Source organism: Coturnix japonica, chromosome 2 (genome assembly GCF_054131305.1).
Source record: "Coturnix japonica strain WE chromosome 2, WE-NBRP24, whole genome shotgun sequence".
NCBI lineage: Eukaryota > Metazoa > Chordata > Aves > Galliformes > Phasianidae > Coturnix > Coturnix japonica.
The window spans coordinates 18795067-18847668 of NC_140664.1; the positions used below are offsets into that span (position 1 = coordinate 18795067).

Consider the following 52602-nt stretch of genomic DNA (forward strand, 5'->3'; position numbering starts at 1 on the left):
CTGCTCCTTGCTGTCTCCCAGTACAGTTTGCCAAAGGACTGCCAGAAGGGAGCAACTGTTAGCAGAGCAGAGCACACAAGGCTTTGGATACACTACTGCATAGAGAGGTGCATTGTGTGCGTGCTCTGGGCCATGCTCCCTTACCCCAGGTCCTTTACTGCCAAAGGGCAGGCACAGCCATAAGCTGAGTACGCAAGGCAAACAGCAGATAGGGAGGCGAAAATGAGCTGGAAGGATATCCCCAAAGAGATCTGCCTTAGGAGGGCAGGTTTAAGCTCTGCAGGCAGAAATACTGAGAGCAGTGCACTGTAGTAGGTTGTCAGCTTCAGTTCCACCTGAGGATTATCTCCCTCACCTCATGTGGGATCTGGGGTCTTGCCTTGTGCATGGGTGGCTCTGCCATCCCCACTTTGGCCTCTTGTTTGAGGAGTTCGAGCATCTAGCTATGGGGAAACCAGGTTTCTTTCCCTCTGTTAATAATTTAATAATACCAGTGGTAGGAAGGCCAACAGGAGAGCCAGGCTGCCTTAAACAGGACAGATGTCATCCCTGTCAGGTAGTCATCCATGCTGACCCAAGGCCTACACAGCCATTCTCTGCAAATGGCTGATGTGTTCAGCAGGGCTGACGGTGTTGGGAACGTGTGTGGGCCTTTGATTGCTTGGACAGCTTCTGCACAGACACGAAAAACAAACCTGTGAAGTCAGGATAAGTAGGTGAGGTGAATTAAAAATGTTAGATGGCAGAGGGAAGTTCCTTGAAAGTGGTGATGTGCTGGAACAGGCTGCCCAGGGAGGTTGTAAATGCTCTACTGTCTCACTTTAGAGCAAGATATTGTAATTGAGGTTTTATAGTCCTTTCAGGCCTCTTTATAAATGAGGTAGGATTTGTGCAGAGACATCACACACTTCTTAGCCAGCTAAAGGAAGGAGAAAGAGTCAAGCTTTCAAAGTTCCTGAAAAATTCCATTTCTTGTTTCTGCTTTGTTTTTTGCTGTTTTTCTTTGACAATATTACATGATCTGATAAAACATACAGGCTTTCATTAACAAAATAGTAAAAAGCCTCTGAGATAGCACAGCTCAAGGCCAGAAATCACCATGCTTTTAAGTTTATAATCTGCCGTTCTCTGCTGAAGAAATCCTTTATGAACATCTGTAACCATGTTGTCTTTGCCCGTGAGGTCCATTGGACCTAGTGGATGAGGTTACTACAGTGCTACTTTTCTGACCTGAAGTGGAGAACTCCAAAGTGGTCAGACCAAAACTGAGATTCCATCAATGGAGGTTGCTTTGGGCTTGACTTCTGGTGGCCACCCAGGCAAAGGCTGTAGCTTTGCCTTTGCTGTGAGCCCTGTGGGCCACCAGGGAGGTGCCATGTGGGTATCTGCAGTAGCTCAGTGCATCTCTCTGTCAAAACAGGAGGGCATCAGATGGTTCATGGAAACTCTGAATGCTGCTTCACTGATGTAGAATGTCCCTTTGTCTGTTTTGCAGCTGGGATGGCTTTTCAGGAGTGCTGTGCCTGCTTTCCCTATGAAGTTCTACTTGTCAATGACCGAGTTAATTGCAGATGAGATACTGGCTTGGCTGGAGCAGCACTTGCAGAACAGTAAACCTGGCTGTAACAACCTGACCAAGGCTTAAGCTTTGGAGAATGTTTCCACAGCTGGGGCTGTTGGTTGCTTCTCCTCTTACCCTGTAATGAGCAAGGGTGTGCTTAAAAGGCTGGAGATGAGCATTACAAGCCTGTCCTGCCTAGTGATTCATTGGCTCCAGAACAGCAGGACGTTATACTTCACTTATTTCTTAACTGACTGCCTTTATGCAGCTTTCCCAAATATAAGGGAGCAATTTTACACTTAGTTTAAGCCAACTTGTTCTCTCAGTGGCAGCCCACGACCTGGCTTTCTTTTCTTTTGGATTAGCAATGTGAGCCTGCTGCTTTGCAGCCACCAGAGCTGGCATGGGCTCAGGTGTGATAACTCGTGGCTGCTGGCAGGAAAAAGGGGGAAGCAAAGAGAAGACAGGCATGTGGCCTGGTAGAAATGTAACGTGGAACTGAGCTACGTGTAAACCTCTTCCCTTCAAGAGCCTGCGGACAGAGCTGTGAGAACTGAAAATTGCAACAAGGTGAGAGTTTGCAGGTGAAATTCAGCGTCAGGTGTAGTGAGTTGAGCCGCATTGCAGGCATCCTGCAGGCCTATGCAGAAACTGAAGGGCAAGTAAGGCAGCACTGAAGGTTTAAGCAGCAGCCATATCATTCACATATCATTTTTTCAGGCACTGGCCACATTTATCCCCTTTAGGCAAAGTCTGGTTTCTTCTTTTTCCCTTTTAACTCATGTTTTTCAGTTACTTTGGATGCAAACATCACAACCGTGTCGACTTTGATAGCAAAGGCTTTCTTTGCTATCTTCTTTGTGTTCTTAGCATATCTGACTTACTTGTAAAGCGGCGACTTCTAATGGCGGGGTGCTCTCTGTGAGGCCTAGGTGGCAGTAATAAAGGATCGCTATTGTTTTGTCCGCGTACAAACTTGTTTCTCATGTGGAAAAAAAACTGTTTGCTTTGTTTTCATGTCCTGTGGCGTATCTGATAGATCTTTCGCCTCTAAACAGTTCCCAGAAAAGTCTTTGTGAGAGCTCAATAGAAGGATTACATCCACTCTTGGATTTTGCAACTGTAAATGCTTTTTGGTTGTGTCAGTACTTTGTCCTGATAAGTGTATTGATGACTGCTGCGAAAATGTCAGCTTCTCTTATCTCACAACTGTAGTGATGGGCACAGTCTGGCGTGCGTTTGGGTTGTTGCAGCCTGGATGGCTTTTGAAATCCACTTTAATTTGACCCATGACATGTATGATTCTTTGGCAGGGATGGGGAGCTGGAGGGAAAAAATTAGGAGAAAGGGAGAAGAGAGAATCAGAGTCACAGAATTGTAGGGGTTGGAAGGGACCTCCAGAGATCATGGAGTCCAACCCCCCTGCCAAAGCAGGCTCCCTACACCATGTCACACAGGTCGGCGTCCAGTCGGGTCTTGAATATCTCCAGAGAAGGAGACTCTGCCACCCCCCTGGGCAGCCTGTTCCAGTGCTCCATCACCCTCACTGTAAAGAAGTTCTTGTGCACATTCATGTGGAACTTCCTATGCTCCAGTTTCTGTCCACTTCCCCTTGTCCTGTCTCCACACACCGCTGAAAATAACCACGAGCATGTGAGCATGTGAGCATGTGTACCCCTTGCTGTAATCCCAGCTTTGTTATGAATGTAAAATCAGAAGACAAGGTAGTGACTCCTGAATCAGCTCTAGATGTATTTATTTGATATTTTCAAATGGCAGGAAGCTCTACCTGGACTACCTGGACTCAGACTTCAGCCAGACAGGTCATGAATTGAGCTAGCAAGGTGTGGAGCAGAAAGCAATGAGACTGTGAAGAAATAGGATATCTATCTTCTGCTCTGTCCTGGCCTATCACGGCTCCTGAGCTTCCTGTTGGCTTGGAGCCCAGCTAGCTCTTACCATGCCTGACCACTGCAAGGTGCCATGGGTGTTCCTCTCGCCCATCTCCATCTGTTGTGGATCCTATGAGGATGGCTTGGTAATTCCTTCACTGCAGACCTTTTTGGTAAAGAGGGGTGACTCTTGCTAAGTCCAAGGGCAGTACCCACTGGGTTTACAGTTAGGTAAGTGTATGTGTTCTTATTAAAGGAAGAGGGATGTGGTGCTAAAGCAGTCAGTTATTCAGTAGAGTTCAAGGCAAGCACTGAATTATACCCTAAAATTTAGCGTGAGCTCAGCATGTTCTCAGGCTGTAAAATTAACTCAATTTTCAGTCCCACTGTACAGTGGGTGTCCATACACATTTAAGCTTCCTGCTTTGCAAAGGCAGTAGTTCTCCAGCTTTTTTAGTTTACAATTTCAGCTTATAATGGTTGTGTGTGCACAAATTCCTGCTTCATAATAAAAATAGCAGAAGTGCTTTGCGTCTTTGTTCATTATGGCAAAGAACAAAGTCCTGAGTGAGATCAAATAGCTGTGTGGAAGACCCGAGTGCATCCAGTGTCATTAGCTGAGCACACTGCCTCTAATTGGTGCAGCATACAATGGAGTAAGTATTAATTTTGCCTATTAAGAAATCTCCCTCAACAAGCGGGCTTCATTGTGTGTGTTCCAGGATCCCCCGGTATATCAAGCGACTTGTGAAATGTTTTATGGCAGAGAGACAAGATTTCTCTAACAGGTTTGAAAGACACAGAGAGAAGTTCATCCTTAAAGCACCTTTGTGCTGTTCTTTCTTTCTCTGCTGCTGAGAAATGTGGGCAACACTGATTGTCCTTTGCATTCCTGAGGAGTGGAGGCATAATGAGGGTTTCAGTGTTACAGCTACACAGCTTTAAAGCCAGGCATCTCCCTCATGCTTGCTCTTTGCTACACTGCAAGAGGTTAATGAATGATTCAATAATAAGCACCACTGACGTGATGTAAGAGCATGCTTCCTTCCTGACAGTGACGTGGGCTGGCTGTGATGCCACAGTCCAATTAGAAACAAGTCCGTGCACGCTTGTACGAGCAGCTGCCAGGTGATGTGGGATGAGCAGCAGGAAGAGCCCACGTCTGCCACCACAGCTGTTCATTGGTACTCATGGATACAGCTATTCAGATCAGTCACAAGTCAAACCAACACAGACTTCATAATAGGAAAGGATTATGGTGTACCATACATACACCACAGCCTCCAGCCCCTATTGATGAGTGGCACAGGTCTGACAGGCAGCCAGTAACATTAACTGGATGAGGCCTTTGTGGCTGTGTTTCCTCCTGCTTTGTTCACCAGGAGAATGATGGTATGAGCAGGTATGTACTTCCCTATCAGTCTGCATGTAACGCAGATCATCTGTATCCTTGAATATTATCTGAGAGCACAGTCTGTCTCTGTACTGGGCAAACAAAGACTGATGTGATGTATCTGGGATGTGGCTGCGAGGGCAGCCCGCTGTTACACGTGTATAGATAAAACTAAGCCATCCTTCCTTACAGCAGTGTAGTACTGGGGCCAGTGATCTAGGAGTCTGTCCTAGACTGTCTGGTCTGTGTTGCTGGTAAGCAGAAGCCCATATCAGGAACAAAAGTATTTGGGTGTTGCCAAAAAGACACATGGAAACTTTCTGAGAGCTTGAGCAAATATGGCCAAGCAGCGTCTGATAACAGGCAAAGCAGCACTCCTGTGTGGCCCTCTATCAGAGATTCAGACGTCAGGCATTTCTCCTGCCTAGCGAAAGCATGGGGCCAGGGGTTACGCACCTGGAGGAGATAAAGCGTGTGTACCTTGAGAATGAAGGTAAAATGTAACACAGAAATGGCAAGTGTTATCAAGAGCCAAAGCTGTTTGGGTCACATGCTGCAGTTTCTTGGACAGAGCCCCTGCCTCTGGCCAGGCAGCTTCAGTTTCCCTGTGCAATTGCCACACACTGTTTGTCCACCACTGCAGGAATGCACAGGTGCAGGGTATTCCTTTGTACTCATTTGCTGTGACTCACACGTGTTTGTGTACGTGCACGAATGGAAGTCAGGCTGAGTGTCTTTGCTCTCAGCACTGCTGCAAAGAAAAAAGCATTTCTTACCAAACCAGGCTGCATTCTTACTCAGGAACTTCTATTGCACAAGCGCAGCTGGTCAGAAATCTGGATTTCATGGGGGAACTTCCTGTGCTTTCCAGCTTCTTTTGTATGCTGGGGCAGGGATGTTTCTAGCATCGAAAGTTCTAAAGAGTTCTAATTCAAAGACCTGTTTGTTTCACTGTTACGATTCAGTTCAGTCCTCAAACCTGCTGTTCTTTTCAAAGATGTTGCAATAAGGAGCCTTTGCGCTGAGCAACAAACCCCCTGAGACCCTGCAGAGGGTTGGGCTTAGTGATGATTTCTGTTAAAGCGGAGTCATCTCATGTTAAGCTTCCTAATGAGAAAACTAGGAGGAAAAGTATTGAGTTTCATGTATTTGTTTGGGTTTTTTTACCCTGGGGAAATTCTAAAACAGGCATTATTTTGCAAAGATTTTTTTATCCCCCTCTAAACCAGGGGAAACCCTCGGTCAGCTCTGTGTGCATCTGGATTATATGAGGGACAGAACCGTGCTCCAGCTGCTTCTTCTAAAATGGGCTGCAAGGAGATCTCAACTTTTCTGATTCAGTGCTGCAAATTTCTTTCAGAAGCATTTTTCTGGCTGGTCTGCAATGGCTTTAGCTGCCGTGTGCAATTACTGAGTGAACTGCCACCGTTGCTGATAAGCACTCTGCCCTTTGTAAGTGTATTACACTTATTCTGGATTCCAATGTTGTTTTAGGGACATGTCTATATTTGTCAGCCTCCATTTAATACTGTCTTCTCCTACCTTACAGATTGCACAGTTTCCTCCTTTTGTTTTTCTGTAAGTGATTTTTTTTTTTTGGCCTTAACGATGCTTTGCTGATAATGGGTTAAACACAAATATTTATAACGCTGAACAATGTGTGCAGTCACTGGCGCGGGCAGTTTTGTCTTCTCCAATAAAAGCATTTGATAAATGGGGGGAGGAAGATCCCTAAACCTAACAGCTGAAGATAATTCTTGTTGTTGGTTTGCTGTGCCATGGCTGTGTTAAGAGAATGTTATCAAACATTGGAACAAATTCCCCGCTTTCTTATCTCAAAGACCATGAAATGAATGTGTGTCCCTAGCTCAGTATGGAGTCAGATATGAGAATCTAAAGCAGTTTTAAAAGAAGACTCTGAAAACCAGTAGTGTATCAAACAGAGTGATACTTAATGAGACTGCTCTCTAGGAAAACATTTATCGTAGATCCTCATATTAATCTCCCCATTGATGTACTTCATGATGTTCTTGGAGAAATTCAGCTGCTCAGGAGTAACTGAAGTTTTGGATAGAGCCCTTCTCCTGCCCCTTATCACTGCGGGGCAGTGAGGTGGCATGTGGGGTGGGTGATGTAAAGTGGGAGTGGGAATAGCTGTCAAGTAGAATGATGTTCATCACTTCTGTGCCTGAGAACCAGAGCTGCCCCTGTGTATGAGGCAGCTGGAGAGCTGGAGGAATCTTGAAAGCAAAGAGATGGCTCTGTGCAGACCATATAGAGGCCTTCCAGGCCCTCCTCTGGATCTGCTCCAACAGCTCCCTGTCCTTCTTGTGTCATGGGCCCCAGCACTGCTATTCTTTGTTTTCCTGTCATCTTCAAATTTTAACAATAGTTTTACTAATTTGTTGCTTAGCAAACAATTATTTTAAGCATTTATTTTACTGGAATAATTAGGGAAATAGAGCATCATTATCTTCTCCCTATTTGAGGAAATAGAAGTATGCACTCTGGTTTTTGAGGGATTTCTTGTGCTGAGGGTGTTGAGGACTTTGTAGGTGAGCATCGCTTTTTATGCTCGTTCATAATCATCTCTTGCTAACAATGCATTCTGTCTACTTCTATGGCATTGACTGTCAAGTTCAGATTTCCTTCATTTATGATAGAATCAGAAAATATAGTTTTCCTTTTGGGATCACAATCTTAAAATAAAACCTGTTTTCTTTTGGCATAGTTCATGTGGGTAGTAAAAAATGACGGCTCAGGCTTGGCATTAATCTTAACCAGCACACAGTTGTTAAAGGTTACTGTGCAACTATTAAGCCTTGTTTTACTGCTGCATGCTTCTTCTTTACTTGTTTTGTGTTCCCTGGTGCTTACTGGGAAACTGTGAGCTTCCTTTTCAATACAGGCACATTGCTAGCACTGTGGCCCTGGGATATCAGCTGCTGTGATCCATGTAGTAAACAACTGCTAGTTACGTTTTGAAGCCAGTAGTAACCAAGCGTGGTTGACACAACTGACTGGCTTGTGCTGGAAAACTTCAGCTGGGGTTTCTTCCTCACACGTGGAAAGGAGGAGAAATATGCAGCATCTTTGTAGAGTCACAGTGATATGGACAACCTGTTGGTTGGGAATTCTGATGTGGGGAGGCAAAAAGTTGGTGATGGGATGGAAGAAATAAGGAGACATTTACAATCAGGAATTTCCATAGGGATCTTGAGTTACAAAATCATTTGTTAGCATGAACTGAAAAGTACTGATAGCTTGGGCTTGATAACCTTGTTAGTTTTGCAGTGGATCAAGGTAATGTTAAAGCCAGGTGGTGGCACTGTATGCTGCTTTGCATATTACTGCAGGTCGCCTCATTGCAGATGTGTAGAAGGACATTTACTCTCTTTCTGAAGTGGGAGTAGACTTTGCAGCTGTTGTTCCTGAACTCCCTTGTGTTCAGGCCAACATAGGCCCGTGCCTTGATCCAAGAAATAAAAAGCCAAAGTCCTACTGAATCTGATACGTCTGACATTACTGATAAATGTCACCTGGTTCACCAGTTCAGTAAGCTGCAACTAAAAGGTAGTAGGTTAAAGCTTTGCGACCATTTTCAAGTAACTTGTGGGTGCTTGTTAGCATGGATATAGACAGAGTGCCAGGTGGTGCAACTGACAGTCCACTCTTGGTTTTGTGTTTGAACTTCTAAAACTCTCCTCCCATTATATCTGATGAGGGTGAGGCAAGAGATATTTGTATCATGCCCCTTTCCTTTTGCATGGTAAATAGCAACCTTACCATGCAGGAACTATTAGGTCTATCTCTTCTCTAGTCACTTGATCAGATGCTATACCTAAACAAAACTCTTTGTAATTCACAGATCACATTCTGAGTTAAATAATAGAACAAGAAATCTTTATTATAGTTATAGATAACTAAGTAAGCCACTATCTGTGGCTTATTTTCCTCTATATCATGACATGCCTCGTTTCTTAACTGATAGAAAACTAAAATCAAACACAGCTCTGTTGAGCAAGCTGTAAATTGAGGCTGTGAGTTGCTTTATTCATAGAATGTGAATAGTCTTTTGTGCTCTTGGTGGTCTCCAATATCCTTTTTCCCAATGTGAATAAGGCTGGATCCAGGCATGGGATTTGCATAGGCTGTGGCCAAACCCGGGAAGTGAACATTGTCTCTGCTGTTGACTGGAGTGAAGCTGGGCAATGCAACCACTCTGCTTCATCTTGACAAGCCACTTAGCTTTCTATTCACTCTCCTCATCTACATAAAGTTGTTAATACTCCTCTGAACATTTTTGAGATCAAGGTCCAGCAGTAAACTCAGGCTTACTCAGCAGGGCAGGAAAATTACTGTCTGTGCTTGTTTTATTTATCATTCCCTTCTCTCTGCCTATGAAAGGTATTGCTGAGTGCACAGAATCCCCGGCTTTCACAGTCTCAAATGCATCCTGGTATAACACATTCTGTATGCTGCTCTAGTGCGATCAGAGGTGGTTCGCTTTTCCTTTGGATTCCGATATAATTAGATACACATGAAAACAGAAAATACTTTAAATTGTTTACATTTTTATGTATCTTTGATATTCTCCACAAACACATCAAGTCCAAATGAACCCACGGTCCACTGTCAACACATCATTTACTTGTTAGAAATCATGTTCGTGTTCTTCTGAACTGTGATATTTACAAACGTTTACATTGTTGGGTCTTTAGACACCATAAAGGGAGAAAAGTGCCCAGGAAAGCAGTGACCACTGAAAAGTTTCATGCTCTCCTTCCTATTTATCAGTTAGAGTGCTGTTGTCTGGTCTTCCATTCAAGAGAAGTACTGGTCTTGGAAGCTTATATCCATATATAGTTTAAGTGCAGAAATATCTATCCTGCTTAGCTTTGTTTTGAGGGAAGGATATTCTGTAAGAGCATAAGTGAAGAAGAACTTTACTGCAGCAAGATATTTATTCTCTCACTTTCAGAACATGAGAGGTACTTTTGCTGCTACTTTGCTCCTAACTCTTATACCTGTACGATGCAATGACCATGAATGGGAATACACATACAAAACAATATAAAAGGAAATTTTGAATTCCAAATTGCAAACTGCAGCTCAGTTTAGGCAGATACTACTTATTTTCTAACATGCTCGCTTCTATTTAGCAATAAGCAAAATACCTGAGGCGATTACTTGAGCATCTTCCCCTTTCGTTTCCTCACACCTTGGTCTCCTCCTCAGTTGCACTGACAGAACTGTGAGAGGAGACAAAATGAACTGGGCTGGAGAGATAACTGAAGTTAAAATAAGTTGTTGACCAATTTTTTTTGGATTTGCTGGGCTGTCTTCATCCCAGGCTGGCTCCGCAGCCTCTCTGGATGCACAGCAAACAGTTGAGCTGACTTGTGGGTGAGGATAAACCCTGGGGATAGAGAGTCTGGTGCCAAAGTTCTGTTTGTCAGGCAGTGCCCTGAGGCTCCGTTAGTTTAGCTGAGCCACTTCAATGGCTCACTGCTGTGGTTGTGGTCTGTTCTACTCCTCCCTACAATGAAAAGGTGAAAAGCTAATTGGTTTTAGCAAGCTAAGAGTTGAAGCTACCAGTTCTGTTAAGATGTCCTGTCCCAAGCTAGCTGTTGGTGCTCAGATAACTGACTATTTAACTTGCTTTGCTGTTAAGCTGATCTTGTTCCTGCTGCGGTTATGCTGTAGTTGATACCAGAGATGGACCAAGGTTAGCCCTTGTATGTTATCATGACAGCAGTGGCAGTAGATGCTCTAAGAGTCTTACCAACTTTCATACGGATAAGCCCTGACTTAGAATCATAGAATCATAGAACCCTTAGAGTTGGAAGGGATATTTAAAGGTCACCTAATACAGCTCCCCTACAATGAACAGGCTAGATCAAGTTGCCCAGGGCCTGATCCAGCCTTACCTTCAAAGCCTGCAGGGATGGGGGAATCCACCACATCTCTAGACAACCTGTTCCAGTGCCTCACCACCCTCACTGTATAAGACTTTTTCCTTATATCCAAAGTGATACAAAACTATCCAAAGTGACTTGAAATGTTTTGTGTGATACATTAATAGCAAATACGTTCATAAAGAGCTTTTGTTCAATTCTTTTGTCCCTGCTTTCTATGTGGGGGTATAGCTACTGATTTACTTGTACTTATTTATTTCTTTTTAGCAAACTCATATAACATTTCTTTTTTGTGCATGGAAAAGATGCTGCACAAAACAAGACATACTTGGGCATCCACTTCATTTTCAAGTCTCTGTATGTAAGCAGTCTTCTGTTATATTACAACTCTTGAATTCTGAGCTGTAGGTATGTCAGGCTGTAGTAGGTTTGGGAACTATTAATATAGGAGGAAAGAACAGCATAGAGCAAACTAGTCCCAACATCTAAGCAGGGGGGTAGGGAGAAAAGCTGCTTTCATATGTCTTTTCTTATGCATGTGAAAAAGAATGTATTTTCTAATATGTTGACTATTTCTGCAATTAACATATGTAAAAATCTTTTCAGGCAGGCCAGGAAGTAAAAAGTAACTAGATTAAGCCAGCAGAAGGGCAGACGCAAGACCCTGAGTTCCTACAAAAAGCATACAAACAAAGCAAATATAAAATGGTACATTAAAAAGGTAGTATGGTATCTTAGGAACAATATAAACAGATTAAAAGAGTGAATTTTGGAGCAAAGATTCCAGAGGTTGTGACTGAAATCACAGCAGAGTTTTGTGGACTGGTTTGAGCTGCGGGCCCAGGTCTCACATTTCCCTGTTAGATATTGATCTACCAAATAGAAAAGGAGGTTCCTATCTCTACTATCATTTTAAAATATCCCAAAGGAATAGCTTGGATCCCAGGCGTTAGCAAGAACTTTGACTGTGAAGCATGGCCTTCCTCTTGCCAGAACTAAATGTTCTGGTTTGGCATAAGTTTAGGAAATTAAAATGAAATTCAAACTGCTGGGATAGTCACTCACAGTATAATCTACTGGCTAGTTTTATTTCTTCCTCTCACCATGGCTGATAAGCATTCAGAAGACTCAGCTCATCATATTCAGGTCCAAAAAAACAAACAAAAAACCCTCACCTTTCTAAGTCAAGACTGATTGCACGATTGTCTGAATCAAGCATGGCCATATTGGAGCAGAGAAAGAGGATTAGGAATCTGACGTATTTTCTTTATAACCCCTTTCTTTTCCAATCAGTGGATTTCAAGTGTTTCTATGGTGAATAATTTTAGTTCTCTTTCTGGTACAGTTCTTGGAGAAGATTCGAGAAGCACAATTCTATGGATATATGTATGGCTCTATTCCTGTGTTTGTGACCATACAGAAGCAGGCTGCTCAGCTGACATCTATGTTGGCAATAAGGAGATTAACTGCTGCATGAAACTGCCGACTGATCAAACCCCAGAGGTCAGCTTTGGAATTAACACCTTGAGAAGCTGGCAGCTTGATTCTCTTGTAAGTATTTCACTGAGTTTGTTTCTGGAATTACTCTTCCTGCAGGAAAACTGTTTTACTTATATACTGTATAAAACGAACCCGATGGGCTAATTCTGATTTGGCTGATTGCCTTTATACTGTTTCTTCTTGGGGGAAGTTCTTCTCTAGGAGAGTGGTTAGGCCCTGGAACAGGCTGCCCAGGGAGGTTGTGGATGCCCCGTCCTTGGAGGTGTTCAAGGCCAGGTTGGACGGGGCCCTGGGCAACCTGATCTAGTAAATGTGTATGTTTGGTGGCCCTGCCAGGCAGGGGGGTTGGAACTACATGATCCTTGAGGTCCCTTCCAACCCGGGTCATTCTGTGATTCTGTGATTCTCTCCAGTGTTTTTTCAGGGTTCCTCAAAGGATGGTGAAGACAACACTCCAGATTTGATTACAGTGATTCAGGCACATGGAGTGGATAGTTTTATACACAAAACAGGTCAATTTGTAGTGCTTCCAGGACAGGATCAGAGTACTACTCCAAAGGGTCCCTTTCCGCCTCAGCCCCGGCGGCCTTCCTTCACCGCGCGGCCTCCCACCGCCAGGGGGGACTCGCGGCCTCTCCGCCTCCTCTCCGCTCCTCTGTATGCACCGAGGAGCGGCCGAAGCCGGGCAGGTAACGCGGCGCTTTCGGGTCGGAGATCGCGTCCGTCGGGCTGGGGAAGGAGCAGCGGGTGTCGGTGTGTCCGTGTGCGGGCAGTGGGAGCGGTAGGGTTCGCCAGAGCCAGGCGGGGCGGGCGGGCGGCCTGCAGGCCGCAGGGCAGCGCTGTGGTTGTGGCACCGCGAGCGCTGAGGTGGGCACTGCCGGGCGGGTGAGGATGCGGAGGCAGAGAGAGGGATCTCAAGAAGTGCCTGAAGTTGTACGTATTCATGATCCGTCTGACCCAGTTTCTGTTCTTGTGCAGTTTATTTCTGAATGCATGCGGCCTTGAAGTCCTCATCTGCAGCCTGGGGACGTGTGACACCCAGTCGACCACAGAGTGAACTGCTAGTGGCTCTGCTGAGGATTCAGGTATGGTGGGATTCTGAGGGTTCTTTCCTCTTCCACTGAGTCTGTTGGTTGCCTCATTCATGATCTCGCTTGTGCTCTGCTTCCAGATACTCCACTTAATGTGGGCATAGTGTATTTTGGAGGGCATCTGTTTATATGCATGTTGTGAAATACAAGAGCCCTGGTGTGTTCAGCTTTCTCTGAAGACCACCCATAGTCACGCTGTCAGTGTAGATGCCAGGCTGACAGGTCGGCTTGAGTGCATGCATCTGTGGCACCAAACTTCAGTTATTGGTTATTATTTTACATTGAGATGCTGCTTTGGCATAAGTCAAAAGGACAGATACTGAAACACTCAGGTTTGTTGTGGTTTGCTTTAGTATTTAGTGATGATGCTAAGAATGTGTAGTACTGAAGAGTTCAAGTTTGTTTGGGTTTGCTTCAGCATTTAAAGGAGATGTCCACTAAGTACGTGGGACCAAAGTTTGGCTCTGATCCCCTGCAGTACCTCACAGAAACCTGTGCTGTAGGACTTGGTCAATTGGAATTTTATCAGTAGAGTACAGGAAGGAAGGGCTGCTTGGAAGAGTACTATAGAGATACAAACTGAAACCTGAAGCTAAGGGAACAGAGCTGTAGTTACAGCAGCCTTACCAGCAGGCAAATCTTTCACATCCAGGTAGCCCAGCTACATCAGCAGAATTTCACATTATAAAATCTGTTAGCGTGTGTAGATAACACATTGTTCAGCATGCTCATGACCTCTTACTGCATCAGATCAGCATAATGGGTTGGGGATAGAGAAATGGCAGCATGTTTTGGGAGAGGCTCCCGATTTATTGTTTTCCCATGGGTGGTCCTGGACACTTGGCCTTTCATCTTTGCCAGACGAGTGCAGAGAGAGCTGTACACCTACGCTTTCTCTGCCTGCATTTGTTTGGGACTGGTTCTACCTGAAGCTGGGTACCTTTTTAGAGGTATACAATCTTTTAAGTCTCATCAGCTTCCACTAAGGATTAAAGACTATTGTTGTAGATTTAGGTGATGTGATTTATAAGGGCTTTCTTGGATTTTTGGGAAGCATTTAATTCCCTGGTAGAGGCTTTTAAGGATCTCAGTCACGGTACAAAGAAGGTTTCTCACATGCAGATAAAATTGAGGTGAAAAATTAGAAAGAGAAATTCATTAGAAAATGAATTGCCAAACTGAGGAAGGGACCTGGATAGTAAAATATAATACAGTGACACAGGGAGTTCAGTGTAGCTGAATACTGTGGTATGATTTAGTTAGGGTAAAAAGAATCCTGAGCCTCTATGAAATTGTGGGCTAAGTTATCTTGAGGCAGAAGTTTTACCAGTATCAGTGGTCTTTTGTTTCTAGGTTCAGCAGAATATAACTGCTGTTGATTAACAGCAACTGAGCTGTCTCTCTCCCAGATGTCGTAGTTATAGTTTCAAAGCCATTTCACTCCCTTCCAACCATTGTCTATTACATTCTTGGTTGGTTCCAGCCTCTGTGCAGACCAGGAGCCAAAGGGTGACCTCCCTGCCATTCCCCAGGATTGCCAGTTATCCTTGAGCTTGGAGCCTGCTGTTCTGCCCACCTCCAGGCCCTTCAGACACAAACTTATGCAGATGCTGGCACTGCAGGTTTGTTTGTATGGATGAAATTTTGTACTCCGAGCATTCTGAAGTAGCTATTTTAGAAAAACAACGTCAGCAGATATTCATTAGAAATGCAGCCTGAATAGTGTGACTGTTCCATCTCACCATAACGTATAACACGGTCCAGCATGGCTCAGTTAATTCTTTAAAATCACAGTGTGTTGACAGAGATTTCAACTCCTTGGAAGCTGTGAGTGTATCATTTATCAGTGCTGCTTTGATAAACTGATTTCCTGATTTTCATTACACCAAGTTGGGACGTGGTGTTGATGCGCCCAAGGGCAGGGAGGCCCTCTAAAGGGATCTGGATAGGCTGGATCTCTGGGATGAGGTTAATGGGATGAGGTTCAACAAGGCCAAGTGCTGGGTCCTGTACTTTGGCCACATTAACCCCATGCAGCACTATAGGCCTGGGGATGAGTGGCTGGATGAATGTGAAGAGGAAAGGGACCTGGGGGTGTTGGTCGATGCTCAGCTGAACGTGAGCCGACAGTGTGCCCAGGTGGCCAACAGCATCCTGGCCTGTATAGTGTGTGGCCAGCAGGAGCAGAGAGGTGATCATCCTCCTCTACTCAGCTCTGGTGAGGCCGCATCTTGAATACTGTGTTCAGTTTTGGGCTCCTCACTACAAGATGTCATTGCTTGGCTTACCAGCCTGTGTTTTCTGTGATTTTTCTTCGGAGGAAATAAGGAAACGCCATAAAATCTAGAAAAGCCAGACTGCGTGGATCCAGGGTTATCCATCACGATGCATAACTTCACTCAGTCCACTTGGTGGCAGCATTCTTCTAGATACAAATAATGCTCGTACTGTGGATGGTGCGTTGCTCAGTTGGGGTTGGCTTCTTTCCCAGCAGACTGCTGCAAGATCTGCAGCAAATTGAAACACGGACCCAAGACATGATGTGTTTGCTGAGGCCGCATGAGGAAGATGTTATTTGTCCTTGATGTTACATTTCCATTTACTGTCAGTGGCAGTTTCTCTGCTGATCACTCCGCTGACACGTGAATTCTAGGTGTGTTTGTCTTAATACTGAGCACCATCAACTGTTGTGCCAGTTGACATCGTGCCATTATTCTGAAGTGACAATTACTTCAGATTTTCTGGATGTTCTTGGGCACAGTGTTGTTTTGCAGAACTGGTAAGTCGTGTAGCAGTGGCTGGGTGATTAATTACAGCTCATCAAGTCCATTCATATTGTGGTGGTGGAGAGCTGGCTTAAACAATGTAGCTCCTTCTTCTGGAGCAGTTTGGTAACTGTTGAACCTAATGAGGCAAAACCATGCAGTTGCTGTGAAATAAAACCATCCACAGTTGGTGCAAATTGAGTAGTTTCAGCAGTAAGAAGACTTGCATTTGGCTCTGCCTTTTGAATTGAGCTGTGACACGAGTGTGGAAGGGGAGGTGTGCCAGCTTCCATGTAGGTTCAGCCTTGTTTTCTGATTCACCTTCAGAAGCAATTTAAAGAGAATCACGCTTCAGATGTTTTTCGAAGTCTGCTTAATTAGATCTTCACAGCAGGGTTATTTTTTTTTGTTACTGTTTTTTCTGACTGTGAAATCCTGAGATTTCACTTCAGTCATCCGCTCTTCAGCGCTGAGTTCTCAAATATCGTAGTAATAATAAAATCTGAATGGAAATATTTGCAGTTGCACTTCCTGGTCCCTGTGAATCCTTGTGCTTCCTTTCCTGAGAAGCGGTGAGGGGATTTCTGGTGTTATTATTAGCTTATGTTTAATCACCGTTGTGTGTGTGAAGTGACAGGAAATTCTGGAGGGCTTTACCGGACCTACACATCTGGTATGAAAATATAAACATGAGCTGAATTTAGCAGAGCGTACCACACCGTTTCTCAAATAGCCTATTTTTCTTCCAGTATAATATTCTGTTGTTGATATATGTTAGGCCTTTTTTTATTGAAGAGGTTTAATCACTCAAACACTACGTTGTAAGCAAGCCACGATCATTTTATCAAGTATAAGTAGAGTTTTGTGCTGTTGAGATGCTGTTAACATGCTGATAATTGGAGGTTTCTGTGTTATTTATGGTCTTACATTAGGGAAGATTTAGTGCAGAAAGTGAAGGTGACAGCCACACCATGCAGAAATTGGGCCTGAGCAGGGATTGCACTCGCAGAGTTGAAACGTTCTGATCTCATTTATTATTTGGGTGCAAAGTGGTCAAGAAAATTGAAATCGCTGTCAGCTGGCAGTCCTGGCTTTGCACCCCCAAGGTTTTGTAGCAGACTCACTGAAAATGTAAGCATTTCCTTGCTTTCCGTTTAATGTTTTAAGAAATCTGCTAGTGCCTTAAATGATGCTAACCTTACAAGAAATGTTTGATGCTGTATTTGTGTTCAGTTTTGGGCACCTCAGCACAGGAAAGACATGGAGGTACTGGAGCAGGTCCAGAGAAGGGCAACGAGGCTCATGAAGGGCTTGGAGAATCAGCCCTACAAGGAGAGGCTGAGGAAGCTGGGGCTGTTTAGTCTGGGGAAAAGGAGGTTAAGGGGAGACCTTATCGCCCTCTTCCAGTACCTGAAAGGTGCTTACAGTGAGAGTGGGGCAGGTCTCTTCTCACTAGTGACAAGTGACAGGACGAGGGGAAATGGCCTCAAGTTGCGCCAGGGCAAGTTTAGGTTGAGTATTAGGAAGAACTTCTTTACAGAAAGGGTAGTTAGGTACTGGAATAGGCTCCCCAGGGAGGTGGTTGAATCGCCATCCCTGGTTGTGTTTAAGAGCCGTTTGGATGTGGTACTCAGGGATATGATTTAGTGTAGGGTTTTTAGAGTTAGGGTACTGGTTAGGCTGCGGTTGGACTTGATGATCTTCAAGGTATTTTCCAACCTGGGTAATTCTATGATTCTATGATCAATGAACTTGCTTTTTGCTACTGGAAATAATTGTGGGAAAGTGTGTTCAAGTCAGAGATATACCAACACATGCTTAAAAACATACTTGGAGCCCAGCAGAATGTCCTCTACCTCAAATCATTCCTTATACAGAGAGCAGTACATAGCAGTTATTCCCAACGCTTTCGCTTCTGCAGCCAAGATAGGGGCAAAAAGTTGTGCATTCCTGCACGGGGAAGCTGGATGTTGTTGGAACATTTAGCAAGGTTTGTCCAAGTAGGAAATGCAAAGGAGAGAAGTTTAATAACCTCAACAGTCCCAATACTGCTAATTAAACCAGTGCGTAAACTTTAGATATAGCCCTGTGGTTGCTTTGATCTTGAGTGTGACGGGGAAGAAATATGGGGAAACTTCATAATTCTCTCATTTTCTTGAGAGTTTATAATTGAATTCTTTGGCTACTGGCTACATTTCCATTCTCATAGCTGAGTGGGTGCACTAATGTAGAATACCTTGTATAGATGAGAAAATGTAAGCCTGCATATAGTAGTCTTACAAGGGGTTTGTAGAGTTAACCAGGACACAGCTACACCTTATCCCAAACTGCAGAACTTGATCAAGAGAGAGAGATGCTGCTTCACATGAAATGACAGTTTCCATTCAGACTTTATCTGCTTTTATTTTCTTCTTCATGAAGCATAAATCAACATTGAAATATATCTTCCTGATGCAGCAAAGGAATTAATCCTTCATCTAATATGAATCTGAAGGGACTAGATTTTGTACTTGCTTGGCTTCAACGATGCTTTTCCCGCCTTTTCTTGCAGGTTTGTCATCTATTCCAGAGACATTCAGAACCATGTCCTACGTTTTTGTGAATGATTCTTCCCAGACAAACGTGCCGCTGCTGCAGGCTTGTATTGATGGAGATTTTAACTATTCCAAACGCCTGTTAGAGAGTGGTTTTGACCCAAATATTCGTGACAGCCGGGGCCGAACCGGCCTTCATCTTGCTGCAGCCAGAGGAAACGTAGACATCTGTCAACTCTTGCACAAATTTGGTGCTGACCTTCTGGCCACTGATTATCAAGGTAATACAGCCCTTCACCTGTGTGGGCATGTGGATACCATCCAGTTCCTTGTTTCGAATGGACTTAAAATCGATATTTGGTAAGTTGCTTTTTCTGCTTGGCTTTTTGTCATTAACAGCACGTGTTTTGTAATGTATTAGCATTCATCTCAGGAATATTTTATACAAATCTGCTGTTGCTGAGATACTGTATTTAGTGCAGTTCAACTTTGTATGATATCACTTAATAAAAGAAGAAAAAAAAGACAGGAAAACAATAAGAGGCCAGTTCTGCTGATCAAGTGCAACAAGCAAAGCAAATAAAAATAGCAGCTGCTGGTGTGGGCTGCTGTATCTAATTCTGCCTCTGCGATGACACTGCTATCCTGGTTTGGCCAGACAGCAAGGTGTGGGTGGTTGGCACCAAAGAAGAAAATCACATTGACTGCTTTAAGAGGATTTTTTCCACCACAGTGCTTTTGTGTTAATTGTTGCACTGTATAAGACAAAGGAAATACAGTATATGTGTGTGTCAGTTCATTCCCATACTCCTTTGGTGACAATGCTTCTTTTCAGTGTTTTCCCACTCCCTCAAAGTCTGACTCACTCCTTCTTTTAAATATTGTATATTCTTTCCCTCTGGCTTCCAGCAGCTGTCAGATGCCAGTGCTCAGATGCAGGCTCTCAAGCTACAAATAAGTAGCTATTTCATTGCAGCAACTGACTTATTTTGTTTGTGGAACTTTCTGCACTGTAACAATGCATGCAAAATATTTCAAACTTCAGAATGTTTTTGTTTTGTGTCTGTTCCCTTTTCACTCGTCCCCCATTGATGCTTTCATCCCAGCAAAAGGAGTTACTGGCAGGCCAGATTCTTCAAGGGCTGTAGTTTCTTTTTCTTACTTCCAGCAACTCTGGTGCAAATCCCTAATCTGAAGGCAGCTCCGGCCCTATTCGGTATTACTTTAAAAGTAGCAGAGGGGCCATCTTGATTTTATTTCATTTTTCCCTTATGTCCTCATACCCATGTGGAAAAAGGAACTATGAAGAAACAGATTGCACAACTTCTTGAAACCATGCTTAACCTCAGACACTGCCGTAAATCTACTCTCTTTTGTTACAACACCTGGAGATTCCAATTAAATTAGAACACTAGAAGTTTTGATTTTATTTGTGGGAAAAGGAGTTGTGCTATTTCAGGCCTAAATACACCGGTATTCTTCTGTAGTCGTTTATGGTATCACTTTTATAGATGAGAATTGCTTACAGTCCTGTATAAGAAAATAGTTCTGAGCACTAAGTTTTACACTTGTGTTGTGCTAAGTTGACTTGTATCAAATTCATTTTCTTCTCGTGTCCTTTTGTGGCATTATTTTAGCAATCACCAAGGTGCAACGCCGCTTGTTCTTGCAAAACGGAGGGGTGTAAATAAAGATGTGATCAGACTGCTGGAATCTTTGGAGGAGCAAGAGGTGAAAGGATTTAACAGAGGAGCCCACTCAAAGCTGGAAACGATGCAAACTGCTGAAAGCGAAAGGTATTCACAAAACAAAAAAGAGATACTGGGAGAAATAGTTATGTGTATGGAAAATTCATCTTTATTAGTACGTGTTTGTTGCTTCTAGATTGTTATGATTGTACCCTTTATCACGAAGTCAAAGAGAATAAGGGGGGAAGTGAGAAATGCCAGTAGTACTCGCTCACCTACCACACTTCCATTAAGATGGGTTGTCAATATAAAGAAAGGGCAGCAGGCTTTTCATCTCTCTGAACTTGAGGTCTGGTTCTGGGACTGGGCATAACTAACACAGGTTCTGACACAGAAAGAAAGATCTTACTGGTGCTAAGAAGTGGGACCCAGGCAGCTCAGAGGATAGTTAGGATGGCAGTTTTTGATTTGATAGTGTCTCTTTAATGAGCATAGCTTCCTTTCTGTTACTTGACCTTCATCAATGTTACATTGTTTGGTTTGGCAAGGAAGTCAGCAGTTCTCCTTGGGGAGGGGCACAGACATATAAACAGTGCCTTTACCCAGCTTGTTTGTGAACGTATTTAACATGTCTGAAATATATTATATTTAGAGTAACAAATAACAGATGCCTGCGGCAGTAGAAGCAAGTGAGCTTGTATGCTGTTTGCTTTGTAAATAAATAATGTCTTTGTAACAGTTGGCTTTTCAGACTGCCACAGTTTCACTCCTCCCCCTTTGTATTTTTTTTATTCACCATTTAGATGAATTTTGCTTAGATGAATGACTTTCTGTCCTCTTCCCTCCCTCCTCTTTACGTTATCTACCAACCTACTGAAAAATAATGGTTTTCTTGCAATCCGCAACCTTCACTCTTGAGCAACTTTCAGATTTCAGACTTCTCTGGTTGTTTTGCAAATGGTTGCTGCTGGTCTGGAAGCAGAGGCCAAAACTTAGATCAAATTTCTATTCTCTTGCTTTGTCAGGAGGCAGAGAACACCTCTGTCTGTCAGCACAGGTGACCTCTGCACTGTCTGTTGTGACTGACAGTTATGCCCACAAATACAGCCAGAGGCGAACTTCCATATTATGCTGAAACAGAAAAGAACATCTGCCTGGGCTGTGTGGCATGGACTCCTCTGTAGGATGCTTTGCTGCAATGCTATTTTCACACAGAAGGTGGTGACACACTGGAACAGGTTGCCCAAGGAGGTTGTGGATGCCCCATCCCTGCAGGCATTCAAGGCCAGGCTGGATGTGGCTCTGGGCAGCCTGGTCTGGTGGTTGGTGACCCTGCACATAGCAGGGGGGTTGAAAGTAGATGGTCATTGTGGTCCTTTTCAACCCAGGCCATTCCATGATTCTGTAACTATTGCTTAAGCAGATGTAATTTGTCATAAGAAAAAAACGTCTTGAACACCATTACTTTTAGTTGGGTTGCTACATAAAATATCAACAGCGTTTTCTGTGTCCCCTTTTCTATTCAATGTGATCTTTTCACTTGAATCACACTGCAGCTTTATTTAATCTCTGTGTGGTTATGTATTAACTAGTTCATACTTAGTGAGTAGTTATGTCTTGTGCCAGTGGCTGTCTTCTAATAATGTCTTTGTTTTGCTTAGGAAATCATGAGCAAGGAGGATGACTAAATCCTGTAGCTATGGGCAAACTACAGTAGCTTTACAGCAAACTAAATACCCTAGAAGCAAAAAAGGCAAGCTGTTTAATATACAGTTTCTGAAAGCTTCTGCGCATCACACTGCGATGCTTCAGTAAGCTATGGGAGTTGAGGTTAATTATTCTTCTTTGGCTGTACTACCTCAGAAGAAAGAAAAACATATGAATAGTGTGAAATTTTTCCATGGCGTAATCTTGGAAGAGCAATTAATAAATGAGACCTTTATCTCCAATAACACAAGTGGTGAACGGTAGCATTTCTACAATTAGTTTTGATTTGGAAATTCTTTTCCATGTAAGGCATTCTGTCATTATCAGTGTAAGAGATACGTAGGAATATGGCAAAGTGAAAGCAATTAGAGGAAAGGAAGAAGTGTTTTGCTTTTCTGCTTCCTTTCTGCTTTGATTTCACTACATACGCAGTTTCACTGTTGGCTTTCTGTGCTTGTCAAAGCACAATGCTCTAAACGCCCATGTGTGCAATTTCACTCGAGCGAGGAGGAGTAGGGCTGTACTAATGACTGGAATAAAATGTAAGTGAAATAAAGTGAAAATTCATATAGACCAATTGTGAAACCAGCAAAATGGGGAAGGTACAAGAAGCCAATCGGTATTTGAAACAACTCACGTTTTTTCTAAAGCTGATTTGTGGCCGAGATGACTGTAGCATTCTAATTCTTCTCATTTAAAAGTGAGAGTTGCAGTCTCTAATTTGTAGCTTGACAATTTAAGGGAGCTTGATGGATCGGGGGTGGAATGTTTAAACCAACATCAGAACAACTGCTGAGAATCGTGCGGCAAAAAACACGGCAGTACTAACTGGCCTTGAAAGTCAGAAAGTTTGGGGTTGGTTTATTTTTTTCTAAATGCAATTTTTGCTGTGGTATTTTTAAGCTAGAGGAGAGGCCTCTCACAAAGAAACACAGAGAGTAATAAAGATCACCACGGAGTTTGGAATCTAAATGGTCATGGTTAGTCGCCATTTCATTTGGCAGAATGTAGTTTTAAGTTGTAGTTTCTGGTTCTGTTAACAAGAGCTGTGCCCCTTGAGCTTTTATCTTATGCTCCATTAAATTCACAAAGCCATGCTTAGTAGGAATTACAAGCATTGACTTTCGAAGGCTTCTTAGGTAGCAAGCCTGCCAACTCAGCGCAGCCGTACAGACAGAAATACCGCTCTCTTTACCCTGCTTAGTAAAATATCCTTTCACTTACCCTAAATTTAGAATGAGGAGTTTTTTCCTGATCTGTTTTGCTTCGATTTAGCAGGGGCAATGCTGTCAATCTGCAGGTGGCTTTAGTTTTTAATTTAGAATGTTTTGGTTGCCCTGAGTAGGATTACTGTCTTACTTAAAGGTGTGTTCTTTTCCTCTGATTTATTTTTAACTTTAATCCTTTGTAGTGCAATGGAAAGCCATTCTCTCCTTAATCCAAACCTACAGCAAGGGGAAGGAGTTCTCTCCAGCTTCCGCACGACGTGGCAAGAGTTTGTGGAAGACCTGGGCTTCTGGAGGGTGCTGCTCCTGATCATTGTCATTGCTCTTCTCTCTCTTGGAATAGCATATTATGTTAGTGGGGTGCTTCCTTTTGTAGAAAATCAGCCCGAGCTGGTGCACTGAAGCAAGTGGAAAGAAGCTCTCTGTGCTTTTCCATGTTGTAATCTTATTTGGAGCTTCTTGGAATTTTTCCCTCGGTGCAGACAGTGGCAGCTGTACATACAGTTTGCTTTTTATACCTACTGTTAACCCCTCTGGAAGAGAGATGAATTCATTTTGAGTAAAACACTAAGTTCTAAAGCATTCCGAAGCTACCTCTGTCATCTTGACTTGGAAGCAAGATGTGGAGATAATCCTCTCTGCTGATAAAATGTTGTGATTAGAAGAGGCTTTTTATAATGAGTATAACGTTCTTGAGCATGAATTGTGTAACCTAGTACACAACCACATTTGATATATATTCTATAAGAGGAGAGGTAAATCTGTTGTTGTATAACATTGTGTGTTTCAGCTGGAAGAAAAAAAGATTTTAAAAAGCCCTCTACAAATCTGAATGACATATTAATGCATTCTGATACTTAGACAGTACTGAGCTCTGTGTTCATAGTTCTTTTAGTGCCTCCCCACAGTTTCTCATCTGATAGTTTATAAAAAGACTATAAACAGTTCTGATCTTACTACGTCTTCACTATATAGATCGCTCCTTTATTTATTAGGTTAATATGGTGTTTCTTCCCCAGATAAATTTTATGTTAGTATGTGCTTGAAGTGAATTTTGTAGAACTAAAGCTTTTGCAGTGCTTGAGAAGTAAAATAGTTCAGCCCCTAGGGTGAGAAACTTGCCTTTGTGCTGAAATGTTACAAAGCAGACCTTTCTTTGTAAGGATGGATTAAAGTGATGTAGGTGTTCTGCTTTGTACATACCAGTTTTGTAAGGCCATCATCTCTGTGAAGCATGTCATGAAGGGTCACTTCTTTTCCTCCTCAAGGACTACATGGAACCATAGAGTTGTATCATTTTCATGTTTGTGGAAAGGACTTGATTGATTAGAATTCCTTCCTACCATTACTTTCTCTTTCAGTTGTTTTCAGACTGCACTTACAGGCTTATGAAGAATTTTCTGAGCATGTGGAATAAAAATATTTTAGAAGTTAGTATTTAGGAATATGATATGGAATGATATCCTGTCCCATCCTGTATGTAAGCTGTGAAATCCTTTGTAAGTAACCCAAAGATATGAATCAGTTACATACTCTTTTCTGAAGGTCAGGATGATGCCACGCTGTAGTTGTAGGTTTTCAAGGAAAGCAGATTGTCTCCTTCCAAGCTGGTTAGATATGCAACTCACTTAGTTGCATTCAAAGCCTCCAAAAAATTGAATTCTGTAAACCTAATGGATATATATATATATGTATTTACTTTACTACTCCAGAATTGTTGCTAAATAACATCAAACATTTATAAGATTATAAATTGCTGTAAATATTACTAGAAGTACTTACACTTACAGAAGTACATCCCTCTGTTCTACTACCGTGCATGTTCTCCTTTCTTGTTTATGTGTTTGAGTTATTGTCTTTGAAGAAGAGGGTTATTGTCTTCATTTTGGTGTGCGACAAGGGCTTCACTAAGATGGGGCCCATTCTAAATTGCATCTTGATCTCATTTCTTAAGCCGGAGGTTAATGAAACAATACTTTCCTAGCAGTTGCAAAACCACAAAAAGGAAAACGTCTTAAAAGGAAACTACCACCAACAGAACAGCATTCTCTTTGTCTGAATATTTCTATTGCAGCGCATCTGTTAACGAACAGAGAAATGTGAAACCATCTCTAAATCACAATTACTTTTCTGGATTACTACATTTCTGTTAATGGTACAGTGTATCTCGAATAATACTGTTTCAATATATATTCCATGCATAATTTGTAATTGTATTCTCAGTATGGGTGAATGCCACAAATAAATACATGTTGTAAATATGGTTTGGTTTATTATTGCATTAGTGCAGTGGTAATGATGTCACCCTGTTTTAAGGATTTTTATTTTGCATTGATAGGAAGCATTTCAGAAGCTGGGAGATTCTGCTCCTAAGAAATGGAAGCCATGCTGTTGGCTTAAATGAGGTTTTAAAACACATAGTTTCGATTTGCCTGCTTTATTTTCAGTGTTGTTTTTACATTGTGCTGTTTATTACCTAAGATTTCAGGTACTGAAGAAGTCATCTAAAGGCTCTTCGAGACTTAAGACTACCTATAAGACAACCAAGGAGAGCAGGTTTGAGTATAGTGACTGCTACTGTCTGAAATATCGACGTGACAGAAATCTGACTGAAAGAGAAGTTTGTTCTGTGCACACTTGCGTTGTTAAAAAAGACAGCTATACCTTTTCTTATAACATTAACTGTTCAGAGACTCATTCTAAAGAATGAATTTGCTTTCTAAACACTGGGCTTCAAGGAATACAGTCCCTCTTTCTTGGAGGAACTGAAAGAGGGATTTAACCCACTTCCTCTTGAAGCTCTTGTCATAGTGAGTTTCACTATGGCAGCATAATGACATTAATTAGTTTAGGTTGTCTGTAGATCAATAAGTTTTCTTTTATTATTTATTATTATATCTAGATATCTTGATCTGCAGACTCCATTTTGATGGGTCCTTTCCAGATCCATGATAAATTCTTGTCTTGAGCTTGTTCTGCCTAAGAAGAAGGAAGTGAGAGAGAAAACAGTCATGGAGTGAAGAGGAGTTTTTTTTTCCCCAGTGTCGTAAGATAACTTGGTGAACAAGATAAAGCAGACTGGAGTGTAAAACAGAGACATACAGGCTACTCTGCTCAGGGCTTTCCCTGTATTTGCATTTATTCCATGGCAAGATCATGTCTTACCTCATCCCTCATCTACCATCATGTCATTTTTATCTTCAGGGGCTTCTATTTGCACTCATATTGATACTTCACTTTGTGGAAGGGAACGCTTTGTCTGTTGTGTGACTATCTTGGGTGGGTATTATTTTCAGCTACTGTAGTATAACACATATTTCATTACTAGATGGGGTCTGTCACTGTGAAGTGTATCATCACAAACACTCCTGCAAACTAAAAATAAAAAAGGAGGAGGTAATACTGTTACTTGTATTCAAAATCTACAAGTCTAGCATGTATTCAGAATTAACCTTGAAATTAAGTGCAGCTGAACACCTTCAAGGCTGTGATTGAGTTTCCTCAGGTGGAATTGCCTTACGCTACCTGAAGCTGACTTCTTTGTCAGATGACACGAGTTGATCTGTTTCTGCAGCCCGTTGTTTCTGAAGTTGTTCCTGTTTCTGAAGCCAAACTGTCACTTGGTTCGTATTTGAACTGGTGATTTGAATCAGTCTTAAGTGATCTGAGAATTATGTCAGAATGCTTTTCCATCATTCCGTGCTCTTCCCTTTCGACATTAATCCTGATTGATTGATCCCTTGAGATATGCTTTGTGACATTTCATAAGTGATCCACCGCATTACGGAACTTGTTGTAGCCAGTTGTTAACTACGTTTCTCCTCTCGGATGTTGGGGCTTTCTAGAAGAATTCAGATGTCATTGTGGAGTTTCCTAACTCACGGTTCTCTGTGAATGTGGTAAGTGCTGAAATACCCGTGAATCATAAATCTCAATTCTCTATTAATATAAAATTCATTTCTGGAGACAGTAGAGATAACTCTGCCTGTGCGCTTGCAGGTGGCAGGATGCGTGTGTTGTCTTAAACGTATCTAAGTATTTCAGCTGAGTTAGTGTCTGGCATCTTTCATAGTGCTCTTACAAGTACTTCAAAGGAAGGACACTTTTGAAATACACAGTATTAGGAAATAAACGCAAGTAGTTGGTAGTTCTTCACTATTCGTTACAGGGGAGTGGAGTGTTCCCAGGGTCATGCTGCCACAGGAAATGAAAACTGGAAATCTCAGATTGACTGTGATTGAGTGGCATAGTTTGTGCTCTTAGCAAGGCACAATTTGCTCTGATGTCACAGCTGAAGCCTGCAGAGCACTGAAAAAGTCTCTCTGCCGTTGGTATTTGTTGTTTGTAAGTCATTAAACAACCCATATTTCCCAGTGAGTATAGTGAGGCAAAACTGCTAGTTTCCATTACTGACAAGTAGCGGGAAATCTATTGGAAACTGCTGTAAACTGAAAAGCAACAAATGAGAATTGCTGCTGCAGTCGATGTATGAAGTCACTACTGTGACTTCCAGTGACATGTTGTTTCTGTTTGGGTTTTTAAGCTGCCTTCCGGATAAAGAAATAACGAGGAGATGCTTGGAACAGGATTGGCTGGTAGAATGGTTTGCAGAAATTAGGAAGGAAATGAATGCAGTGAGCCAAGGCAGCAGCAGGGAGGCAGAGCAGCGCGGTGCCTTTATGAATCACTGCTCAGAGACCAATCCCAGTGTCTGTAAGAAGTGTAATAGTGAGCAGTAGCAACCTCTGAGCAAGGAGAAGGATTTCACCCACTTGCAATTGTGCCGTTTCATGGGGGTGCAACCTGAGCTGGCCCTTCTTGACATTCAGTGTCTGTAACGCTGCTATTTCAGACAGCAGCGTGTTTGAATGTGTGCCTGCATTAACAGCTGCTCGTGTGCAAGCCCTACTGGTTCCTCTTACAGAAGAATCCTTCTGCTCTTAGGTTATCAGAGGTAGTTTTACCCAACATTAACAGAATCTCTATGCAAAATCTGAAGTATTTCTGCTGTATTAAATTGTATTTATCTAAATATCAGAAGGCAGGAATGCAGATGAAGGATCAAATACATGCAAAAACATCTCATTTTCTTTTGCCATAGAGAGAAGAATAGATAACATTCTCTTAATGCAAAGCAAGAAAAATAATCAGAATTTATTCTGAACAGTAGAATATGAATTCCCCAGCGTGAGGATTTCTTCAGGTTGTGTTACATACACTTGCAGGTAGGTTTTCTAGTAGAAAAGGTGATGCAGCTTTGCAGTGGCATGAGGGCAGTGACATTTGGAGATTGTACTGGCTTAACAAAGTGCTCACACTGAAACAAAACCAATTAATAGAGACAGCTGATTTCTCTTTTGATTTGTGAAGTACCATGTGCTCTTCCCCATATTGTAATTGTCTCCTTGCAGGTTGAATGCCTGGCCTCGTTTGGGTTTGTAGAGATATTTCCAGTCAGAAAATGAAGTAGGTAGATGTCCATAGTTCTAAGCAGGCATGAACAGTTTCTGAAGTGGGCATAAAGGAGAAAGGAGTATCTTACTAACGGAGTATCTTACTAAAGGAGCATCTTACTAAAGGAGTATCTCACTGAAGACTTTGTCAGCTTGTCTGAGGACTGCTCAACCCTGCCAGGCGTGTTTGTACAGAACTGGTGGTTTTCCCATTTATGGTGCTGGTTTCAATCCCCGTGTCAGTTGATGAACACCAGTGGATAACGTGGGGCTTGAACCGAAGGCTGTTTTCAAAATCGTTAATTATAGTAGAGGTTTGAGCTTTATTCTTTGTTTCAAACTTCAAGGAACTTTTTTTTTTTTTAATCTAATGTTTATTAGAATTACAGCCTGCAAATGTACTCAGATAATGAGCATGTGTGTGCCTATACTTCTGCACTCCTGTGCCAAAAGTAGACTTAGGAACAGTAAACAAGGCCTCCAGTGAGATCAGTTTGGGGCAAGTCTAATTTAGGAATTCTGGTTTTTGTCATTTCTCCTCAGATTTCTATTTAATCTGCTGTCAGCTCTGTTTTTATTCATTGCACTGTCTTACTGACCTATTTTCTTGGTCTCCTTCTCCAGTTTTGGGCTATGTAGGTCCCATTACCTGCCTCACCAAGGGGTATTTCTCATTGACCAAGCTCCTCTGTTTTGACACTAAGTGAATTCATTGGTTTCACAATATTAGTCAGTTCTCTTTGGTTTGTAGAGTTACAGAGTTTCAGATTTACAAAGTGACTGACTTGCTAGTGTGGTACAACTGGTTGAGTTAAGGACTTTGTCACCTTGTCTGGTCTTTAAATGAAATGCAGTAATGGTTAAGGGAGCTATTGATGTTGATTTTACCAGCTCCTCCAGAATGTCTCTCAGATGGAACAAACAATTGGAAGATAAAAGATCTGGCAGTGAAGCTGGAGAGGTATCTATTCCTTGTATTTTCAGGCATTCAGGATCCTGGGAATCGCGTGTTGGGCATATGGAAGTGCTCTGCCAGAAGGCTGAATATTTTCATGGAAGATCTTGATCTTGGCCTTTTGTGTATGTTCTGCAGCTTGGAGGCATAAAGTTTTGAAAGCTCTTCTCTTCTTTCAAGCAACAGGTATGTTTCATTAGAGCAGTTAGTTCCAACTTGCTGTCTCCTTTGCTTACTGCACTTTCTGTCTTACCCAAACTATTGTACACTACAGGTTATCTCCATTTCCTTTGTCTAGTCTGTGCTGGAAGGTCTATGGGATGGAACACGTATATTTTGAAGAGTGGCTTGTGAATTGGCTCCAGTTCACTGCTTTGATCTTTTGAATCTCCATCCTCCTGTAATAATGACACAGGAAACTAGCCTTGTTTTCAGTTTTACTTCATTCCCTAATGATGTACTGGATTCTTTTGGTACCTTCACTAAATCAAACTAAGTTGTGTGTAAGCACTGGAACAGCTTCCTCAGGGCAGAGCTCACAACCCAAACTGCCAGAGTTCAAGAAACATTTGGAGAATGCTCTCAGACACAGGGTTGAATTTTGGGTGGTCCTGTGTGGAGCCAGAAGCCGGACTTGATGATCCATGTTCCTTTAAAATCAAGATGTTCTGTGCTATTAAAATACGTGCTCCAAAAGTTTACTAACTTGCTCATGATTTAATAATTGTAAGAGAGATCCAGATGAAGATATAAATATACCTTTCCCTTATGACTTATAGGAACCAGCAATTGACACAGAACACCATTAAACTTCTTAGTAGAGTTGATGGTTGGACTTGATAATCCTGACGGTCTTTTCCAAACTAAATGATTCTATTTTTGGTGCTCAGCTTTCTGCAGAAAATGCCCCAAATCTGACCTATGGACAAACGGGGCCTGGTTTAGGTTGATGGATCTGAGGAGTTTGTATACTATCTACAAGACTCTTTTAGTGGTACAGATCTGACCAGCCCCTGCTCCATGTCACAGTATAGTAACCCCTGCATGCTTTTATCTGACAGCAGCAGCAGAAGTCACAAGAACAGCAGACAGGGATGCCTTAGATTTATCACCCTTCTTCTGCTTATGGCTCCATGTGGGCTTACGCTGTGCAAGTAGAAGACACTGCAATAGCCTTCCAGAGGGAACATACAGCACTGGAGATGTTTTCTTTCCATTACAAGGTTTTTGCTAGAGCACAGAAATAATAGTCTCCTGAGGCCAAAACAGATGTTAAGAGATGGGACCCATGTAGTTCCTTATTACTGGCAAGTATTGGTGAGTAGGTTGCTGTTTCACCATAGGTTATGTTTGTCCTTCTCAGCAATGCCCTCACAAGGAGATAAGGTTGCACACCCAGTGAAGCAGTAGGAATGAGAGGAGCTGAAGTCTGTGCTGTGTGGTCTGTTATCTCTGCATGACCAGCCTGGGGTCGCAAACCATATGTGGGAGCCACTAGTGCACAACACAGAGCATATTTTCTTCATGAAAAATGTTATGGGAGTAACTTCCCTTGTTTGGTAGGGTTTTTTTTTGTCAATCTGTTGGCTTTAGATTTTTTTGTAAACAAGGAAGAATTAGGATCTGAGGCTTGAGGCAACTTTGTGGCGTATGAAGGAAGAATGCTGAAAGTCAAGAAGAGTAAGAGGAAAGATTTACAGAAAGAGCTTAACTGCTTCCTTAGAAATTGCAGATGTTTCTGAGGAAAACTGGGCAGACGTGGATGCACTCCAGGCAAGAACAGTTTCAGCGGAAAATGTTTTCGTTTTCATTCTTCCAAACACAGATATGTGAGTGTCATCTTACTGCAGCTCTTGAAATGAGCAAAACATTCCCAGCTTTGTAAGAAGAAGCGTAGAAGAACTGGAGCTTTTCCTCTTGGCTAAAACAGGCAATGATAAGGAACTGAAACGATAAGGTTTTTATTTTGAAAGTTATTTGTAACATCATTTCAGATGTTTATTTGTACTGGGGCTCCGTTTCTGAAATGCTCGTGTGTGGCAGAAGTAGTGTCTGGTTCTGACTCGACACACAGAGTAAGTTTAGAATGTCAGGTTCTAAATTAAGTATCAGAATATGTGATTTCCCTGTCTATTTTTTACGTTCGGGTATTATATCAGGAGTCCTTTCAGCTGCTTTACGTTACCCAAAGACAAGTTCAAATAAGGCTCTTCAGTTATTTATTCTCTGCTTTCTGGGTTTTGCTTGCTGGTAATTTTTGTCATTTGAATCTCAGTCTCTCTCTCAGTGCACAAAAGAGATTGCTGTCAGTACTTACAGCTGAATCTGCCTGCAATCCCTGGTTGGGATTTATCCCATGGCTTAAGTTATGCAAGCATAAATTAGACACAGCCAGAGCAGGGAACATGGAACAGGCAGCTCACAGCTTCAGCTTCTCTGTGTGTTACAGCCTCTGCTCATCCATTCTGGTTACTGAGAGCGCTGTGTCAGGTCAGGCATTTCCTTTCTGCTTGCCTAGGAAAGGAAATGGACTTTTTATGGATGGAAACTCTTTACAGAATGGAAATGAAGTCTTTATTCCTACTACAGAGCCAGATGCCGGGTTGTCTGGTTATAGTATTGTTACATTATCAGCATTTTCTCTCACACTCATCTTGGTTAATGTCTACCTTAAAAGGTTTTTGAAACTGTTGTTCCATTTCATTTTCTTAGGTTTCCTAAAGCGTTTCATCTTTAGGACAAGTTAATATTTAAATTGTTCATTTGCCTAAAACAAATTTGTTACTTCTGATGTTCCAGCATGTACAAATAGGTCCATCACTGAGGAGCAGCCATATGTATTATGGAGCACTAGTATAGAAATAGTCATCAAGAAGGTGGAATAACAGCATCACTGCTGCTTTCTTACAGTCTTGGGGATGCCAGGATCTGCATCAAAGGGAACAGTTCTGGAATCTCTGATTTTTTTAACGTTTTTCTTTGTTATGGAAATCTCATGCCATGAGGCTGTTGTGTCTGGCTTGCAGTTTTGCTACAAATGCTGTCAGAGCAATCTCCCTTGTGTTATTCTGATGCTCCTGTTTCTGCCCAACATGCTGATGAGTGTGACAAGTTAAACAGAAGATGGGTCATGTTTTTTTGAGTGGCAGAAAACATCTATTACTTAGAATTAGTTCTTTATCTAGACCTTTTGTTCTTTGGATTCCTCTTTCCCTTAAAACCTTGGTGGAAATTTGCATTCCACAGTGAGTCAGCACGGCCTGCTGGATGGAGCAGAAGGAAGAACTGGGAGTTATAAATCCAAGCACTTGCTGTGTGGCCTTAGAAAACTTATTTAACCTGTGCTTCCCCACCAGTAAAATCAGTGTAGTGAATAAATCTTCAGAGTGATGTTGTCATTGATATGTGTAAAGCTGCAATACTGGTAGCTCATAGGCTTTTACTATCATTTACTCAGCGTAATTGTATTAAGTGTATCCAATATATGCTAAGCGTAGTCTAATGACAAAGGAGTATTTATTCCTTGATATATCATTTATTAAGCTCATTGTTGCTTCCTGTTATTTCCTTAGTGCTCTTAGGCACGCATGAATTGCAGACAAAAGCTCTGATCTTCTGTCATCAAGGGATACTTCTGCACCAGTGCGTGAAATGCTATTGGTTTTGGTGGCCAAGGGCAACATCAGGTGATGTCCAGAGGTGATTTAGATTCAGAATCATGGTAAAGTACAGAAGGAGCCTGTTTTCAGATAGATGCAACAGAAATGAAGAAATATGGAAATACAGAAGTTAACCAGGTGTCTGGAGTTTCCTGAAGTCTTTAAGAAACCCATTCTTGAGGTCAGTGCCTCTGGCTTGGCTTCAGAGTAGGCAGAGTAGGAAGGGTTGTGACCAAGGCATTTCCCTTTTTTCTTTCTGGTGGATGTAGGAGATCTCACTTCCCTGTTGAGCAAGGAATCAGTTTTCATTCTGGAAACGAGTCTGGCAGCAGCAGGATGTATGAGCTATGGGATCAGAGCTTTGGAAAGTCTTTAGTGACATTTCTCCATTCTTAGCACATCATTTAATGACAGCACTTGGTGGCCAGGTCCTAAATCCAGCACCCGGTCTCAGAAGTCTGGTGAGACATTGCATATCTGTGGGCATGAAGCTAGGGGGGTGCTCTCGAGCCACGTCTTGGACTACTTGTGGAGCTGCTTTTCTCAGTGATCCAATCCCATGGTTATCCTAACTTCCACAGAGTAACATTAATTTTTAAAAGGGAGCTTCTTTCCTTACTACCACTGTACATGGTGTTGGGCTGTGGGAACAAAATGCAGAGCTGCTCTACTAAAAGCTGCCTGGAGACTTTGCCTTGGTTTTGGTGGGGCTTTTCATGCATTGCTGGAGAGACACATCTGCCAAAGAAGCAGCCAGGCTAAACAGTGTTCTCAAAGCTAGCAGAAGTATAAGTCAAACAGTCTTGGAGGTCCTGTGAAAGCTTGGTTGTTTCTGTTTCCTTTTGTGTTGTGGTTAATAAAATGTCCTTTGCCACAGATTTTATTGCTTGCAGAAAGGTCAAATATGAACAAACTGGACAACTCTCGTTGGGTGTTTATATCTTAGCCCCCACTGGCCACATTGACATCTAAGTTATCTATTGCTTCTTGATTGTTAAGCTGAAAAATAAAAACCATTTGGATTTTAGGAAGCTTTCTCTCTCTGCAGTCAAAGGTTTGTCTTCTTTTAGAGCAGCTGTATGCTTTGCATTCCCTTACTTGGCTGCTTGCTCATCTTTCATGAGGATAAACATAGAGTTTGAGGGAATTTCCCAGGTGGAAACTCCCTGTTCTTTATGTGAGCGCTGTGTGATGTGTTAACAGTCTGCAGCAGCCATTTCACTTTGCCTTCGATCCAGTATCATTTCTGTTAGCTTCGTTGTCATTCTAGGAGACAATAAATGAATAAATAGAAGCTGAAAAGAGAACTTACTGATCCCTTATTAGTTGTCCAGATTCCAGCCTCACTCCACACTGTAAACCCACAGTAACTCCACTGGAGCGATGCCATTATCCAGTCTTCAACTATGGAATTACCTGTCCTCATCGTGATGAGGCCCACTAAACACAGATATCCAGTGCAGATTGACAATGCTTTCTAATGAACAAAACCATCTCGGTATGAATTACGGGCAACTCACCAACAACTTGCAGTCCATAAAAATACTTCTGGATAGAAGTTGCTCATCAGTTCATTGGAGATATTTCCATGCTTTAGCTGGGCAGCTAACTTAGAACAAGTTACTTATTCAGCATGTTTTGTGATAGCACTTCTGTGGATTTAAATATCTCAGTGTAATTTATGACAGAAACATGGAAGTTTGGGAATCCTGAATGGTAGTTACTCTGGGAATAGGAAGAGATGGATAAAATGAGTTATATTACCTTAAATGCTGCCCCTTGCAGACTATAAGCTTCTTAAAACCCCTAAAGTTTAGGTTCCTCTTCTAAAGCAAAGATTGCTTTGAGTGCTTACGATGGTAAAGCTTGCTTGTCAAGATGGGCATTGCAAAAGATCATTCTTAATGTGTGGGACTTGGCTACTCACTCTTAAGTGATGAGTCTAGCTAAATTAAATATTGATTAAAACGCTCTGCTTGCAATGCCTCTAGCTTTAAACTCAGCATGTGTTGTCTTTGTATTGCAAAAATAAAGCTGGAGTTTTAATAACGGAGTGATTTGAAGACCAAGTACTGAAAGTATGTTGGAAAGCAAATGAAGGCAAAGCCAGCGCTCAATAGGGATGGGAGAGTGGGTGAGCTGCCTCACAGGAGTAGAAAATGGAAAATCTGAACAGACTAAACTGGATGTGTCTTTCCATATTTATACCGAGTAATGTGATTCAGGCAAGGAAAAGCAAGGAAATGGCTCCTGTTCTAGCTGATGGCAGTGCAGTTTTTATGGATTACCCCGAGTGCTTCTGTCGGTGGATGTATGCAGTGTGCTCCTAGAGTTATGCAGCAGAAATGCTGTGGATCAAAGTCATTCTATTGAGCTTTTGGATCGTAAAATAAAGTGAAATAGTAAGAATTCCTGTGGCTTCCTTAACTCCTGAGCAGCAGAACTGAATCCTATACTCCAGAACTGGCTGAAGTATTCAAATCTTAACTGGACAAGGTCCTGAGGCACCTGATTTCAATTGAACTTGCTTAGAGTGGGAGGAGAGATGAGAATATTTCCAAGGTCTCTTCCAAACTAAAAGACTCTGATTCTAAAGGGAAGGGCTGCTAAGGGAAAGTACAGCCCTGCTGCAAGTTGTTATTGCTGATGTGAAACCAACCTACCAACTGAGAGGGATGTGAAATGCTTTTCATGCCATCCTACGTAAGCAGTTAGGATTTTACAATTTTTATGTCCTTGTAGTAGGCCAACAACAAGGCCTTGCTGGGTTTTGTCTGGCTTGGCTTCTGTTTTTCTAAACAGTCATGAGAAAAGATCAGCTGTTTGTCTGGTTATCAAGTATTGTACCTGAACCTGGAGCTGTTCCATCTAAGAAGGGTGCCCTGATCTTCAGACCTGAAAGCCTGTCCCTGCTTTCCCTGGCATAGCATATATTTTATCAAGAAAACATAGCTCCAGAAAGGGAAAGTAAGACATTTCTGTGGGAAGATAATTTAGTTAGAATTGTCTGACCAAGTCTACGTGGTCCCCACAGTGCAGAACCACACCACAATTTTAGAACAAAAAATGAAGAAAAAGCTCCCTCAAATTGCAACTGCTGTATTTCTGAAAAAGAAGGAATTTCTGAAGACAGAAAACTAATTACTGGGGTCAGAAGTTGACCATTATCTTAAGATTAACACCTTTGAAATGCGAAATATGTCCCTAGACAGATTGTGATCATAGATGATAGAGCTTTGCTTCTTTGTCTCCTGCAGTAATGATGCATTTGATCTGGGAACCAGTGACTTTCCACAGTAACAAGTAAGAATGAGACTTCAGGCTTTCAGCTCGTGTGGTCCTCAGGCATTTTGTGACTGGGGTGCTTTAATCTGAGGCAACAGAGGCAGCGATAACTACAGTTTTGGAGTAGATTGTGAGCAGCTAACAAGAACGATGTCTGGATGCCTACCTGTGCCACCTGGTGTAGGGAACCTGCCTTGGCAGGGGAGTTGGACTCGACGATCTCTGGAGGTCCCTTCCAACCCCTACAGTTCTGTGATTTCACTGATATCATGGCACTTACCTTCTTTGTATCACTCAAAGCTTGCAAAGAGATGTAAATCTGTCCTGAATAATCCATTAAATCCTTGGCTGCTCATTCTTTGACACCCCTTTTGCCAGAAACAGCTAAAAACTGCTCTCAACTGCATAATACTGTCTAGGACTTCTTCCTGTAAGGAAAGTCTGAAGAAGCAAATGGGAGTGAAAAACAGGTCATTCTTCGTGCCTCTCCTTCACTTAAATCTAGACTGCATTCAGCTGCAAATCTAGTATTTTCTTTCCATTTTGATATTCTCTTGCAGTCATAAACTCTTCAGGACAGGTGTTGTTTCTGCCTGAGAGATGAGTACCTATCACTGCAGGTTTCTGGCCACTGGGCACTACCACATGGAGTAATACGTACCACCAGACATCCAGATGTAGGTACAGCCATACTGTGAATAATGGTGATAGCAAAATGAGAACCAGGAGGAAAAACTATTTTAATGCTGCAAGTAATCACAGTGCATGTAGGGAGAGTGTGTGGAGCAGTAAAAGCCACACTACCTTGCTGTCTGTTAGCTCTCACTGTGGAGCCATGTTGTCTTGAATGTTACCAAGACTTTTTATCCAGCTTGCAGATCATTGGGTGAACACAGGCTATGCTGAAAGAACCTTGGGCCAGATGGTTGAAGCCACTCCTTTCTCCATCAACCAGCTGCAGAAAGAGCCAGCAAGGATTGGCAAAGTGCCTCCTACATAATCTCTGCTGTTAAAATGTCACTGGAAGGACAAATAGACTGACTTGTAGCTGGTTGCTATTTGGGTGAGGCCAGAAACTGCCCTTTGTCATCACAGGCACATTTGGGATTTTCCAAAGAATTTAAGAATGCTTGGCTTCCCACAGCCGTCTTGGGAACCCCGGGAAATCTTTGGCTGCAACATATGTGAGGTCTTCATTCTGGTCCTGTTCCAACATAGGCTCGAGACTGTAGGGCTGAAGCACAGAAGCCCCTGGAGCTGTGGCTCTGTAAGAGGTGTCAGGACTCCTCGCAGCCTTCCACTCAGCTCCACCAAAACTGACAGAGAAATGATTGTTTGCTGAACCTGTGAACTCTTAGACCATAAGAAGGAGCTTTTAAAATGTTCCCCATGCCTTTTTTCCTCCTCAGGTTCACCCTGGCTCCATCCCAGCCACGTGGCACAGATGATGAGCAGGCTCCATCTTTCACCCCCCCCGCCTTCACTTAAAGAGACCGATGCTGGCAGCCTGCAGCAATGCAGCCATTGGGTTTTGGGGCTGCTCTTCTCTGGTGCTTGTGTTCTGAATGTACAGCTCTGAGGAGACTGCTCCAGACCCACGTGGCAACAGGACAGGCTCATCCAAAGGGATCTGACTGACAGCTTTCCATCCCCCCACTATCTGTGTTTCCTCATTCTCTTTTTATAAATCTTTAGACTTTGAAGGAAAGTTTATGCACAGTTTAGGGAGTGTCATTTGTTACACTATAAGCCTTAATAAATAGTGTTATCTCACAGTGATAAGACCAGAGTTTCTGATAAGCCCATGGCAATGAACGCGAGAAGTCTCATAAAACAACAAGGCTTTCTTGGAGCTCCAAGCCAGAGGACCCTGCAGCCAAGGTGCCATGCATTTGAACCACCAGCTGTGCCTCTGTGACACTCATCATCAGGGGTTTATTTTATACAGTTATTGTGTCCCATGGCCTAATTTCACATCTTTGTAACCCTGCGGTCTTCACCTGAGAAGATGGACCTGAGAAGGTCCGTGTCACCTAAGAACAGTACCTCTGTATTATCAAGTGTCCGGTACTGCAAGAGATGGTCCTATTTCAAGTGTAACATTTTCCAGCTTCCACTCATTTGCAAGGCAGCCCCATCATGTTACTTTACATTCCGTACCTCTAACTATGGGACAGTGTGAGGTCCAGCTGCATGGGCTGTTCTTCAGCTCGTGTGTGGAAATCTTCAGCTCTTCAAAATGTTAATGAATAGCATATAACATTTTGATGTGCAGTCTTGCTTTTGTAAGACAGGTTGGAATGTTCTTAAGTTTGCAGTCTTTCTTACAGTGCCGATATTCCTAGAGGAGGAGGCAGATTTAATCTTTGCAAAGAGGACTTTCAGGCTTCTAATGACTGGGTGCTGTAACTTGTGTGGAGAGAGAGGCTTGATGGTGTCCTGGAGCACTTAGCTGCAAACTTACCAAAACTCAACTATGTGATCAGTTCCAATGTGCCCAAATGCACCAGCATCCACCCAGTGCAACTTCCTTCTTCTTCATTTTCATTAATCATGGCTAACAAGGATGCACATACCACACCGGATTTACTCACAGGACTATTACTGCTTTCTGTCAAAGTGCTGGCCACAGGGAGGGACCCTCCAGGCAGAAGAAAAGCTAACAATAAACAGGTTTTGTCTTTTTTAATGTAATCCCTTTCATTTATAAAGAATGTGAAAAGTCTGTTTCTTTTAGAGGAGAAATAATGAAACAGGAGTGACAGCATCTTGGATCTGGGAACAAAGACATTATCCTTCAGCCAAAAGTCTGTACTGGGGTGGGGGAATTTTCTTCCCATGAAGACATCTATGTTTGTCTGCACTTACTTGCTATCTTTTTTCTCTGCTATGTCTGCGCATCGTTTGCAAAAGCCACCAGTGATAGCGGAGTTTACATTTAGTAAAATCACTTCAAATGGTGACACCTGTGGACCACAGAGGGTGGTGGCAGGGAGAGGGGTGATGTGCCCATTGGCAGCACCTTTTCCAGCCTTTCTGAATCTATTTTCTGAAGGATGGAAAAACACATCACTGATTCCCTTCAGGTTAGTTCAGTTCTTGTTGGGGTGTGAATGTGGTTATACGTGGGTGTGGCATTGTGCGTATATTTATCAAAACCAAATAACACCAGGAAACTATTTACAACTTCTAACTGCTCTTGCAATCTCTTCTGTGGAAGCAAAGTTTTCACATGAATATTTCTTGCATTAGAGGTGAAATCAGATCCCTGTCCCGCACTTGCTGTGTTTGGAGTGTGTCCAAGAGCTCTTAAAAAAGGCATTCCAGCTGGAATATGTCATGGACTATTCTCGCTCCCAGCTCCGATGGGTTTCCAGCAGAGAGCTGGAATTCAGACCTCCTGGTCACACACAAGAGTGGCTGCATTTGGGGGGTTCACGTTACCATTGAGAGAAAATAAATGCCAAGGCAGGGCCAATATCACATGAAGGTGGCAGAGAGAAACAAGCACACACCATGTGTTGTGCATAAAGAGCTCAGCAAATCTACATCTCTGCAAGTGTACGTTTAATGCTGGCCAGAGCTTAGGTCAGTGCAATCATTAGCCAGGATTTACACATCTGCACTTCTACTAAAACATGGTTTTTATTTCTTTAAAAGGCAAAATCCCCACAGCAGAATGGGCTGCTTGAAAAGTACGGTGAAAAGCAAAGAGAAAAAGAAGCATCAGAGCTCAGATGAGCATTAGATCATGGAAAACTCCTCAAGGCAGAGCATTACAGGCAGAGTCCTCTCCATTCATCTTCTGGTCAGCCCACCTCCCTTAGATGGGACAATCCTGCTGTAAGGAGAAAGTGCAAACATGCATTTTTCTGAGCTAGAGATATTATCTTTTTAGGTTGTTTCTTTCACAGCTCTGTTTTAAACCAAGCAGAACCGCTCCCTCCCTGCAAATATTCCCTACTTCCGTTGGTCTTGTGTCAAACTAACCCTGGAATATGTCGGAGAGATCACGTTAAAATGGTTCTGTTTTTGCCTGGTGGCCGTCGTGAATATTAACATACTAAATAGAACAGGCTGTGATAATAAGAATGTTGATCTCTCTGGCTGTGAAAAAAGCAACATGATGTGAATTTCACTGGTATTTAATCTGCAAACTGAATTGCACCTACTTAGGGAGGGAAAAAAAACAGCAGTACTCATATTGATGAGAATTTCTGCTTATTAATGATTCAAAACATACAGTTCCTAGGCGCTGTAAACAAGTCCAGTATTCTGTATACTAATCCATAACCATTATCATATGTAGGGAACAAGAAGTTACTTACAAACAGATGTTTCTTCTGCCAAACCCATTCATTTAATGCACATTTTACTTTCCAAGTCCTTGTTAGCAGCTTTCTGTGGTAGGCGGATTACATGAAAGGATGGAAAAGCGTGATTCCTGTGCCTGCAAAGAAGCAATGTCTTCATGTTTGTTCTGCAGTCTTTTCCATCTTGCCTTGCAGTGGAAGAGTTATTCGTCTTGCACAAGCTCTCATTGCCCTGGAGGGCACTCAGCTTTGTTTCCAGCTGCTGTGAGGCACTAGGAGAAGCCAAACTTGTTCTGTTACCAGAGAGCTGCATCATTAAAGGTGCTCTGTGGTCCAACCAGTCATGGAAACTGGCATTCAGGTATGCTATGCTTAGAGAGGGCAATTACCTTGCCATAAGTTACGGGTGAGCTTTCAGGGAATTATATGCCAAAAGCTAAGTGTGAAGGAAGAATTACTGCTCAGAGCATGACTAACTTCAAAGTTAATTTATGTTTCTCAGAGGCTGGTTCAGTTGGGTTTTCAGTATCTCCATTATGGAGATCCCACCAATTCTCACCAAGTAGTGAAACCTCCACCCTTAGTGATACTCAAAACCCAACTGGACAAGGCCCTTGGCAATCTGCTTTGAGCAGGGCTGGGCTGGTGGCAAATGCTCTAAAGGTGCCTTCAAGCCTCAACTGTTCTGTGAAAAAAGAGGGAAAAGGCATCCTGGATACTGTTACAAAATACTATATTAAAATCCCACATTAAAGTTGTGCATGATTTGAAAAGAAATCAGTGCGGTCCAAAAAGGTCATTTTGCTTCTCAGTAGGAATATTAAGGATGCTATCAGAGGTATTAAGTTAATGATTAAAATATTGAGAAGCTTACCCAACAAGAAAGCTCATAAAACACGGCAAGTCAACAATATGACAGAAATTAAAAGGGCTAAAATAGAATGTGCACTGAGCCATGCAAGGACTGATAGTAAATAGTTCTGTATATAGCAAAGACAGGAAGCCAAGTGCTTTGATGGCAGATGTGTAAAAGGGCACTCAGGAATGACAAAGAAACAGCAGAAATGCTCAGTGTGCTTTACGTGCCAGTCTGTTTTGCTGGGGACATCACGGAGAGTCCCAAACCCAACACATGGTTTACAGCAATCCATCAGAGTAGATAAGTAAGCCAGCAGGACCAGGCACCATTTAGATGATAGTTCAAATGTGAAGCTGCCGAACTGCTGGCCTAGGTGTGTGAGCTGTCATTACAAGCAGCCCTTGCTCTGCAGGAGACACAGATGCCAATGCAGCTGCTAGTTAGAGGGGAAATTGGGCAACAACAAGCTGGTGAGTTTGACTTGCATCCCTCCTCTCACAGCAGATACATAAGATTTCTAAACACACAAATAAACACGACTTCAAGGAAAAGTCAATACTATGTCTGCAAGGAGCAATCCTGCCTTATCAGTTTGCTGCAGTTCCCTGGGGAGGTGACTGGCTCACAGTCAAGTTTTTTTGTGTGTGCTGTTAGTAGACCCCTAGAGGAACTTGCTGCCACAGGGACCAGGATTATGCCTGCAATCTTGTCACATGACTGTGCCTAAGAGGCTCTGCAGATGGCCAAGCAACCTTATGGCTAAGCAGGAAGTCAAGGTTTTGCTCCATCACTCCCAAGCAAAGACCTGGTCCAGTCTGTGGGTGTGCTGTAGTGCTTGATCTTTCCTGAGAAGAAGCAGAGGTGCTGGGATCAACAGCAGGACTGAGGCAATTCCATTAGAACCACATATTTCCTTCTTCCCAACTTGCTCGAGTATCTTTTGCCATTATGCAGTTTGCAGTTGTGTCCTAAAGGAAATGATCTGTGTGCAATTTATGATCTTTATTGTGTATTAAAAAAGAGTGGGGGGAAATCTTTGTTTTCAGTTTACTTCCAAAACAGGGGTTTTTCAATTGTCTTTGGATATTTTTGCCTTGTTTTGTTTTTCTGGTTAATGTCATCATTCATCTTTCCTGTTTTCACTGTAGGACTTCTTAGATGGTTCACAGATGTGCACTGAAAAGTCTCTCACTGGAAATTGAAAGGTAGCATGCTGAATCCTGAATGCAAACAGTCTACACTGAGTTAGGTTATTGCTCACAGAAGCAGACTGAAAAGACTGGATCTTGCTGCTTTGGTTTCCCTTTTCCCTGGATTTTCTTGAGACTGCCTCCCAATACTTACGCAAAGCCCAAATAGGACTTTTACAATAACATCACAGCTCAGCTGGCAACCTTCCCCAGAACAAGTCTTTCCTCATCCCGTGTTTTTTCAGCCTTTTGCTAAACTCAGTGGAACCTTCTAATCAACACAATCTTTTTTTTTTTTTTCCTATAAGATTTTCCACTTAGAGCTTGTTGCACTGGTAAAGTTTCTTTTTGCTGTTTACAGCAAAGAACGAGGCCTTTTCTGCCAGCTGATCTGTAGAGACATTTCCCTGGTTCTCCTGTCAGCTGCTCTTCTCAGGATTCCCTTTGTACCCATTTCTCCACTTACACATGCACTCAAGATATAACCCCCTTTCAACTTTCCAGGTCTAAGCAGAGCAGTTTTTTCTACATCTACTCCAGATACTGAGAATCTTTGGAAATGCTGAGCCTTTATCTTTCCTAATTTGTGTATTTCCTAATTTGTTTCAGATAGAACATAGTCCATCAGTGGAAAGTCACAACCCTTTGGACCAAAAGTGGCAGCCCTATGCCATCTGGCCCCGTAAAATGGCATTCTCATCTGTTTCTACAAGTGTGTAGCATGTCATATATTTTTATAGAATCATAGAATGGTTTGGGTTGGAAGACACCTTAAAGATGTCTAGTTTCAACACCTTAACACTGGTAAGGACATCACCCACCAGCACCCCATCCAGCCTGGCCTTGAATGACCACACAGATGGGGCATCCACAGCTTCTCTGGGCAGCTTGTGCCAGGTCCACAGCACCTTCTCAGTGAAGAATTTCTTCCTTATATATAATCTAAACCTACACTGTTTTTTAGTTTCAAGCCATGACTCCTTGTTCTAATACTATGTTCTCTGAAAAAGAGACCTTCCTCATCTTTCTTGCAGGCTCTTTTTTAGGTACTGGAAGGCCACTGTAAGGTCTCTCTGCAGGTTTCTCTTCCCTAGTCTAAATAATCCTGACTCTCATCCTCTTTTTGTAGAAGTGCCCCATGCCCTCTGAGCATATTCAGGGCCATTTTCTGGACCCTCTCCAACAGCTCCATGCCCTTCTTGTGCTGGGAGACACAGGCCCTGCTCCAAATTGAGCCTCATGAGGGCAGAGCTGAGGGGGACAATCCCCTCCCTGACCACCCCTCTGTTGAATTAGCCCAGGATACAGTTGGCCTTCTGGGCTGCAAGCACACACTGCAAACTCATATTCTGTTTTCCATACACCATTTAATCATAGCATGTAGTAAAAAACACATGGCTGGAGAGTGAACTATTCACTGGAGACAGTGGTAGATAACCCCATATCTATTGTCCCACTGAGTGATAGAGTTAATCATGTTCCTGTGGAGAAGTTGTATGGCGATTCAGCAGAGAGAGGTGGCTGAGTATCAAGCATCTCTGGAAATTGTATCATGTTATTTTCATTAGTTTCCTACCTCAGTAAGCTGGGATTGACTGAATGCTCTGAGGGAGTTCAGAATGAGAACAGCTGAATCACAGCAGCCTCACTGCAGTGATCGAAGGCAACCACAAGCAGAAATCTGCATGAGTCATTCCAGAGAGGCCAGAGAAAAGGGTGGGTGTGCTGTGTACTAAAGTACATAGCTCTTCTGGGAATGTGAACTTCTCAGGAGCTTTTACTTTACTATTCTGGTGCAAATCTGAAGGGAATCTGCTGATTTATATGTCACTGTCATAGTCACAGGTGGGTTCTGCTGGGAACAACCAGTACAGCCCTGCATCTGCCATGTCCTTAGACTGACTTGTTATCTGCTCATCGATACGTGCAGGAAGGAACCACTCCAGAATAAAGGCACGGGGCTGAGCGGGCACAAAATGCTGACAGTGGCAGGACAGTGCTGGCTGGAGCTGCCTTGGAGATAGAAAGGCCCACTGCTGTCTAGGCACTGTCCCCTTGCTCCTGAAAAGGGATGCCCAGCCACAAGTGGGGTTTGGAGTCTCCATACTTAAACAGCATCGCTGCTGTGGATGGGAATGAGTGCCCAGCATGTTTGGTACACCATGGAGATGGCAGCAGCCCACTTTAAAGCCTTCTGATGACCAATGAACACATGTACGGCAAAACACATCAACTAACTGCTTCCCTCTAAGCACTGGATTACCAGTTGTTCCCAATGCAGAAAAAATATCTCCAGATAACTTTCTTCATTTCTAGGATCTCTGTGTCTTTATACAAAAACACAGCATCTGACAAGACACAAGAACTGGTTCTCCTTTACTTTTATTATAGCTTTTTAAACCACGTTATTAAATATAATATTTTTCCTTGTAATCTTATAGTATAGTATACCCTGCTCTTCAGGGTATTGTAGCACACATATTCCCACACTACTCTCGAGGTATAACCAGATTTACAAAGATAAGTCTTGCTTACTTACATCTTCCTACACCTGTACCTATAAAAGGTATGTAAGAACGCAAGGATTGAATACACTAATATTGTAAATGCAAAACCAAAGGATATTCTTTGCAGAAAGAAACCATGGTGACAGATGAAAGGACATAGAATGGCAGTATGTACGTGTACATATAAATACTGCATCTTCCTGTGTCAGAGTGTGCTGTTACTGAGCTGGGAAACTAAAATCAGCAAGAAATAATCACGTGACCTTAAAGACTATGAGATTTGTTAAAAGTTGGTATGTAGGGAGTTCTTGGTCTTTCACTTTTTCAGTGTTCAGGTCCTGCTCTAGTGTGTACTTCCAAGCTGGAAACAAAAAACAACAGAAAACACCAATGAAACAAAGCAAAGCAGAGCAAAACAAAACAAAAAAGCATCATTGAGATTCCTGTATAATCAAAACAGGGCCTGCAAAGACACCGTCTAACAAGAGCCATGCACTGAGACTGTGAGAGCTGGCAGCAGTGAACCTGTCACAATTAAGGATAGCATTTTTTCCAGATAGGATAAACATCATTTGTCACTTCATAAGCCTTAGGATTTAAAAATGGAACTAAAAGTATTTCCTTTACTCCTCCCGATGCAGCTGATGTTGCTTCATCTTCTGACATTGCAAGTATTTGTAGACATCACCAAACTAAATTAAAAGCCTCCTGCCTTTCTGCTCCTTTCCCTTATTCCCCAGTTTTGAAACTGTTTTCTCCAGCACTGATGTACAGCTTTGCTGCTGATTGGTTCAACAGCAGGAACGTGATGAGGGGAAGTTTGGACATGAGGGTGTTTGAGGCTGTGTCCTCACCTTCTACCTGGAACCCTTCTGCTTACTGTCCTGCACGGCCATTAGCACCCACCTCCCCCGACCTTGGCTCTGCCCCCCCCCCCCGCCCCAGCTGCTCAGCCAACAAAGTGGAGCAAAGCAGAAACTGCAGCAAAGGGCTGTGACTAATTAAGATGTTATCTCATGAGCAGATTGAAATGAAGGTGCCTGGGAAGAGAATACAAAAATCCTAAGTAGCTGTAAAGTGGCTCTTTTTGCCAACCTTATGGCAGGCACCCCTTAATAACTCACAGCTGTGCATATTTGAACTTCATCTTGCACCAGCTAATGTATTATTGACGTTCTCATTACTGGCAGTAGAGCTGCAGAAAGGACAGTGATATCTGCTCTAACTGATGGGAGGGGTGTTGGGTAGGGCTCCCACTTGTTGCAGGGCACAGGCCCTGTACTGGGAGAGATGTGTAAGGGGGGGAGGAGGTGGGAGAGCAGCTGAGTTGGGAGACTTTGGAAACCTGAGAGTAGGAGGGTGGAGAAGCACAGGTAGAGAAACCTGCAGGATTAGTGACTGTATGAAGTGACTGTATGTAGTGAGCTCATCTCCTTGTTAGCAATGTCCTCTGATGCACAATGGCCCACGCTAAGGGCAGAGGGCAGGTCCCCTGGCCACAGACCAAGGCAGGGAGCTGCTGCCTGGCATGGAGGCCTTGAGTTGATACAGAGGACTCTGCTGTACCCACGAAGGAGATATTGGTGTGCACCACACCTGGACAGCCCACTGCCACCAGGATTACATAGCATGCTTGGTAGTAGCTTTCGTATGGATGCCACCTGATGAAGAAATGGATGGACACCACCAATTGCACTCCTGCACAGCACCAGGCAGCTGAAAACTTTCCCTCCTTCCACTGAGGTCAAGGACAAAATGATGAAAAGCTGTTTTCTGTGCCTGAAACCCATTTTGTCTCCCACTACGCTTTCCCACAGGCAGCCTGGAGCAGATTATTTGTGCAATCTTTACTCAGCTGTTCCAAAGCCTTTGCTGGATGATGGGGATGGCCCTCCCAGGCAGGTTCTCAGCAGAATGGTCTGGACTCTGCTGGTGTTCTCGCTTATCACTGGGAGGATATTCCAGGACCACATCCATCGGCAGGCAGGAAGTTAATGCACAGCCTACAATAAACCATCTGTTACAAAAACAGCAATCAAAATCAAAAGCAGCAGCCCTTCAGTCAGCAACGTGACTAAACTCAGGTTAGCTGAAGCCAAATTCTCCTTTCAAGTAAACAGACCTCCAAGTATTGCTACTCTGACACATGCTGGATCATTGCTTACAAGATGGAACTAGCCTTTCTCTTGCCTGAACCCAGAGTCGGAGGGAAGTTTTGAATGAATCATGGATGCAAGCCTCGTGGTAGGCAAAGATTCTGCATACATGGAAAGTTTAGCAGTATGTGAGGGATAACCAGCTTTCTATAGGTACCTCATGTAAGATCTCAAGGTGAGCCTGGCAGGTTGCTAGCAGTTTGTGATAGAGAAGTACTGCATGCAGCAGACCAGAGAGAAGCTCGTGTGCACGGGCTGTTTGTAAGCTGCATCCCATCTAGGCTAGCTCAGCCTGCTTCTTCCTGCCAGGGCACTTGGGTGATTCTGCCTGGTCATGCATCTTCTGTAATGCCTTCCTGGTGATTTAGATGAGCTTGCCAGGAGTCTCTCTCCCAAGGATAGACACAGGAAATATCCTTATATTCTGCCCCTCCTTCCTTAAGTTCTCCACACAGAATCACCAAGGTTGGAAAAGACCTAAAAGACCATACAGTCCAACCATTCACCTATTACCAATAGCTCCCACTAAACCATGTCCCTCAACACAACATCCAGTCTTTCCTTGAACACCCCCAGGGTCAGTGACTCCACCACCTCCCTGGGCAGTCCATTCCAGTGTCTGACCACCCTTTTTGAGAAGTAAATGCAATTTACTCCAGGACTCCAACTCAGAAGTGAGGAACAGATGTGCCTTAGTATTAACTGCTTTGAGATAAACCACACTGGAGACCTGTATCTAGCTCACCTGATTTGCCCTGGCTCCTCAATGTGAATGATGCAGGCAGGAGGACAAGCCTTGTGCAGAGGACATGTTTGTTAGCACATTCCATCCATCCGGTTGTCCATAGATGCTTAACGAGATCCAGTAAGACAGCCATGAAGCCGGGCAACTCAGGTCTCATTCATAATTACTTGCTGTGCAGCAAGCTGCAATCATATGGGAGTTATAGACATTACAGTCTAGGAGCAGGAGGAGAGACCTTACCAACAGGGTTTTAGTTTGAATCATTCCAAGATCCATCTGCGCTCTGAGAATTGTAATTCATGAGCTCAGTCCTGAGAGTATTTCTCAGTATTGTTTTCTGAAATTGGAAAGCACCGATGGAAGCTGTGCAGAAGTCTTTCCTTAACAAGTGCTTTGAGACCTGGTGTCCTCCTTTCCTGAAGCAGGCATCTATCACCAGCAAAGTACGCTTTGCCTTACAAAGCACGGAACAGGGAGGGATTCTCTGTCCTGAGGAATTTCCATATAGGAGGTATGGATATGGGGCTTGTTCGAGGACTCCCTCCTATCCTCCTTACAGGCTTGAGTTCAAATGAGAGCACAAATCTCACTGATAAGGTTGTCAAAACATGCCAATTGAATGTCAGATCTGATTAATAGGGAAGATAACAGCCATGTGATAGGTCATGGGGAGGAAACTGCTAAACCAGTTGTAAAAATGGAGAATGTGTTGGAGGAGGCAGCAGAGCCAGGTCAGGTAGGAGAGATTTGCACTGCACAGAAGTCTGTGGTGGTGTGGAAAGCTTTGCTGTTGGCACACAGGGCACTCTGGAAGGGCTTGGAATATCATCAGGAAAGTCACTCTTTTATAACATACAGATGGTTTTAGGACAGCTTCCAGATATTCCCGTGATTTCATTGCCTTAATGTGTTGCATTGCATCCCTCAGTACACTGACAATCAGCCCAGACATCTATCCAGCCAAACCGCCTCTGAGCCATGGTGGGAGGCATTCCTTGAGAGCTCTTTACCACTGTGGTTGTGCAAAGCAAGCAGGGGAGCTCCCCACACACCATCATTCACAGGATTACAAGGACACCTACAAGGGTCACTGCTTCCCCTTTCCTTGTTAGCATCAGCTGCTGTGGTGTCCATGCCCCAGGTTACCCAGGAACAGCCATACGGCTCCTGTCACTCAGATTACAGTTCCCAACCCTGTGCATTTGCACAGGAAAGGGCTGGAGGCTGAGGTGGAGGAGGAAGGGAAAGGCTGGCCACAGATTACTGAGCTGCTCTATCAAAAGGACAAGGTGAAGGGCAGGACGGGTTTTGCAATGCCTTTTCAGCCACAGCAAAGCACCTGTCAGCAGAACAGAGAGGGGATGTGATAGAGGTGAAGAACAGGCGGCTCCAAGAAAGTAAGACACACGGCAGAGATCTTGCTTTCCCAGCCTGTGATTTCTTGCTTAAGCTTCTTTTGAGACAGTGGCCCTGTATAGTACTTCAGGCCTTTCGCTTCAATCTCAGCCTTATTTATTGTCCCTTCCCAGTGCTCCAGTGCTTTCCTCCTCCCCAGCACTCCTGCAACTGAGGAACTTTGCCAGTGCCACCACCTTGTCTGAGCGGAGGAATATGCAGAGGTAAAAGCAAGGGCCTTTGCACGCACCAGTGTTTCCACTTAAGCTGTCAGCAGTCACATTGACAGATAACCCTGGCACAAAAGCACGTAGCTGCAATTTATACAACTTTACCCCAAAGAAGTATAAATTGACGCTGGCTTGCTGGTCATGGAAGGGAAGCAGGTTACCAGCCCCCAGCAGCAGATATTGCAGTTAATCTTTTATGCCAACAAAGCCTTGATTTTGATTTAAATCTCCCCTTTATCTTTCTGCCTTTCTACCTTAGAACAAACACACTTTCACCTACAGTGAATTGGATGAAAAAGCCATTTTTCTTGCCCTGTCACAAAGCCACATAGTGGGGCTACTGCATGTGTGGAATTTTCCATGTGGTTGCGATAAGCAGCCCATGTGCACAGAAGGAAAAAACAGCTTGGCTTTTAGATGGTGCAAGAATTGCCTCTGATTATTTCCGCAGCACCTGTACAGGTCCTTAACCAAAGCCTCTGGCTGCCTCCAAGTGAAACAGAGCATCAGGTGCTAACACAACAACCAAGTGCCAACCAAGCGTGTAGAAAGTGTCAGCAAACAATGCTGTAGTTGATGGGATATCTGAGAGTGTCACAAACAGCTGTAGCCAGCTAGAGTACATAAAAGGGCATAGCCATTAATTCACAGTGGCCCACACCACTGATTCCATGCACACAAACAGGGGAAGCAGCTGGCTAAATGTCATGCTGCTGGCTTGTTTTTGAAGCCCAGGTAACAGATTTCCAGTTCCTTTCAAACATGGTAGGAAAAAACATAAGCAGTGACTTACTGCAGTAGCTACTGACTCAGATAATTCTAGTGTGAGGGTTATGTACTCTGATCCAGAGAAAAATCAGCTGACGGCCTCTGTTTCTATGTAAGTATAGACAAAGTCAGATTCCAAAATACCTGCTTACCACCTATTGATTTCCTGAAGATATTTTAGTGTTTAGGTTTAGCTGAATTCCTGATTGGTGGTAAGTTAAAGGTATCCAGCCCAATCCGTCAAGAAACAGCTTCATTCTTCTTCACAGAGACAGATTGAAGAGCTGAAAAAAAACCAAACCATTACAAAAAGCACAGCTTGAAAGGAGACAAAGTTCTTCCCAGCCTCACTTCTGCAGTGCTGACAAATTGTGCTCAAGAAATCCACTTCTTCTTCCAGAAAAATTTACACAACATGTTCTATTTTACGTGTTGCGTTTGTGAGCCTTGGGTGAATGCAAACAGCTGCAGGTCTGTCTGGGCAAGGCCTCAGGATCGCTATGGGAAGTGACAGCCCCTCTGAGAGTGGCTGCAACTCCAACCCTGCACCGGGGATGGCACCCAGCTGGATGGCCATCATGGGGCAGCCCAGCATCTCACCCATCCCTCTGCTCAACCCTGCTGCCTCCCCAAGTGCTGGCGGTGCCAAAACCTCCAGGCCTCTGCCACAGCTTCCCTCTTCTCTCACTTCTCTCTGCTGACGTAACCAGGCATTTTTGCTTTCAAATCCTGCCGTGTGATGAAAATGAAACATTTAAGAGGAGCGTGAAATTAAATGTGGCCTCCAGCTAGGGCTCCCCAGGAATGCTTCTCAAAGTGCATTATTCATTTTCATCTTTAATTCATTCTGAAATGCCATTTGTGGATCCTGCGATGTGTTCGGGCCTGGAGCAGCACAGAATTATGAGTTCTTTACTACAGGGCCTATGGGACCCATATCATCTTTTGCCTCTTGGGCACATACCTGGGTGCTCACTGCTCAGCAGCTTGGGCCGGTGGTCTGGAACCCATGGCCTGCCTGGTGCTCCTTGGCTTCTTTTTCCAGAAGGGCAGAGCAAACAACACCAAAGTCATAGAAACATAGGATCATAGAATCTCTCAGGTTGGAAAAGACCTTAAAGATCATCCGGTCCAACCACAACCTAACCATAGTACCCTAACTAACAGCCCTCTGTTAAATCGTCCTTGAGCACCACATCCAAACGGATGTGTTCTTTGGGAGCTAAGCTTTGGATCTGTAAGTATTGTTCGATGATGGATATTGTGAGAAATTAGGTATTTCTCCAAGTTTTTGATATATTTTTTTAAACCTTCATTTATCTCTGTTTTATTAAATTTGATCTGCTTTACCTTAATGTAGCTCAGTTTGCTGTCAGTGCTGTCCCCTCCGCCAAAGAGAGGATGTTGTGAACAGAAACTGATGAGGCACTCCCAGGCAACAGAGATGAGCACTGCTGATAATAAAGCAACAAGGAAAAAGCAGTTTCTCCTCTATAGCGAGATTTTAGCAGCATGCAGTAAGTAGGATGTAAATTCACATGTAGGACAGACAGGGGAAAACCAATCTGGCCTCGTTGCTCACTCAGTAGATTAGTACCACACATTTCACACAGCGAACGAGGCAACAACTTTGGTTAAAAGCAAAATATATGATCAGGTTGCTATCAGTAAGCAAAGGAGACCAAATTAAAGCAGTACGGGACTCCCTAATCCTGGTGTTTCCTATCTTTGGCTGCTTGACCTTGCAGCCTTACTGTTCTTTGAACACAGACCGTGGGTTATAAACCAGTATTTATAGTACAGGAATACCCT

The 52602-nt window shown here is 43.1% G+C and overlaps 1 protein-coding gene and 2 long non-coding RNA genes across 7 annotated transcripts; 2 read left to right on the forward strand and 1 right to left on the reverse strand.

The window, feature by feature from the left end:
* Positions 1-12921: 12921 nt before the first annotated feature.
* On the forward strand, positions 12922-30384 carry ANKRD46 (ankyrin repeat domain 46). Of its 5 annotated transcripts, none has more exons than XM_085539386.1 (5): positions 12922-12953; positions 13243-13349; positions 18672-19014; positions 20292-20450; positions 29713-30384. In XM_085539386.1, exons 3-5 carry the CDS (start codon positions 18704-18706, stop codon positions 29792-29794), a joined length of 552 nt encoding a protein of 183 aa, XP_085395512.1. In that variant the 5' UTR covers positions 12922-12953; positions 13243-13349; positions 18672-18703; the 3' UTR covers positions 29795-30384. The 5 variants fall into 5 exon arrangements, with proteins under 5 accessions (XP_085395512.1, XP_085395511.1, XP_032298711.1 ...); XM_085539385.1 differs by lacking the exon at positions 29713-30384 and adding an exon at positions 23461-25536 and having other exon boundaries at positions 12922-13131; XM_032442820.2 differs by lacking the exon at positions 29713-30384 and adding an exon at positions 23461-25536 and having other exon boundaries at positions 12922-13045.
* Positions 30385-31388: 1004 nt separating this feature from the next.
* Positions 31389-38409, forward strand: LOC146761717 (uncharacterized). Its single transcript, XR_014943315.1, has 2 exons — positions 31389-31512; positions 38037-38409. It is a non-coding gene; the product is annotated as an uncharacterized LOC146761717 (long non-coding RNA).
* Positions 38410-40253: 1844 nt separating this feature from the next.
* Positions 40254-41137, reverse strand: LOC146761718 (uncharacterized). The gene is made up of 2 exons (XR_014943314.1): positions 40956-41137; positions 40254-40468 (listed from the first exon to the last, which is right to left on the reverse strand). It is a non-coding gene; the product is annotated as an uncharacterized LOC146761718 (long non-coding RNA).
* Between the last annotated feature and the right edge of the window lie 11465 nt (positions 41138-52602).

Coding starts and splice junctions, on each gene's coding strand:
- ANKRD46 (XM_085539385.1), top strand. CDS start 18,704: ATGTCCTACGTTTTTGTGAATGATTCTTCCCAGACAAACGTGCCGCTG. Junction 19,015..20,291: donor GGACTTAAAATCGATATTTG/GTAAGTTGCTTT, acceptor GCATTATTTTAG/CAATCACCAAGGTGCAACGC. Junction 20,451..23,460: donor CAAACTGCTGAAAGCGAAAG/GTATTCACAAAA, acceptor AATCCTTTGTAG/TGCAATGGAAAGCCATTCTC.